We start from the raw sequence: 71680 nt of genomic DNA on the forward strand, positions 1-71680 counted from the left end.
TTAGAACAATGCTTACTTCAGACGTGCCATATGAACCCAACCACCCACTGACGCGTCTGTATAACACTAAGCCGGCTAAAATGCTAGCTGTGGACCTTCTACCTTTTTCTTTTGTAGAAGCGGTAGGTTTTCTTGAATTAGTGGCAACGCTCTGCCCTAAATGGAAGGTTCCGAGCCGGTTCTATTTTGCCAGAGTTGCGGTTCCAGCACTACATGAAGATGTGCTGCAGGCGATTGGGGCAGCTTTGCAGAAGAGTGCTGTTCACACAATACATCTGACAACAGACATGTGGACCAGTGGCCCAGGCGATGATTACATGTGCATCACTGCACACTGGGTCTCTTTTTCAGGTGTTATAGCAAAGCTAAACGCAGGTGTTGACCCGGACCAAGTTTTCAAAGCTGCTCGGAAACATGCAACACTAGCTATGTTTGGCTTGGAGAAAAGTCACACAGCAGAAAACCTTTTGGAAGAGTTTGACAAAAAGGTCTTGACAATGCTATCCCCCCTAAAACGCAAGATTGGTTATGTTTCCACGGATAATGGCGCCAATGTAGTTAAGGCCATGTTGAAGGGTGACCATGTTAGAGTGCCGTGTTTGGCGCACTGTATCAACCTGGTAGTTCAAAAATTCTTGAGTGATAAAGAGAGTCCAGCGTTCGAGGTAATGGCCACCTGCCGCAAAATGTGCAACCATTTCAGCCATTCTTTTAAGGCCCGGAAGCATCTGCGGAGACTGCTACTTGAACGTGGAATGCCAGTGAAAGCACTCATCCAGGAGGTGGCAACACATTGGAACTCAACCTTCTACATGCTTGAGCGTCTGTATGAGCAGTATACGGTACTCGATCACTATTTCTTGACAGAGGCTACATCTCAGAAGGAGGACCTGCGGATGAGTAAGGCGCAATGGGCCATAGTTAAAAGCCTGACAGACATGCTTCGTCCTTTTGAGTTCTTCACGCGTGCAGTCAGCCAGGAGGACTGTAATTTGGGAAAAGCTATCCCATTGTTGTGCATACTGGAGCACCAACTGATGGCGGTTTCTTCTGAGTTTCAAAAAGATGAAAAAAAAAACCCATTTCATTTTGTCTGAGAAATTATTACATCGCCTACGTGGTGATGAACGTCTTAAAAACATCAACTCAGATCAGCATTACATTTGTGCTACTATTCTGGATCCACGCTACAAAAAGGCGCTGGCAGACAACGCATTCTTTCCTTTCGCTGATGCAGATGTTCAAAAGTACAAACATTGGTTAGCCTGGTCAGCCAAGAGGTTTGAAAAAGAACGGCAGGTTATTGAAGGAGAAGCCAGTACATCAGCATCAGCATCAGCAGGCCATCCGCAGTCACAAGAATCCACTTCTGCACCTGTGGCTGGGGCACAAGTGACCTCTCAGCCGTTAAAGACACCGGCAACTGGATCATCTGCACCACACACAATGACAACACTAACAGTGGCTGGGGAGGAGGATTGGCTAAGTTTGATGGGGTATGGTTCTCGAAAAAATGTCACAGCCAGCACAGCAAAAAGTAAGCAAAGTGGAGGAACAGTTGATGACCTTGAGTCGATGGTGCAGGACTATCTGAATGACTCAACAGTGGTCTTTCTTAATGAGGAGCCATTGCAGTATTGGCATGGCAAAAAACAATTGTGGCCACAGCTCTACAACCTGGCTATAAACTATTTGTCTTGCCCACTCGCAAGTGTGTCTTCTGAACGTGTTTTCAGTGCTGCTGGTGGCATTGTAACTCCCAAACGGAGCCGCCTCTCGCCCAAAAATGTGGAGCGGCTGACAATGATCAAGATGAATCAGCACCTCATACCACCAGATTACAAAGTACGAGAAAGCACGCCGCATGAAGACGAGGAGGACAGCAACGTAGATGAGGGGATTTTTTCTCTGTTCGGTGCCACTGACCTCATCCAGCCTGAATTCGCAGAGTATGATGACGAAATCTTGTTCTTATTCCCTGACACCGAGCCCTGAAAATGAGACAATCAATCAAGAACTTTCTTTTTCGTCCTTATTCACTTTTATTCCTGTGTGCTTTGTGTCTCTCTTTCTTTGTTTTGCACAGTTAATTTAATTCAAACTTTAATCACCTAATCCCAAAAACAAGACCATCATCAGAACTGTCTTCACTTGTTTGCTTATTGATTTGAAGGTGCCGCAGTCTACATTCCTCAGGTCCACAAGTTCTGAAGAACATGCTCCTCTATCCTCCTCCTCCAGACTGCGATTTCCCTCCAAGCAGAGTGCTGGATTACGCACAATGAAGAAAGACTCAGCACTTGTGGGGGTGTTGTACTTCTTTGCGGGTGAGTTGACGGTTTTGGGCCCATTGCTGTGAAGCTCTAATAATGGACAAAAGTGTTTTGGACCAAATATGAGGTGGAAATTTCTTGCCGTTTTTGCTGACTTGCTTGCCTTTGAGGTGCTCTTTGGCGGGGTTCCGGGGGTTTGTGTGTAATTTTTGGTGTCTGTCGAAGCACTGCTGCGACAGTCTAATCTTGATTGCATTTGCTTTTCAGGAAATCCGTGGTGGAAAACAGGAGTTATGATGATTGATGATGATGACGACCTAGCTGCACAGCGCCGCGTTTGGACCGAAGGCCGAGAGACATTGTAAGTATGAGATTTAGCTTTTCCGCTGTTTGGGGGTGTTGTGTCGGGTGTTTTTTTGCGGGTGGGTTGGCGGGTCTTGCCTGGGGCATTCCTGGGAAGGTCTAATACCGGATACAAGTGTTTTGGACAAAATCCATAAGGAACAGCCTTTTTTTGCCATTTCTTCAGACATCTTGCTCAATGTAGCGTTTTGGGGGGCTTCCTGCTGTTCGTGGGTGGGTTGCGGCCGGGGTCTCTGTCGAAGCACTGCTGCGACAGTCTAATCTTGATTGCATTTGCTTTTCAGGAAATCCGAGGTGGAAAACAGGAGTTATGATGATTGATGATGACCTAGCTGCACAGCGCGTTACTTTGGACCGAAGGCCGAGAGATATTGTAAGTATGAGATTTAGCTTTTTCGCTGTTTGGGGGTGTTGTCGCGTGTTTTTTTGCGGGTGGGTTGGCGGGTCTTGGCTGGGGCATTCCTGGGAAGGTCTAATGCCGGATAGAAGTGTTTTGGACAAAATCCTTAAGGAAAAGCCTTTTTTTTGTCATTTCTTCAGACATCTTGCTCAATGTAGCGTTTTGGGGGGCTTCCTGCTGTTCGTGGGTGGGTTGCGGCCGGGGTCTCTGTCGAAGCACTGCTGCGACAGTCTAATCTTGATTGCATTTGCTTTTCAGGAAATCCGTGGTGGAAAACAGGAGTTATGATGATTGATGATGACCTAGCTGCACAGCGCGTTACTTTGGACCGAAGGCCGAGAGATATTGTAAGTATGAGATTTAGCTTTTTCGCTGTTTGGGGGTGTTGTCGCGTGTTTTTTTGCGGGTGGGTTGGCGGGTCTTGGCTGGGGCATTCCTGGGAAGGTCTAATGCCGGATAGAAGTGTTTTGGACAAAATCCTTAAGGAAAAGCATTTTTTTTGCCATTTCTTCAGACATCTTGCTCAATGTAGCGTTTTGGGGGGCTTCCTGCTGTTCGTGGGTGGGTTGCGGCCGGGGTCTCTGTCGAAGCACTGCTGCGACAGTCTAATCTTGATTGCATTTGCTTTTCAGGAAATCCGTGGTGGAAAACAGGAGTTATGATGATTGATGATGATGACGACCTAGCTGCACAGCGCCGCGTTTGGACCGAAGGCCGAGAGACATTGTAAGTATGAGATTTAGCTTTTTCGCTGTTTGGTGGTGTTGTGTCGGGTGTTTTTTTGCGGGTGGGTTGGCGGGTCTTGCCTGGGGCATTCCTGGGAAGGTCTAATACCGGCTAGAAGTTTGTTGGACAAAATCCATAAGGAAACACCAGTTTTGGCACTTTTTGTAAGTTAGGGTTCGTTAGGGTTAGCCCTAGCAGCAGGATTGCATGTGTTTAGGGGGGTTCTATTGCAACGCGGTTCTGTTGTTGTAGAGCACTGTTGGAGCGATGCTGGCTATGGATACTTTTGCTTGCAGGCAAGTGGTTTGAATACAATCCACGGTCTGTATTTGGGTCTACTGTTACTTTCAAAGTACGTTTTGTAACCATTTTTCTGCTAGGCATCGTTTTTGGAGATATGATTGGGTTCTTCTACATTTTTGCGACTGGCTTTAGTAAGGGTCTTGGTGGGAGCATTGCTGGGAAGGTCAAATTTTGTTCTAAAACACAGTAGTACACCCACCTTGAGGGGAAAGATCCGCTATAATATTTTGGCCATACTTATTGATCCTTAAAAAGGTGACTCAGACAGAGCACGCAATTTCAAAAATATTGTACTGTCTATTAGGGAAATCAAAGTGTCACTTTTTGAACCACACAGCGTACATACCTTTTATTTATTTATCAGTGGTATTGTAATAGCACTTCCTGTTTTCCGTTCAATAATTACAGGCCGGGTTTCAGTCAACATCCGCCAGGCAGGCAGTGGACAGGGTGTCTCTTCTGTCAGTGGTCACCACCACATTGATGGACGAAGCGTCAGCTGGAATGGAGGAGTGCCGCCAATAAGAGGAATTGTTTGCTGCATGCAACTTACTTACCAATTTCAACAGGACAACTCCAACAACATACGCAATACAGATACAGTATCCATTGTTGTCTTTTATTCTATGAGTGTGACTGCATGTGCTTACCTTTAGTTTGTAACCAAAGATTGTCTGTAAACTCTGTATCTTCAATTATTGTTTGTCCATGCTCTGCTTTTTTTTTCTTCTCTCAACAAAACCTACCCAAAAAGAAACCCCCATTCCCATCCATTTTACAAACCCTAACCCTCTTCCCCCGGGCTGTGTTGTTTTGCTTGATGTCTGACTAAAATGACATCAATAATTCCACACACTTGCTGGGGAGGATAAGGTGATAGCAGCAACAGGCTGGTGAAGGAATACGAGGATATCTTCTAGACTTACTCAGCTTCAGTACTATATCTTCTAGTAGTAGTAGCCAATGTCAAATAAATTCAACGCAAGTACTAGTTATACTTGCAATACTTTACCATTTGTTAGGCTACATTATGGCACTGTTCTAGTGTACTGTCACCTGCTATTTTCTCGATCGTACCGTAACCGTTGTAATGCTACAGTAAGGAGTACAAACAAGGTTTCGTTTTCTTTTTTTCCATAGGCATGCAACTGCCACTGTGTCACACCACTAGTACCACCGCAATGAGGAAATGTCACCCGCCCAGGAATGACAACGTTAATCCCCATTTCACCTGGAGCCAGCCCTGGGCCTAGCCCTAATTTCTAACACAAATTACAGGTAAGATAAGCGTTTGGTGGGAGGTAGTATAATGGAGTATTATTTCGGAGTAGACAAGAGATTGACGGTTGTACTACTAAAGTCCTACGACTGTTCAGGAAAACAAAGTTACTGTTACACCCCCGCCCCCCACCCACCAGACTGAAAAGCAGTAAAAAACAGGTATGGTCAGATAAAGTTGAAAAATATATTTATTTATCCCTAACAAAATAATCTCCCTCACCCACCCTAACCCCAACGATTGTCTCTGAAACGTCCCAAAACGATCCCAACTCCCAAATCCCACCCCCCAAAAGTCTATAAAAAAAGGGCAAGGGACACTCCACTACTGGAGGGTGCTGGTGCTGGTGCATGATGCGGCATGGGCATCATACTCCTTGCGGAGGGTGGCAAGCTCGGAGCGGAGGCCCTTAACCAAGGTCTTATACCTCAGGACCTCCTGCTCCAGGTTGGACATGCGGACTCGTAGGCGGCGTTGGCGTTCCTTGCAGCTCCTGTGGGGGGCAGCTGGTATTTCGGTTGCTTGGCGGTGGCGGTCGGCTTTCTTAGCCCGGCTCGGTCCCGCTGGCTTAGTCACGGAGGAGGATGCAGTGGTCACAGTCGAAGATGTTGCCCCGCTCGACTGCGTGTCCTCCTCCTCCTCCAGGGCCACCAGCCGCCGATACTCGGCGACTGTGGCCTCCAGCCTCCGTTGCCGGGCCAATCTAGCCTGCTCCCTCCTTGTTGTTGATTTGGAAGGAGCAACTATATGAAGAAAGAAAGACATAGTCTGTAACCAATGCTCCTTATTAATAACACAAAGTGATTGAGCCGAAAGTTGGGTCACAGAGTACAAGTAGCAAATTGAAAGCACAGTACATAACTATTGAGGACAGTATCTATGTAACCTCCCACTTCTGCATCCTTGCTCTAACAGTAGTGGTAGTTTAATGAACTAATTCTACGACCACTATGGACTTCCATTACAGTCGACTATGACAGTACACCAGTCTTATTCTTCTTCTTCTCTCTTGTTTAGGGAAATGGGTACGTTATCTTATGCAAGCCGGCAGAATGACATGGACACAGCACAGTGAAGTTGCACCCGAGAAAAAAAGTTGCACACCATGATGATGGAGACAGACTTGCGTTACTGTACCGGTCCAGTACATGCAGGTGGTGAAGCTATTACTTTTCTATTACGGGTGGCACTGAGAATACTCTGTTACAAGGGCTACTGCTTAATTAATTTACCTTTCACCCTACAGTGCAAATGAGTACTAGAAAAGGAAACTGAAGAAGCTAACTAATTTGATTATCTATCACTTCACATGGGACGTATTTAATGACAGATGAGATGACTTTAGGTGCTTTGCTTAATATTGAGTGAACAGTGATACACCCACACATGAATGACGTACTACAAGTAAACTAAAGTTATTAAGAGAGGTACGGAGTGTCCACCGTAATAACCAGATATATGCTGTGAATGCAAACGCAATACAAAGTACTGCTACTATTCATGGTAGTATTGGACACATTTACAATTTCTTTTCCTTGCCTTCCCTGCACTGGGACGGACGTGCGGGTGCGGTGGTACATGCTCTTCAAGGTAACACTTACTTCACCTGGCGACCATCTACTCTCTCTAGATACACATGTGCTATGTAAGAGTCAGAGAATACCATGCTCCAGGCATCCATTCAGTCAAAGTATACGCACACATACAGTTTCTGTTTCACCCACCCAGGCTGCTGTCCTTCCACCCATCCTTGCTTCATCATTGACCCAGCCATGCACCATACCATATTCTTTCCTTCCCAGCCACCTCTGGGTCCAAGCAAACACATATCGTTCTTCTTTGCCAGCCATCATACAAGTTCGCGTCCCACTTACTTACACCCTTCTTTCGCTTTTCGTTCATCCCATCCATCACGTTCGTCTAAGAACTTATTGGGATTCTTCTCACCAAAAACTTCACAGCTAAGTCGAAGTACATTTCGAGGAGGCTACTACCTGGTTGATTTGTAATTGTAATACACCCGTGCAGAAAGCACACTATGCAGTCTTCAATCTCAATAAGTAAGGAATATATAGCTTACCTGTTTCCACCACCACCGTTTGATCCCCCACAGGAACGGCCACCAGCTCTTCTAACGCCGCCTCCTCCCCAGAGGCCTCCGAGTCCAAGTCCAACACAGCCACCTCCGCGCTGGCCCCGTCACCAGATGTTACACCTACAAAGTACATTTAAGAATGTTAGAATACACCACTCACTACTATATAATATTTGGTCTAGGAGAAATGTTAAAAAAACAGAATACAATGTAATAATTTGTGACTGTCTACTCCATAGTAAAAATGTCCCATTTTCCAGGGAAGGCTGTTGTCTTGCTGCACTTTTATGCACAACTGATGAATGCTTGCTTTTGATTTTTAACACGCACCACTTTTTCTCCTAACAGACAGAAGCTTGACTCCTGAGTCCTAAGAACACGACCAGGATCAAGTTCAAACTAGGTGAGAGTTCGGCTCGACCACAAGAAATGTGTCCAATTAATCGTCAGCACTAACCACTTTTCCGTTTACAGTTAAATAGCTTTATGACAAAGTAGATTTTAATAAATGTGTTTACTTTTAATAAAGCTTTTACACTTAAATAGACTCTGTGGTTTTTGTTCCTCTAGACTAGAGTGGATGAGCTAAAGGTTTTGGAATTTTTGCAAGCATGAGTGCCTCTGACACTTCTTGACTGTGCTGTGACTCCGTACTACTCTCTTGTCCTGCGTACGATAATCTAGAGATCATTGGGGATCTATAATCGGTGACTTCGGGAGCTGAATGACTCTGCCACACTATCTAGTCAGTAAGGAGACAGTGCATAGAGGTATTGCTCAATATAATGGGAGTCCAATGGAATTGCCAAATGTCCAATCTTAGTTAGCTACACAGACAGACTAATAAGAATAGTCTAGTAATACCACAGGGAGTCATATTCGAGGCAGGATAAGAATTTATATCCAGTCTACAAGAAGATCAAAGACGATTTAGAAAAAATCGAATGAGGAACGCTAGGAAAAAATAGGTACTGTTTATTAAAATGTAAACTTACTGGGGCCAGCAAAGGAGCCCTCGCCTGCCCGATCCTGGCCTGCATCCTCAGCACCCTCCTCCTGTGTCCTCTTGCCCTTGGGGGGAGCTGATGTACAACATGAAAGAAAGAAAAACCAGAAAACATGGATGAGATTTTTCAACCAAATCAAACATTTCAAAAGAACAATAACAACATATTTTGGAAAAATAGCAAATAGATAGACAACTATTCCACGGGATCTATCTCATGTGGTATACTACGTTATTCGTATTGCCTGATTTGCGGAACGTTGACTTAGAAAGTTCCTATGTAACTCAATAAACAGACTACTAAAGAGGTTTGCCTAGGCCTGGCACTGCAGGCAGCAGTGCGCAACACGTGACAGACAAAGTCCATCCTGCTTGCAGATCAGTGAATACTCAAACTATCAATCCACCCGCCACCACCGCCACTATTTCTTCTGATAGCCATGTGACTGTCTAAAGGAAGGACTGGACTTCAGTCTGTTGGGGCTGATTTATAAGTCCCTTGCGGAAGTTGCGGCTGATTTTCCTCCATTGTTGCGTGCCTTTTCTGACGCAGCGGCAGAACAAAAGACTCGCCATGGTGTTGGTGCGGCGTATATATTAAAAAAAAAACACATATGGGCATATGGGCGATGCATCACGTTGTAAAGCCCTGCGCCATCAGGGGGCGTTCCGGCGCAAGGGAGGGCGTACCTGCGCAGGAACGAATCCTAAAAGTGGCTGAGGGAAATCTACAAGATGTCAATCAGTCATTTTTAGGACAATGATGCATGACTCAAACCCTGCGCGCTTGAAGCCGACGTACGGCTTGATGCAGCATTGGGGAGATAGGGTACCCCAGAGCATTGCTGGAGCTGCGCCATCGTTGGCACGCAACTCCAGCAATGCGCTGCCTTTACGGCACAGATGCGTAAGGCTTCTGTGACGTTTTGGGCCAATGGGTGGTGGTGGCATGGCACACAATTACTGCCGCATCCCTGCTACTTTGCAGGGATGCGCCGGTAATTGAAAATATGACCCTTACTGTCTAGCATTACGCAGTTCTTTTCTTTACAGTACACTCATACATAATTTCTCAGGCCAATGAAATGCTTCTGAACACAACATACAAAACAAAGAAGCATAGTAGCAAGCAAGGCTACTGAGAAGGAGAGCAGTGCACCTGAAAATGAAATGCATAGAAGATTTTGAAATATAATTTACCTCAATGTAATCGGCAGCATTATTGCTCTTGGTAAAGAACAAAGATTTGCAAATAACAGAGCAGGATAAAACAGAGTAGTAAATGTACTACTACTACTACTCACCAAGCCCGGGGACCTCTACGCCGAGCGCGTCCAGCAAGTCCCGCTCCCGGTCCATGACATCGGTCCAGCGGTGGGTGGCCTGGTTATATGTGCGCCCGACCCCAGAGATCTTGTACATGGCCCGGCACACCTTCTCCCACCGCTGGCGGCGCTCCCGGATGCCATAGCCAGTCGCGATCTTGCCGCCTCCCAGGATCGTCTTGGGGAGGCGGCGCTGGACGTGGAAGATCAGTGCCGCCACTTCCTCCGCGCTGAAGATCTCCCTCGGGACCACTTGCTCCCCCCTTAAACGCCCGCACGGGAGCCGGGCACGGGGTGCGGGACCCTTCCCCTTCTCAGGGTGCTTCCCGGCTCCCTTTACCATGGTCTGGGCAGAAATAAACTTAAATGATAAAGAAGAAATAGAATAGTGAAGAAGAAAAGAAAAGAGTTTAAAAAAGTAGTTTAAAAGTAAATAAAAGCTGCAGAAAACACAAAAATATAGAGCTAGAAAAATAGAGGGTTAGATAATAAGTAAAATTAGATCAAAAAAACTTCAAACAAGCAAAGGATGGCAGAGATTGAGAGAGGATACAGAAAGCATGCCCAGAACCATAGCAATGAATGAGAAACAAGATGGCCGCGCCCGTTCACGACCGCGTGGGTAAGTTCGCGCGAGATTTTCCTTGCGAGTACGCGCGAAATTGTACTAGCGAGCAGCACACTTTGCGAGATTACACATAGCGGGCGGAAACGGAATTACGTCACGCCAACAAGATGGCCGCGCCCGTGTACGACCGATAGGGTAACTTGGCAAACGAATAGCTAGAAGCGCCTCGCGAACACGCGCAAGATCACGCGAACATACACGTCGCAACAAAAACAATTTTGTATTCGCACGTATTCGCGGCTTCCGAAATCGATCTCGCACGGATTCGCGCCCCAAATAACGCGCGAAATTGCAAAAAAAACGATTTTAGCTAAAATGAAAGCAGTGCAAAAGTTCAAACTTAACATTAGTAACATTCAAGGTAGTGCTTCCTGATGGGCCCCTCCAGAGTTTGCAACAATTCTATGACCCTGCTATGACCCAAACAGCAGGCTCATAGAATAGCACCATAAAGGTCCTGTAAAAAAAAAATTTCACTGCAACAAAAAGCAAATTACAGATAAGGAAGGAAGCAGGTGCCAGCCAGACTGGAACTTTCAAAATTACTGACACATTAATGAAACACAAATTAATTGATGGCAGTTGAAGAAGGGCAGGTGTGCTTGCTTTTTTCAACCACCATAATCTACAGTGATAAATAAACCTAATAGGTGCCAGTGAGGATGTACTAGAGGGTGGCATGGGTGTCCCAGAGGGTGGCAGTGGTGAAACAGAGGGTGCTGTGAACCTGTGATGATAAACCAGATGTAGAAACAACATAGTCGCGGCCGTTGCAAGCCGAAAAGTAAGTTCGCAATTGCGAACTTGTCCCAAAATCGGCGCGAACACGCGCCAACACAAAAAACGGAAAAATCCGCAAATCCGCTAGAGTTCGCGGATCTTCGCGGATTGCGAATCCGTAAATCCGCAATTTCGCGTACGCGAGATCCGCTAGATCCGCCCATGCTTAATGAAAATACCCCGAGCGAAGAGATATTCGCATATGTAAATTGGAACGTGACCGGATATGAAGCCACTCTTAGTGAGGCACAGCAAACTAAAGGATCATCCCCGATCTGGATTGTACCCCATCACGGTCACCTATGTCTGCAAGGTACTAGCAAGAATCCCAGAGCTCAGCTAGGGAAGAACATCTGTACAGAAACGTATGTTTTCGGGTCTCAGACTTCCCCTGCATTTCTAGCAGCTAAGGGTACTTATTTCATCTGCCACGATAGAGCCTATACATGGTTGCCCCCTGACTTTTCGGGCTCATGTTTTGTTTCGTTCCTGTTACCTCCCACCTACACAGCAGCGGCAGATTACCACAGGACAAGGGTAGTTAGAGGTGTCTTGACTAAAGAAGACACTACAGGTCAAGAATTTGGGGACTTTGCAAAGGGTTTTCTGTCGTTCTGGGGATCTATGGCTAACAGCAGGAACATAAGGCAATTGACAAGGGTAGTTGAGTCCACCGTGATTGAAACGGCTGGTGCCCTTAGTAACCTGACTGCTGAGCTCCAGTCGGATCGTCTTATGACCCTTCAAAACAGGGTCGCCTTAGATGTCATCCTTGCAGACCGAGGTGGAGGATGCAGATTGATCCAATCGAGCTGTTGCATTTTCATCCCAGATAACGCTCCGACAGTGTATCAGGCCATCTCCAAACTACATAAGATTTCCGAATCTATTCATGTGGATAAAGGAGATTGGTCGTTAATGGGCTGGTTCTGGAAACTGATATCCGCCTGGGGATGGAAAATTCTGATGGTCATTGGGATGGTCTTAGCCATTCTTTTCCTGTTCTGTCTGTGCGTACAGTGTGCTCCTGCAATATGTGGCCTTTGTGTTACATCATGTGTAAGGAAGCCTGTATCAAGAGATGAACTAAGTACTAGGATGATGTTACAGCAGCATCTCAATGACTTTAGGAATACGGATCTGGACTCAGATTAACATGAGGATAGATTAGTTGCCTATGTAAGGGCAAGAGGAGGGATTGTAGTACTGAGAATTCTGGCCTCGTGTAATACGTCTGCACTCGAGAATAAAACTTCGTCGTAAATTGACGAAGTTAGTATCAAAAGACCGAGAATGACGAGTACATCATGCACAGGTATTTTCATCATATTCGAGTGACGATTTCACCTCGAAAATCATCACTCTCGTTCAGAACCCTCGGCTTCCATTTTATGTCTGGCAGCCATTTTGTAAGTTGCCATAGGCTTATAATCCAGCTGAATTCGACCCCAGAAGGACACGTACACCTTGATCGACTTTTCCATGACCTATGCCAGTTGAAACCATTGCCCCAGGCCGGACCTGTTAGGTCAGTTCCTCTCCAGTGGCCGAGCAAGATAGCATCAGGGCTCAACCGGCCATAAAACCTCCTCATTGCGCACACACCTGCCGTATCTTGCTCACATCTGTCTTTACTCTTTTTGCTTCACTTGCTTTATGATGGGGAGGTGCCCGTTTTTATTGGGGGTCCACCGATATCTGATGAAGGGTCGGGCCTCACCGAGTGATTTGTTATGGGCCGGACGAAGTGAAATATGGACATGTCATCATGACTCTGCTTTTTCCTTTGTACATAAGTCATGTCAATGATCTACCGTAAAATCAAGAATGTTTGCCTGAAGCCTAAAATTCTGTATAAGAAGAGAAGCCTGATTTTGTAAATTGCGACAGTCTCCTGAGAACATACTCCCTGTGTGTTGTACTTCTAGGACGCTTGTTACCTTGGTTGCAACCAATAAAATTGATCCTTGACTTCACCTAGAAGACTCTGAGTTTCTGTGGTCTGAATCAGGAAAAGGACTCGAGGTCTTCGGGTGTGTTTCCCCTGACACCGCTGGGTTACCGGTTAAGTACCAGTTCTGAAAAACCCAGTACCTCTACAGGGCAGCCTTTGGATTAAGGAGTGTTAATGGGGGGAGAGTTTCTGGTGTGTAAACGGCGTGGTCCTGCCATGAGCCTGCACTTCCATCAATACTGCCAGAAATGCCTTTTTGCACCGCTTTTTCGAGGAGGTCGGTGAAGCAACACAATGCTGTGACAGCCATGAAATGGTGCGGCTTGGATCCGTGCAGCCTTTGGATTAAGGACTGTTAACGGAACCGTGTATGGCTACTACTCTGATGGATTTTACCTTTTATAGCTGTATTGGACATTGTATATGATTGCCCACTCGGGCTGTGTTAGGCTGTTTAGTGAACTACAGGTCCCATCACGCATCTGCATATCCACGAGGGAGCCAAGGTGCAAGTACTACTATTGTAAAATTAAGATTGAGAACTGCCAACAGTGTATGAATGCCGTCACCTATGATCAAGGTCTGATGAGACCGAAACGTGTCAGGAATGGTGCAGCTTTAAGATTTATATAAAAGGAAGTGAAGCCATAACGTGTGTGCAGCTTTCTCTCACCTTGGGGGGAGAGTTTCTGTGTGACTTGGAAGCTGATTATTTCTCAATAAAGCCCTTGTTTGCGATTACCTTACAGGCCTCACATTATCCTCCGCGCTAGAAGAGATGGGAGCCTGGGGTGTCTGGTCATGGAAGGTCATTTACATACAAAGGGGGGTGACAGCCTGTTCACAACGCGCAGCACAACTTGTTTATGTAAAGTGTTTAAACACAGAACAGGGATAAAGTCTTGTGTCTCTTTTTTTCAGTTTCTATAATATATCCTTCACCTCGCTCTCTTCTTCTGTTTCTCTAATTTCAATTCATCGTAAATTACTCAAATTCACTATTGCTTTATCAGCACGGCACAAGTCGGAGGGTAGCCACAGTTTGAAGGGGTCCCCCCACTATTATCTAGAAACGGGACTCAGTTCCACCTAGATCCTTAGTCTGCGACTGGTAAATGTTACTTTGTGCCCCAGCACTGCAGACACAGGCCTCTGAGTGTTTGTTTGTGTGAGAGGCGCAAGAGAGGAACAGAGAACGTGACAAAATTAGCCCTTCTATTTTATTTTTATTTTTATTTATTTAAGCTTGTATCGCGCACAGCTACCCACAATGGGTTTCCCGGCGCCAGTGATAGACTGTAGAAGAAGGAGGAAGTATCACCTTGGCTTAAGGCCACAGCCGACTATTGGTCACGCTTAATAAAAAGCAAAGTCTTTAGAGCCTTACGAAAGCGGAGTAGGTTGGTCTCTGATTTTAATGCCAAAGGGAGGGAGTTCCAATATTTGGGACCCAGAGTGGAATTGCTTAATACATTTTAAATGTGAAACACTTTGGGGCTTAGGGGCTGGATAAAGGATAATGTCAGGAAACAAAGGCAAATTAAAAGCACATTTTATTTATTCGCTGAAAACTGTTTAAAAATGTAATTTCCAAGTTCCACATATCTGTTTAAAAATATTTACACTTTCAGTCAATTCCGAGTTTAGTTACAAACTGATAGTGGGAAAAAAAATGCTGTATAAAAACTGAAACCAAAAACTTATTTGTACGTTATTTTATGTTTCTTGTTTTTTAAACATGCCGTCAACCTTTCACGTGAAAATTATTATGAGGGCCTGACATCACTACATGTGGCGTCATTGTGATTTGCATATGATAATGGGCTCCATCACTATTTTCCTTACTTGTGTCCTGTTTATTGGCATGACATGGGTCTATAGGTATTAAAAATAAACATATAAATTATCTGCACTGGGCCACCATACCCATTCCAAGGCTTTGCTGCCGGAGCATGGTTAAGGGGATCCGACTATTAACTCCACCTACACCTACTTGGAAGTTGTAGCCTCCGACGTTGATATATTTTCAAGAGTGAAAAGTGACGGTGTCCATTTTGCAGAGCTGCAGCTTTCCGAGCTCAAGCCTCCCACATTAACAATTTCAGGGGCTCCACAAATGCCAGACCACAGGAGCAGTTTCATACAGGGAAACAGTAAATACAGTCAAACAATAAAATATAAGTATAATGCTGTACTGTAGTGCAGAAATCTCTCCGACTCCCAGGCATTACTTTTGCTTACAGACAGAGCCAGGCTTCCTTGGCTGGTAACATAACACACGTATAGTGCTAATATGTCTTTACCCTCAGATTAAATCTAGGGGGACCCAGATATATTATTTAAAGAAAAAGAAACAACCATGTTCATGGAAAGGGTCCAAAGTCTCAGGCAGCACGGATGCAGCAATGGACATCTGGATTTCGCTGGCACTTTTGTAAAAATCGCGGCATTTTTACAAAAGTGCCGATTTCGCGGGCACTTTTGTAAAAATCGCAACATTTTTACAAAAGTGCCAGTTTTGCTGCAAAACTGGAAATCCTGGAGGGTCTGTCTAGAAGGGTGGAATGCTACCCCCGCCACCAGAACTGGTAGTATTCCAAAGTGTTTGACACCTTACACAACATGTTTCGATAAAGCCAATCCAAAGTTAGCATTTAACCGCGAGGATTATAAGGCACTGAAGAGTACATGGTATGGCTATATCATAGAACAGCTATATGGAGATGCTTCCGAAAGCTGCAGAGTGGCTCAGCTCATGCAAGGGCACCCTCTCACATAAAAGTGGGGGTGACCATAGGAAGCAGACCCTACTCTCCTACACTGAAGTCGTGAAAACTACTGTCACATTCACAACAATGATAGTGTTTTTCCCCCATGTGTGTTCGCTGATGACTTTGTAGGCTTGATAATTGACTAAAGCACTTTGTACATTCACTGCACTTGAATGGTTTTTCTCCCGTGTGTGTTCGCTGATGACTTTGAAGGTATGATAAATGCCTAAAGCACTTTGCACATTCACAGCACTTGAATGGTTTTTCTCCTGTGTGTTCGCTGATGATGCCTTAATGCTGAAGAGTCGCGAAAACTACTGTCACATTCACTACAATGATAGGGTTTTTCCCCCGTGTGTGTTCGCTGATGTCTTTGAAGGTGTGATAATCGACTAAAGCTCTTCACGCATTCACTGCATTTAAATGGCTTTTCCCCTGTGTGTGTTCGCTGATGTCTTCGAAGGTTTGATATCTCACTAAAGCACTTTGCACATTCAGTGCAGTTGAATGGCTTTTCCCCCGTGTGTGTTTGATTATGTCTTTGAAGGCTTGATAAGAGACTAAAGCACTTTGCACATTCACTGCACTTGAATGGTTTTTCCCCCGTGTGTGTTCGCTGATGACTTTGAAGGTATGATAAATGCCTAAAGCACTTTGCACATTCACAGCACTTGAATGGCTTTTCTCCTGTGTGTGTTCGCTGATGTCTTTGAAGGTTTGATAACTCACTAAAGCACTTTGCACATTCACTGCACTTGAATGGTTTTTCCCCCGTGTGTGTTCGCTGATGACTTTGAAGGTGTGATAACTGACTAAAGCCCTTTGCACATTCACAGCACTTTAATGGTTTTTCTCCTGTGTGTGTTCGCTGATGATACCTTAATGCTGAAGAGTCACGAAAACTACTGTCACATTCACTACAATGATAGGGTTTTTTCCCTGTGTGTGTTCGCTGATGACTTTGTAGCTTTGATAAACGACTAAAGGTCTTCCCACGTTGATTGCACTTGAATGGTTTTTCTCCTGTTTGAGTCCGGTGATGATACCTTAATGATGAAGAGTCACGAAAACTACTGTCACATTCACTACAATGATAGGGTTTTTCCCCCGTGTGTGTTCGCTGATGACTTTGTAGGTATGATAATTGACTAAAGCTCTTCACACATTCACTGCATTTAAATGGCTTTTCCCCTGTGTGTGTTCGCTGATGTCTTCGAAGGCTTGATAACTCACTAAAGCACTTTGCACATTCAGTGCACTTGAACGGCTTTTCCGCTGTGTGTGTTCGCTGATGTCTTCGAAGGCTTGATAACTCACTAAAGCACTTTGCACATTCACTGCACTTGAATGGTTTTTCCCCTGTGTGTGTTCGCTGATGTCTTTGAAGGTTTGGTAAGAGACTAAAGCACTTTGCACATTCAGTGCACTTGAATGGTTTTTCCCCTGTGTGTGTTCGGTTATGTCTCTGAAGGAGTGATAACTGACTAAAGCACTTTGCACATTCAGTGCACTTGAATGGTTTTTCCCCTGTGTGTGTTCGCTGATGTCTTTGTAGTTCTGTTAACCTACTAAAGCTCTTGACACATTCACTGCATTCAAATGGTTTTTCTCCTGTGTGAGTTTGCTGATGACGCCTTAATGCTGAAAAGTTACGAAAACGACTGTCACATTCACTACAATGATAGGGTTTTTCCCCTGTGTGTGTTCGCCGATGACTTTGTAGGTATGATAATCGACTAAAGCTCTTCCCACATTCACTGCACTTGAATGTTTTTTCTCCTGTGTACGTGTGCTGATGAAGCTTGAGATGTGATGTCAAACTAAAGCTCTCGCTGCATGTGTATGATTCTTCTTTCTTGGTTAGTGTCTCTGAGTCGGGTATATATTTGTCTACATCCCATGACTGCATTTCCTGATGGGACAACATGGTTGATAAAGCACTTGTGTTTTTCTCACACACTTTATATGTGTGCAGTATTTTGCATGTTTGCTCTGTTTTAAAAATAAAATTCAATAGCCACCAAATATTTGCCACACTCCTAATACGTAGAAAGCGTCTTTGTAGGCGATTGTACCTTTAGATTGGATAATGGCTATGTACACTTGCGGGTAAAAATGTATCTTCCTTTTGGCCGCTGCAAATTAGGACATTCTGTTGTATTGTAGATATAAGAACTCCTCTTTCCTTTACCCGTCAGTTGTCTGGCTCCGCTCTGTTGTGCTCTTCTCTGGTTACTGTGGTTTGGCCACAAAGAGTTTACAATTCCCCTAGAGCACGGAATGATTGCTTGTCATCATTTTATAAAACAAAGCACTGTGGTAATCACATCATACCGCCCCATGATCAAAGCTGGTGTTGGACACTTGTTTATACAGGAGGCAGTTTGTTGTAGTTGTTGCCTTAATTTTCCTAAGGTCATTTCTTCATCTTGTGGCGTGGAGGTGCACAGCTCAGACTCTTACAATCACTGAACCGCCCTTGATGCTTTATCCGGGATCTGTCAGTTTATGTGCAGGTTCCTCTGTCGCAGACTGCGCTGATGACTTCCTGAATACCGTAGCTCATTATTTCTGCTATGATTGAAGATTTACAGCATTCGCTTCATTATTGATGGTCATTTCATACATTCAAGGCTTGTTTTCTGTTGGATGTAAAGATATTTAAAATTACTAAATTGAAACATAATTGAATGAGAATTCACAATGTTTAACTGGTTGTAAAAGACATTTCGGGAGAGATTTACCAAATCTGTACGCAATGCAGCGCAGCCCCCCCTCCCGCGCGAGGCTGCGATGCGTTGCGTGACAGGGAGGGAGCAGCAGAGCACCATATTTTCAAAGATATGGCTCTCACCTTCCCTTTCCCTTGCGCCGGCACTGATTACAGCGGCACTGCATCAAACACACACGGAGTCCAGCATCGGTTTTGTACAGGAAAGACACACTTCCTATACAAAATGCTATGCCTAAACATGAGGAAAATCTTTCCAAATTTCTATGTGTGTTGCACAGTGCAGCAAGCATGCAAAGTCAGAAAAGGAAGGAGAAATTAAAGCATTTCTCCTTCCTTGCGCCTAGTTTAAAAGGGTGTTTTTTTCACGCTAACCCTATCTACTGCATTTGGTAAATTGGGTTTAGCGTGAGAAATCATGGGTGGTTGCACGGGAACGCCCATGCACCCCCCTTGGCAGGCCACTATGGTGCAAAGCAATGCAAAGCAGTGCTATGCGATGCTTCACACTACTTTTACGTTATTTGCTGGAAAGAAAATTAGGAAAAAAAGATGTTGCACTGTTTTGTGCCACTTTAGTGGCGCAAAATCTTAGTAAATCTCCCCCTTCTTTACAGCCTTTGAAACTTTACAAGGAATATTTCATCATACACAGATATTTAACTAAAAGTTCTGTTGATCAGATGACATCTTATTAATGTCTGAAAAGGAGGTGATTTAACAGTGTTAGCAGAGTAACTTAGCAAAGTATGGGCGCTCTTGGAGCACCCAAGTGCTTGAGGTTTTGCTTAAGATAGACTCATATGTGTTTAACGCTGACCTACCAATTTGTGAAATAGTGCCCTTCGGGAATCACTAAGTAAATTTATGCCTCTCTCCCCATTTTTGTCCAAGATCAAGAGTATTTACAACCATCCTAAAGTTGTAAATAAAACTGTGCTTTTAAAAATGGGCCCAGACTGTGGTGATGCGTCCTTAACTAAAGATTCATTCCTGCGGCTCCTGGAGTGTTGTTGATGCGTTGCCAGGAGTGTTCCTGACAGTTACGTTCCTGGTGCAGTTGGATGAGTGGTGAACTAATCTTACCCTAAGCCTACCGATGACTTGAGAGTTTGATTTCCACATGTACATTGCCTCTGCGGGTACACAGCACCCACTCTCATGGACTATTCACCAGAATGTAACGTGGCCAAATAATAACCTTTGGAAAACGTAGTTCTGCATTCATCAGACTTAAACTGTTTAGTACTAGGTAAATCCTACACTTTCTGTGCCTCTGTCCACTTATCTGACAATGTATGTACCTCGAAGGAGGCTGGATGGAAGAAATAAACATGAAAGGCACGTTCCCAGCACAAACCACCAGCATGGATTTCATATCAGCATCTCTAAAGGCAAACACTGTTGAAGCAAAGGGAGGGGGAGAGCCCGTATAACCCTCTAGGGCAGTGGTGCCCAAACTGTGCGCCGCGGCAACCCGGTGCACCGTAATGAGGTGCCAGGGGCGCCGCGCACACTCCAGGGTGACCAACCGTCCGTAAATTTCACGCACCGTCCGTAAGCCTTTTGTCTGTAATTTTGGCCATCACAGGGAGCAGCGCTGCTCCCCTCTGAGAGGCCTCACCCCCGCTGATGGAGTCGCCTCGCACTCATCCTAGAGCACAAGAGCAGCCCCACCCGCCCATTATCATTCTGTGTGGGGCTGATTGCCACACACAGAATGACAATGGGGCAGTCTGGGGTTTTAAAGCACGTGGCGGCCTCCTCCTGCCTCAGTGTACAGAAGGGCATTCTGTTAGATGAAAGGTAAAACTCCCATGCTGCAATGATAGAAAAATGTTTATTTAAAGAAGCCTGTAAAACAAGTTAAAAAGAACGGGTTATCGTTCTTTTTCTGTCTCGTCATTTTAGAACCGAAGTATTTTCAATATTATATTCAACAAAGCCATGGTCGCTGCTCTTTTATTTTAAGGAACTAGCAACCATTGACAAAGCCATTAGTCCTGGCTTGTTGTTGGTGTAATGATACTTGCTGTATTATATATCTGGATGCAATGACAGAAAAAACATAATACCTGTCAGGCGCAACACTATGCTAAGAGCAGATTTTTAGCCTAGGTGTTTTAAACTACGCTCTTAATTACATCCAACACCCCCTTTGAAGAGACCCCCCCAGTTTTTTGACACCACTTAAAGCCCTGGAAACAACACCATGTCACAGTCACCTCACGTCCTGGCACTGTATATCATGTGTGACTCATGACTTCTACGTTTTCAGTCTGCCTATGTGCAGGGGCATAGTGAACTCTCCACCCCTCACCCCTTGCTGTAGTTCGTTCTTGATAGGCCTCTTCTGCCTGCAACTCTGCAGACAAAGGCTCAGCTCTTAATGTGGAAAGGTGGGTGAGTAAATAAGTGAAGGAATGTCTGAATAACTGGATGGATTATTGAAAGGATGAATGAAGGGGGAATGGATAGATAATGAAAGAAAGGATGGATGGATGAGTGAATGAGTGGAAGTATGGATGAGAGAAAAGGTAAATAGATGGGTGAAAAGGTTGGATGAACTGTGACTATGACATTGGTCTATCAAAACATTTGAATTCTGCGCTTGTTCTTCTCGTTAGGTCTTGATCCTGGAAGATATAGGCCGATGGGTTTCGGGCTTGGGCTTTATGCACGTGTAGAAGCCATTTTCTTTTAATTATACCAAATGCTTGAAGATTCAGGCCCTGTTAAGTTGACATAGCATCGCCGCACAAGATGTTTGGTTCTCCTCCATTAAGCTTCAGTAGAACTGCTTTTGTAACACAAGGCTTGCTCAGGAAAGCTACCGGAACAAAGGAACAGGCAAGCTTCGGCAGAAGTATTTCAGCATATCATGATTAGAAACATTTCTGGTACGTGCTAATGATAAGCAAATTGTTTCATGACAGAGTACCCAGTCTGATATCTTACATTAGAGTGGAAAGTTCCAGAAGCTGCCCACTTCAGACAAGTGGTCAGTAACAGTATATATTGGACCATAAATGGTAAAGTGCAGCCTAGGCCTTTGCTAATTGGTCAAATAGCCCATGCTTAATGTGTGCTACGTATGTTATGATGCTGCATCCTCTTATGGTTTGGGCATATAAAAGCTGTCAGAAACCTCACATCTTTGGACACTCAGTGGCTCTGCTGTCTGTATCCGTGCTGCACATATATTGCATTGTTTGTTGGTCTCCAATAAATTCTGCTATCTTTTGTGCTGACAGAGAACTGCATCTGTGGTATTATTTCTCATTCTTTATTTCAGTTCCAACACACGCTTCAGGACTTCGCGGAACGAATGTCACCCAAACATCGCACCTTGTTGAGGAGGCCATTGGGGTGAGAGTTGGCCGCGTAAAATGGAGCGCCATGATAAAAGTACTGTCCGAAGAAGCACTGGGGTTACCAGCTTCTCAAAAGGGCATGCCCTCTGTTTCGATAGCTGTCCAGAGGGCCAAAGACCTGGGTGGGGCCATCAATGTAAGCAATGTCCCGGAGCCGCCATGGCTAATTTGTAACTCCTGGATCAGTTTGCTTGTGTGGTGGTGGCAAAGATTCACAAACTGGCATGTGGACACTCACTACGGGATCCTTGCTGCCTGGCAGCACCTGTCACCCAACGAGCAGGACTTGTATAGCTGAGATGTGTGCGCCTCCAGGCTGTTCCAGTTGTGCTGGCATCACCGACCTGCACTAGATGATTGCGCCCCCACTGCCTGTGCATTTATAGCCGTGACCCCTGAACTCGCCACCACGCTGCCTGTGCATTTACACCAATGACCCCTGGACTCGCCCCCACCCTGCCTGTGCATTTACACCCATGACCCCTGGACTCGACCCCACCCGGCCTGTGGATTTACACCTGTGACCCCTGGACTCACCCCCACTGCCCACGCTGCCTGTGCATTTACACCCATGACCCCCGGACTTGCCCCCGTTGCCTGTGCATTTACACATGTGACCCCTGGACTCGCCCCCACTGCCCACTCTGCCTGTGGATTTACACCGTGACCCCTGGACTCGCCCCCGTGTTCATTTTGCCTAAAACTCTACTGTGTGATAAAGAACTTGCTGACTGAAAACCACGGTGTGGTGTCCATTCATAAGTGTGGTGTGAGCTCAGTGTGTACGATCTTAGACACGGCGAGGACCTCACGTTAGGACTCGGCAGTATTTCTGGGAGAGGTGGGTCACGGGGTGGCAGGGAGAGTATATCCTGGCCCTCTGGGATCGCCCCTTCTAACAATGGGTAAACAGGAAACACGCCAACCAAAACTAAGCTTTGACTCCGCAGGAAAAAGAGGCCCGAAACCGGTGACGGGCACCGACGGCCCAAGCAGAGTGGAAGTGGAGGGGGAGAGACCAGTGACACCTGACATGGATATACAGCAGATATTATTGGAAATGAGTCAGGGGTTCGCCAGTCGTAAATCAAGTAGACCGAATGTCTTCCAGAATGGACGGCATTGCCCACAAACTCGACCTTTTACACCCATGACCCCTGGACTCGCCCCCACGCTGCCTGTGCATTTACACCTGTGACACCTGGACTCGCCCCCACTGCCCACGCTGCCTGTGCATTTACATCCGTGACCCCTGGACTCGCCCCCACGCTGCCTGTGCATTTACACCTGTGACCCCTGGACTCGCCCCCACTGCCCACGCTGCTTGTGCATTTACACCTGTGACCCCTGGACTCGCCCCCCGCTGCCTGTGCATTTACACCCGTGACCCCTGGACACGCCCCCGCTGCCTGTGTATTTACACCCGTGATCCCTGGACACGCCCCCACGCTGCCTGTGCATTTACACCTGTGAACCCTGGACTCGCCCCCACTGCCCACGCTGCCTGTGCATTTACACCTGTGACCCCTGTACTCGCCCCCACGCTGCCTGTGCATTTACACCTGTGACCCCTGGACTCGCCCCCACTGCCCACGCTGCCTGTGCATTTACACCTGTGACCCCTGGACTCGCCCCCCGCTGCCTGTGCATTTACACCCGTGACCCCTGGACTCGCCCCCACGCTGCCTGTGCATTTACACCCATGACCCCTGGACTCGCCCCCACGCTGCCTGTGCATTTACACCAGTGACCCCCGGACTCGCCCCCACGCTGCCTGTGCATTTACACCAGTGACCCCCGGACTCGCCCCCACGCTGCCTGTGCATTTACACCCGTGACCCCTGGACTCACCCCACGCTGCCGGTGCATTTACATCTGTGACCCCTGGACACGCCCCCGCTGCCTGTGCATTTACACCTGTGACCCCTGAACTCGCCCCCACGCTGCCTGTGCATTTACACCCGTGACCCCTGGACTCGCCCTCGCTGCCTGTGCATTTACATCTGTGACCCCTGGACTCGCCCCCACGCTGCCTGTGCATTTACACCTGTGACCCCTGGACTCGCCCCCCCACTGCCTGTGCATTTACACCGTGACCCCTGGACTCACCCCCTCTGTCTGTGCATTTACACCTGTGACCCCTGGACTCACCCCCACTGCCTGTGCATTTACACCCGTGATCCCTGAACTCGCCCCCACGCTGCCTGTGCATTTACACCCATGGTCAATAGTTAACCTGAATGTCAACAAGCCAACGCTAAGAGCCATCGCTCAGTAGAGGGGCAGGCACAAGCCCCGTCAGAGGCAGCAGCAGAGTCCAGGAAGATTGACTGCTCAGAGCCTGATGCACCTCACCAGTGAAAGGGATGTTTTGAAGCAATAAATGTAAACTAGCCTTGGGGTGGGGGGTCACATTACATCAGTACAGCAAGGCGCCGAGTCTGGATACATTCTTTTAGATAAGCATTTGCAATGCAATAGGTCTCACATTTACGCAAGTTTGAGCTATGACATTGCAAAAATCAATGCCTTTTATTTTAGTTTTTCGTTTCCAAACATAAATAAAAGGGTCATTTACAATGCCAATAGCTTAAACTTGTGTAACTGCGAGACCTATTGCATTGTAAATGCTTGTTTTTTTTTGTCCGCGGAACCTGATAACGCATCGGTCAGGTTGGCTTAGACTACATAAAACGTTTTGCAATTTCAGTGATTCTTTGCAGTTACACAACTTTTGTTAAGTTGGTGGAGGTCTCTAGTTCAAAGGTCAGCAATTCTGCTAAATAAATGTAAGAAAACAGTCTAATACTTTTTTGCTAAAATATTTCAGACTAAGGATGTGAGAAGCTAGCTCAACATGCTCTCACGACGTATTGTTAACATAATGCATATGATAAAGCTGTTTTCAGCCATGGACAAATAATATAAAATCAGTGTCTAATAAAATTAGGGAATTAGTGAAATAAGCCCCCTTTCCCTGTTCAAATGTTGATTCAATGAACACGAATTACAATGCAAACACTGCTAGCACGTAGCAATAAACACGCTGGTAATACTATTAGACTTCAGCAGTAAACAATGATAATACTGGTTTCACTTAGCGGCAACTAATGACTGTGACACTGCAAATACCTCCGGAAGTGAGTAGTAAACAGCAAGCTAACAAGTCCACCAATGAAATGAACAAAAATTACAATACAACAACTGCTAGCACCTAACAATAAACACACAGCTAATACTAGTATAGCCTTCAGCAGTAAACCATGATAATACTGGCTTCACTGAGCAGAAAATAAATACTGTGACACTGCAAATACCGCCGGAAGTGAGTAGTAAATAACCTGCTAACACGGCAACCAATGAACACTAACTATAGTGCAAATAACGCTAGTACTCAGCAATAAACACGCTGAATAATACTGTTTGCCCCGAGTAGTAAATACTACTAATACTGCTAGCTCTGAACAGTAAACACACTACTATTACAGCCCACCCTAAGGAGTAAAAACAATGCTAATACTTCTAGCCCTGAGCAGTAAGTACACTGTTAACAATGTGAGCAAAGTGCAGAGGCCTGCTAATAATGTAAAGCGCCGAGAAGTAAGCACACTATTAATACTTCTAGCTTCAAGCAGTAAATACACTGCCAATACAGGAGGAAAACAGACTCCTAACACGGTCAGCGCCAACAGGCAAGCATAAATCTTTACTGCTAAGTTGGCCAAGAACAGAGGGTCCTCGCTATGATTATGAATCCAACCGGGGGAGGGGGCTGGCTGTTATTTTGGAAGAGGATAGCTGCCCCATCTTTAAAAACGAGGCGCTGTTAGGACTGGACATCCGAGCCGAGCGCTGCGGTTGTCTGAGGCCGTTCTGCAGTTAGACGTGTGTCCATCGCACATCGACTGCAGGTTCAGTCTACGGACACGGGTTTGATCAGATATGGCCCCCGTGCAGACTGTGCCTTGCCTGTGTTGTCCCTGTGTCAGAATCTAGACTCGTATTAGTCTCGTGCGGAAGCATCGCTGGCACCTGGCAGTGTGCCAGCCTGCGGAGTGCATCTCCCGGCCTGTGGGAGGTGATTTGTACATCTCTGGCGGATAGTGACTGAGGTCAGTCATCCCGCGAGGACAGGGTGGCTCTCCCTGCATCCATCACGCTGGGCTCATCAGGTGAACGCTGCTGTCAGATGCTCTTAGCTGTGCCGAGGCTGCAGAACGGGCTCTTTAAATGCGGTGCTCTGCACGGGGACTGAAAAAACCCGTAGTAACACGAGGCCGTCCTTCATGTGCCGAGCTTCCATTTTCATAGGTTGTATCCCTGCATGTGATATACAACGCCCAGGGTTAAACAGGGCCTGTGGTCGTTTGGAAAACTAACATTGCTTCAATATTGATATGGAAATGTCTTTGTGTGTTGTTATAAAATTGTATTCTCTGTATTGGATCCACGATCAAGGCCTTCGTTGTCAGATTTAGAGCACACACACAGGGCCAGTGCTGTAGCATTTGTCTCGCTGCCTATTCTGAGCCGCTGCTTTGAGACGGCTGTATCATATTGCACGTACCAGGCATGGATGCACAAATCGACGTCATGGCAGCCTTCCGCTTAGGAGACGCAGGATGGCATTTGGACCATAAACGCTTAACATCCTGTGGGACGCGGCCGCTAAAGTTAAAGCATGCCGTGTTTGAAAGTGAAAGCGGCAAGAAACCCATTAAAGAAAAGTTAATGCTGTCTTTAAAAGTGAAAGCGGCAAGAAACCCATTAAAGAAAAGAGGGCTTACGAACTAAAACAAGCTGTCGCCATCACGCTTTCACATTAATGACAAGTGATTGCAGCTCAGTGCCTGCCTGTTTATCAGGCCGCGCGCTGGTATGCAGACTCCCCCTGCATTCCAGAGAGGCGCGCGACGCGATCCGGTCTGCATTGGCATGCTGTGGAGAGAAGAACTGGCCGCGCGCACAACGTTATCCTATGGGGAAACGCTGCGCGCGGCCAGGTCTTGTCTCCCTTCGTCGGTCTCAGACTGCTGAGACGACGACTATAGTTCTCGCTTGCGAGAACGCGCTTTCAGCGCGTTCGTCGTAGGCGAGACCTAAAAAAGGGCTGGCGTGTGTGAAATAGAATACCACAAGAAATGCGTCAGAAAAGGAAATACACTCTTAAGACTTGCGGCCACATGCATCAATCTTCCCGTTTGCGAATTCTTAATTGCGAAAATTAAGGAATCGCTATTAACAATTCGCAAATGGCTATGCATTAAGAAATCGCAATTTTTTTTGCGATTTCTTCATTTTCCTTAATTGCGATTCACAATTTGCAAACCGCAATTAAGGACTCCCTTTTCATTGATTCCTATGGGCCTAGAGGCCCATAGGAATGAATGTGAAGGCATTCTCAGTTTGCGATTCGCAATTAAGGAATCGCAAAATGAGAATGCAATTTCAAGGGTGCAGGGGGGTCCAAAGGACCCCCCCCTGCACCCCTAAAATGTACCTTTAAGTAATTTTTACACACACACATGCCCCAAGGACATGTGTGTGGTGTGTGTAAAATGAAACTTTCAAAAATGCACTTTTGTGCATTTTTGAAGGTTTTCGCAAATTAGCATGAAGTTTAACTTCATGTTAATTTACCACTTCCTATTTGCGATTTTTTAACTTTAAAAAAAATCATGCATTGCATTTAAGAAATCGCAAAATTGCGATATCTTAAATGCAATCGCAATTTAAGAAATCGAAAATAAATAGCGATTTCTTAAATTGCGAAAAAAGCAAAAAAGGCTAGTGCATCCCAAATCAATTAATTGCATTCGCAAACGGACGAATTTTGCGATTCGCACCATTGGCGAATACAATTCAGTTTGATGCATGTGGGCATTGGAGTTTGAAATGCATGCTGTTCGCTGCGCATGATTGGATGGCACTCACACGCCCACCAAAAACTGCAGGGCGTAGACAGACATGAATCTTAACACTGGCCCCACTAACTAAAAAATATTATTCAGCAATTCAGTGATCATGTACCAATATATTCTGGCCGGCGCTGATAGAACTAGTTTTCTTGCCAGTTTAGATGAGATACACATCCCCCTTGGCCTGGCCATGCAGCCGATAGTTCACGAGCTGTGACAGTAGAAGTTTCACATTCACCTATTTGACGCCGGCAGCGTGACGACAAAAGTTTGTGGCCATCTCAGGTGAATTCTCGGCACTCGGAAAATAAATAATTTGAAAGGCTCCACTGTCGATTTTAAGGAGTCGGCTATATAGCGCTTTTGTGTTTACGTTCAAGCTGCATTAAACAGTCCGTTTTGAAGCCCTCATAACTGCAGGTAGCCCAAGAACACACACAAGACACAACTTCGCTGATTTTCTGATTAAGTAAAGAAATGAACAGCAAACGCAGAAAGCAAAATGCATTTGGGAAGCCTGGATGTCCGGAAATAGCCACGGTTTTGAAAAAACGAGAGCTTACTGACAAAATGGTTAAAGCAGGAGTTGGGGGAGGGGCGAAGAGGGAGTGGGGTTAAGTCATTTAAGAAAATAGGGGCATATTTATAATAACTGGCGCATCCCGGCATATCAGCAGGGATGCACCGCTTATACAACCCCCTTTTGTACCGCATTTACAATGCGGTGCACCATGGTGCAAAAACGACACAGATGCGTGATGCATCTGTGCCGTAAAAGTGACGCATTGCTGGAGTTGCGTCGCAAGCGTGACGCAGCTCCGGCAATGCTCTGGGGGGGTCCTATCTTCACAATGCTGCGTCAATCCTTACGCCTGCTTCAAACAGGCGCAGGGTTTTGACGCAGCATGGGCCTAAAAGTGACTCAGCCACTTTTAGGAGGCGTTCCTGCGCCGGAACACCCCCCTGCGCAGGTACGCCTACATGTGGCGCAGGGCATTACAACGTGACGCATCTCCCAGATGCGTCACGTTGTAAGTACCCCTGCACCATGGAGCAGGATTTGCGCCGCCGCTGCGTCACTAAAGTGATGCAATGCCAGCGTAAAAGTGGCGCAAGGGCCTTGTAAATCTGCCCCATAGTGCTCACAGACTGTAGATAAAACATACCGAGTAACAACACACGTAAGAGGGCAAGTCCTCATAGGAGATTACAAAAAGAGAAAAGGCGGTACCAAGGAGGGACTACTAAGACTGTGCACATATCAAAAGCAACCGTTTAGAAAGGACAGTCACAGGAGCCAATTGAAAAGATGGGCAGAAAATGGGCGGAGCTACAAGTCCATACTCGAATACAGCATGCCTCGAAGTGACAGCGCAAGCGCTGCCTAGGCAAGACCTAACAAGTACAAAGCCAGAGACGAGAGATGAGCTGGTGAACGAACAACAGAGAGGATAAATGAAGTGTCTGCTTCTCCCAGTCCTTCGCATGAACCCAGCAAGGCCTCACATGAACACGGGGCCCTCCGGCCCTGAAACGTGTCGCAGAATGAAGACACCTGGAGACACTCACAGGAAAGGAAGGAGGTTTTGGTGGGATCTTGAGATGGGTGAGGGGTTGTACAGTGATCCTGTGATGGCTGATAGTTTGTACAGGGAGGTGGTCATGACAGGGATTCTGTAGTGGCCCCAGATTTACAAAGGAGGTATTAATGGACCGTGGGTTCATATCACGTTGGGCGTTAAACTGGAAGTCACTGACAGCGTGAAGGTTACACACGGAGCCAATGTTGGACAGGAGGCTGTTGAAGAAAAAGGGGGTTGAGAGCTCAGTGAAGGGAGAGAAGTTAGATAAGGATGGCAAAGAGCAGAGGTGAGAGTTCAACTGACTGAAGGAGAAATGACAGGGTCGGAAGTAGCTAGATATGTTTCAGTGGTTAACCATGGAGCAAGAGAGGGGTGTCGGATACAGTTGGAGGTGATGAGTATGTGAAGCAGGCAGGGGCTGGTTGTGGTGCCTTTGTGGTTTCTGACGCCAGGACTGGTGGGTACAGGAAAGGACTCCATATAAAGGCCCTCTTGTTGTTCTCAGTGTGTCTATTGCTGACTCCTCCTGACGGTAGTTGCTTTTCACAGTTCTCTCTGCTGGTTTCAGGTGCTTTGCACGCACTCTGCATCCATCAGAACAAAGCCTTCAGGGCTGTCTGCCCGGGGGCTGAAGCCAGAGACGAGAGATGAGCTGGTGAACTAACAACAGAGAGTAAAGGACTCACTATGAACCCCCTCATGTTATTCTCTGGCTACTATCCTTCTCAGTGTGTATTCACAGCATTGCTATGCTGACTCTTCCTGACGGTAGTTGCTTTTCACAGGTCTCTCTGCCTGGTTTCAGGTGCTTTGCACGCACTCTGCATCCATCAGAATAAAGCCTTCAGCGCTGTCTGCCCGGGGGCTGAAGCCAGAGATGAGCTGGTGAACTAACAACAGAGAGTAAAGGACTCACTATGAACGCCCTTATGTTATTCTCTGGCTACTATCCTTCTCAGTGTGTATTCACAGCATTGCTATGCTGACTCTTCCTGACGGTAGTTGCTTTTCACAGGTCTCTCTGCTGGTTTCAGGTGCTTTGCACGCACTCTGCATCCATCAGAATAAAGCCTTCAGTGCTGTCTGACCGGGGGCTGAAGCCAGAGACGAGAGATGAGCTGGTGAACTAACAACAGAGAGTAAAGGACTCACTATGAACGCCCTCATGTTATTCTCTGGCTACTATCCTTCTCAGTGTGTATTCACAGCATTGCTATGCTGACTCTTCCTGACGGTAGTTGCTTTTCACAGGTCTCTCTGCTGGTTTCAGGTGCTTCCATCAGAATAAAGGCTTCAGCGCTGTCTGCCCGGGGGCTGAAGCCAGCGCTCAGGGGTCTGTTAATGTCCATGATTCCAAGGTGCAGCCTATTAAAGGCCCTGGGAAGAGAAACAAATAACAGCCAAAGGACAGACTCAGACACAGGGAGGGTTTGCAGCTTGAAAGCCAAACGCATATCGAAGTGTTCCTGATGCGAGGAAACGCCCAGTGTCCACTCCAAGCCGAGGGAGGGGGGGGGTCACCATTGGACCCCTCACAGCTCTGGCAGCTCTCCAAGGCGGCCTTTCTTTGCCCCACAGTGACACTCAGGCTGGGCTTTGACTCGTCTCCACTTGGGGTGTTTTGAAGGGGTTCTTTCCAGGTGTTACCACACACAGCGCCTCTCGCCTTCTTGGATGAGCAGCGCTGAACCTCGAACCGCCGCCATTTTAACTAGACTCTTTGCTATCTGAGCCAATGCTCCATTTTGTTGAGACTGTTAATTATTTGTCAGCACGATTGGCTCTTAAAGTGCCCCCGCCGAGCGCTCTGGAAAAGAACTGGATATTTATTCAGGGGGGGCTCTGATGAGGCTGTCAGTCCTGCTCGCCTCTTTGTTTGGGCTTTGCAACAGACAGACAGACGGACGCTGTGTCTCGCTCCCTTCCTTCCTGTCAGCGAGGCCGCCCGAGGCAGCTTCAACCTCCCCCGACCCCTCCTCACCTCAGACCCCTGCTCTTCCTGCACGCACTGACGTCACTTCCGGCGCGCAGACTCTGACGCCGCGCCCTTTCCCCCCCTTACGGGGATCCTTGAGGCTCGTAGCGACGTGACTTCCGGCGCCACCGGATGTGCGTGAGGCTCGCGTCAGTCCACCCGCCGTGAGGTGAGGCGGCCGCGTGACAGGAAAGAGAACAAAGAGGAAAACAAACAACGAAGAGAAGAAAACAATGAAGTGATCCAAGAAGAGACTTGAAAGTTCAATTTATGATTTATCCACGCCAGGACCCACGACCAGCGCTTCCTTGGCCACCATGGCCACAACAGAAACGGCAATCTTTGCCTTTAATGAATTGAATTCTCTGCAAGCAAGCAGGATGCGACGCATGGTGTGCTTATAATGATCAGCTCAGTGAAACAGACCCTTAATTAAAGAGGAATGTATCACGCCACATGAGCTCTCAATCAATCAATCAATCAATCAATCCAACACATTTATAGAGCTCGCTACTTACCCGCTAGGGTCTCGAGGCGCTGGGAGAGAGGGGAGTCGCTACTGCTCGAAGAGCCAGGTCTTGAGTTGCTTCCTGAAGGAGAGATGGTCCTGGGTCAGCCGTAGGTGGGTGGGGAGAGAGTTCCACGTCTTGGCCGCCAGGTAGGTGAAGGATCTTCCTCCGGTGGTGGCTCTGCGAATCCGTGGGATGGTGGCGAGGGCGAGGCTGGCGGATCGGAGCTGGCGGGTGGATGTGTAGAACGTGAGGCGGTTGTTGAGGTATTTGCGGCCCATGTCGTGGAGAGCCTTGTGTGCGTGGACGAGGACCCTGAACGTGATCCTCTTGCTGACGGGGAGCCAGTGCAGGTCTCTCAGGTGGGCAGAGATGTGGCTGTGACGGGGGATGGTAGAACCGCTGGCCGTTACACTAATGTGCTGGGACAGGGGTGTCCAGTGCATGTCTAAAAGGGCCGGCTCCAAGCCACGGTTCTAGACTATGCACAGAACGTAGAACCGCTGGCTGTTACACTAATGTGCTGGGACAGGGGTGTCCAGTGCATGTCTAAGAGGGCCGGCTCCAAGCCACGGTTTCAGGCTATCCACAGAACGTAGAACCGCTGGCCGTTACACTAATGTGCTGGGACAGGGGTGTCCAGTGCATGTCTAAGAGGGCCGGCTCCAGGCAACGGTTCCAGGCTATGCACAGAAGGTAGAACCGCTGGCCGTTACACTAATTTGCTGGGAGAGGGGTGTCCAGTGCATGTCTAAGAGGGCCGTCTCCAAGCCACGGTTCCAGGCTATGCACAGAAGGTAGAACCGCTGGCCGTTACACTAATGTGCTGGGACAGGGGTGTCCAGTGCATGTCTAAGAGGGCCGGCTCGAAGCCACGGTGCCAGGCTATGCACAGAAGGTAGAACCGCTGGCCGTTACACTAATGTGCTGGGAGAGGGGTGTCCAGTGCATGTCTAAGAGGGCCGGCTCCAGGCAACGGTTCCAGGCTATGCACAGAAGGTAGAACCGCTGGCCGTTACACTAATGTGCTGGGACAGGGGTGTCCAGTGCATGTCTAAGAGGGCCGGCTCCAAGCCACGGTTCCAGGCTATGCACAGAAGGTAGAACCGCTGGCCGTTACACTAATGTGCTGGGACAGGGGTGTCCAGTGCATGTCTAAGAGGGCCGGCTCCAAGCCACAGTTCCAGGCTATGCACAGAAGGTAGAACCGCTGGCCGTTACACTAATGTGCTGGGACAGGGGTGTCCAGTGCATGTCTAAGAGGCCCGGCTCCAGGGTACGGTTCCAGGCTATCCACAGACGGTAGAACCGCTGGCTGTTACACTAATGTGCTGGGACAGGGGTGTCCAGTGCATGTCTAAGAGGGCCGACTCCAAGCCACAGTTCTAGGCTATCCGCAGAAGGTAGAACCGCTGGCCGTTACACCAATGTGCTAGGATAGGGGTGTCCAGTGCATGTCTAAGAGGGCCGGCTCCAAGCCACAGTTCCAGGCCATCCGCAGAAGGTAGAACCGCTGGCCGTTACACTAATGTGCTAGGATAGGGGTGTCCAGTGCATGTCTAAGAGGCCCGGCTCCAGGGTACGGTTCCAGGCTATCCACAGACGGTAGAATAGCTGGCTGTTACACTAATGTCCTGGGACAAGGGGTGTCCAGTGCATGTCTAAGAGGGCCGACTCCAGACAACGGTTCCAGGCTATGCACAGATGGTAGAACCGCTGGCCGTTACACTAATGTGCTGGGACAGGGGTGTCCAGTGCATGTCTAAGAGGGCCGGCTCCAGGCAACGGTTCCAGGCTATGCACAGAAGGTAGAACCGCTGGCCGTTACACTAATGTGCTGGGACAGGGGTGTCCAGTGCATGTCTGAGAGGGCCGGCCCAGGCCACGGTTCCAGGCTATGCACAGAAGTTGGAACCGCTGGCCGTTACACTAATGTCCTTTGACAGGGGTGTCCAGTGCATGTCTAAGAGGGCCGGCTCGAACCCACGGTGCCAGGCTATGCACAGAAGATAGAACCGCTGGCCGTTACACTAATGTGCTGGGAGAGGGGTGTCCAGTGCATGTCTAAGAGGGCCGGCTCCAGGCAACGGTTCCAGGCTATGCACAGAAGGTAGAACCGCTGGCCGTTACACTAATGTGCTGGGAGAGGGGTGTCCAGTGCATGTCTAAGAGGGCCGGGTCCAGGCCACAGTTCCAGGCTATGCACAGAAGGTAGAACCGCTGGCCGTTACACTAATGTGCTAGGACAGGGTTGTCCAGTGCATGTCTAATAGGGCCGGCTCCAGGCCACCGTTCCAGGCTATGCACAGAAGATAGAACCGCTGGCCGTTACGCTAATGTGCTGGGACAGGGGTGTCCAGTGCATGTCTAAGAATCCCGGTTCCAGGGTACGTTTCCAGGCTATCCACAGACGGTAGAACCGCTGGCTGTTACACTAATGTGCTGGGACAGGGGTGTCCATTGCATGTCTATGAGGGCCGACTCCAAGCCACAGTTCTAGGCTATCCGCAGAAGGTAGAACCGCTTGCCGTTACACTAATGTGCTAGGATAGGGGTGTCCAGTGCATGTCTAAGAGGGCCGTCTCCAAGCCACGGTTCCAGGCTATGTACAGTAGGTAGAACTGCTGGCCGTTACACTAATGTGCTGGGACAGGGGTGTCCAGTGCATGTCTAAGAGGGCCGGCTCCAGGCAACGGTTCCAGGCTATGCACAGAAGGTAGAACCGCTGGCCGTTACACTAATGTGCTGGGACAGGGGTGTCCAGTGCATGTCTAAGAGGGCCGGCTCCAGGCAACGGTTCCAGGCTATGCACAGAAGGTAGAACCGCTGGCCGTTACACTAATGTGCTGGGACAGGGGTGTCCAGTGCATGTCTAAGAGGGCCGGCTCCAAGCCACAGTTCCAGGCTATGCACGGAAGGTAGAACCGCTGGCCGTTACACTAATGTGCTGGGATAGGGGTGTCCAGTGCATGTCTAAGAGGCCCGGCTCCAGGGTACGGTTCCAGGCTATCCACAGACGGTAGAACCGCTGGCTGTTACACTAATGTGCTGGGACAGGGGTGTCCAGTGCATGTCTAAGAGGGCCGACTCCAAGCCACAGTTCTAGGCTATCCGCAGAAGGTAGAACCGCTGGCCGTTACACTAATGTGCTAGGATAGGGGTGTCCAGTGCATGTCTAAGAGGGCCGGCTCCAAGCCACGGTTCCAGGCTATGCACAGAAGGTAGAACCGCTGGCCGTTACACTAATGTGCTGGTACAGTGGTGTCCAGTACATGTCTAAGAGGGCCGGCTCCAAGCCACAGTTCCAGGCTATGCACAGAAGGTAGAACCGCTGGCCGTTACACTAATGTGCTGGGATAGGGGTGTCCAGTGCATGTCTAAGAGGCCCGGCTCCAGGATACGGTTCCAGGCTATCCACAGACGGTAGAACCGCTGGCTGTTACACTAATGTGCTGGGACAGGGGTGTCCAGTGCATGTCTAAGAGGGACGACTCCAAGCCACAGTTCTAGGCTATCCGCAGAAGGTAGAACCGCTGGCCGTTACACTAATGTGCTAGGATAGGGGTGTCCAGTGCATGTCTAAGAGGGCCGGCTCCAAGCCACAGTTCCAGGCTATCCACAGAAGGTAGAACCGCTGGCCGTTACACTAATGTGCTAGGATAGGGGTGTCCAGTGCATGTCTGAGAGGCCCGGCTCCTGACAACGGTTCCAGGCTATGCACAGAAGATAGAACCGCTGGCCGTTACACTAATGTGCTGGGACAGGGGTGTCCAGCGCATGTCTAAGAGGGTCGTCTCCAAGCCACGGTTTCAGGCTATGCAAATGAAGGTAGAACTGCTGGCCGTTACACTAATGTTCTAGGACAGGGGTGTCCAATGCATGTCTAAGAGGGCCGGCTCCAAGCCACGGTTCTAGGCTATGCACAGAAGGTAGAACCGCTGGCCGTTACACTAATGTGCTGGGACAGGGGTGTCCAGTGCATGTCTAAGAGGGCCGGCTCCAAGCCACGGTTCCAGGCTATGCACAGAAGGTAGAACCGCTGGCCGTTACACTAATGTGCTGGGACAGGGGTGTCCAGTGCATGTCTAAGACGGCCGGCTCCAAGCCACGGTTCTAGGCTATGCACAGAAGGTAGAACCGCTGGCCGTTACACTAATGTGCTGGGACAGGGGTGTCCAGTGCATGTCTAAGAGGGCCGGCTCCAAGCCACGGTTCCAGGCTATGCACAGAAGGTAGAACCGCTGGCCGTTACACTAATGTGCTAGGACAGGGGTGTCCAGTGCATGTCTAAGAGGGCCCACGGTTCCAGGCTATCCACAGAAGGTAGAACCCCTGGCCGTTAGATTAATGTGCTGGGACAGGGGTGTCCAGTGTATGTCTAAGAGGGCCGGCTCCAGGCCACGGTTCCAGGCTATGCACAGAAGGTAGAACCGCTGGCCGTTACGCTAATGTGCTGGGACAGGGGTGTCCAGTGCATGTCTAAGAGGGCCGGCTCCAAGCCACAGTTCCAGGCTATCCGCAGAAGGTAGAACCGCTGGCCGTTACACTAATGTGCTAGGATAGGGGTGTCCAGTGCATCTCTAAGAGGCCCGGCTCCAGGGTACGGTTCCAGGCTATCCACAGACGGTAGAACAGCTGGCTGTTACACTAATGTGCTGGGACAAGGGGTGTCCAGTGCATGTCTAAGAGGGCCGACTCCAGGCAACGGTTCAGGCTATGCACAGAAGGTAGAACCGCTGGCCGTTACACTAATGTGCTGGGACAGGGGTGTCCAGTGCATGTCTAAGAGGGCCAGCTCCAAGCCACGGTTCCAGGCTTTGCACAGAAGGTAGAAACGCTGGCCGTTACACTAATGTGCTTTGACAGGGGTGTCCAGTGCATATCTAAGAGGGCTGGCTCCAGGCCACGGTTCCAGGCTATCCACAGAAGGTAGAACCGCTGGCCGTTACACTAATGTGCTGGGACAGGGGTGTCCAGTGCATGTCTAGGAGGGCCGGCTCCAGGCAACGGTTCCAGGCTATGCACAGAAGGTAGAACCGCAGGCCGTTACACTAATGTGCTGGGAGAGGGGTGTCCAGTGCATGTCTAAGAGGGCCGGGTCCAGGCCACAGTTCCAGGCTATGCACAGAAGGTAGAACCACTGGCCGTTACACTAATGTGCTAGAACAGGGTTGTCCAGTGCATGTCTAAGAGAGCCGGCTCCAGGCCACGGTTCCAGGCTATGCACAGAAGGTTGAACCGCTGGCCATTACGCTAATGTGCTGGGACAGGGGTGTCCAGTGCATGTCTAAGAGGGCCTGGTCCAAGCCATGGTTCCAGGCTATGCACAGAAGGTAGATCCGCTGGCCGTTACACTAATGTGCTGGGACAGGGGTGTCCAGTGCATGTCTAAGAGGGCCGGCTCCAGGCCACGGTTCTAGGCTATGCACAGAAGGTAGAACCGCTGGCCGTTACACTAATGTGCTGGGAGAGGGGTGTCCAGTGCATGTCTAAAAGGGCCGTCTCCAAGCCACGGTTCCAGGCTATGCCCAGGAGGTAGAACCGCTGGCCGTTACACTAATGTGTTGGGACAGGGGTGTCCAGTGCATGTCTAAGAGGGCCGGCTCCAGGCAACGGTTCCAGGCTATGCACAGAAGGTAGAACCGCTGGCCGTTACACTAATGTGCTGGGACAGGGGTGTCCAGTGCATGTCTAAGAGGCCCGGCTCCAGGATACGGTTCCAGGCTATCCACAGACGGTAGAACCGCTGGCTGTTACACTAATGTGCTGGGACAGGGGTGTCCAGTGCATGTCTAAGAGGGACGACTCCAAGCCACAGTTCTAGGCTATCCGCAGAAGGTAGAACCGCTGGCCGTTACACTAATGTGCTAGGATAGGGGTGTCCAGTGCATGTCTAAGAGGGCCGGCTCCAAGCCACAGTTCCAGGCTATCCGCAGAAGGTAGAACCGCTGGCCGTTACACTAATGTGCTAGGATAGGGGTGTCCAGTGCATGTCTAAGAGGCCCGGCTCCAGGGTACGGTTCCAGGCTATCCACAGACGGTAGAATAGCTGGCCGTTACACTAATGTGCTGGGACAGGGGTGTCCAGTACATGTCTAAGAGGGCCGTCTCCTGACAACGGTTCCAGGCTATGCACAGAAGATAGAACCGCTGGCCGTTACACTAATGTGCTGGGACAGGGGTGTCCAGCGCATGTCTAAGAGGGTCGTCTCCAAGCCACGGTTCCAGGCTATGCAAATGAAGGTAGAACTGCTGGCCGTTACACTAATGTTCTAGGACAGGGGTGTCCAATGCATGTCTAAGAGGGCCGGCTCCAAGCCACGGTTCTAGGCTATGCACAGAAGGTAGAACCGCTGGCCGTTACACTAATGTGCTGGGACAGGGGTGTCCTGTGCATGTCTAAGAGGGCCGGCTCCAAGCCACGGTTCCAGGCTATGCACAGAAGGTAGAACCGCTGGCCGTTACACTAATGTGCTGGGACAGGGGTGTCCAGTGCATGTCTAAGACGGCCGGCTCCAAGCCACGGTTCTAGGCTATGCACAGAAGGTAGAACCGCTGCCTGTTACACTAATGTGCTAGGACAGGGGTGTCCAGTGCATGTCTAAGAGGGCCCACGGTTCCAGGCTATCCACAGAAGGTAGAACCCCTGGCCGTTAGATTAATGTGCTGGGACAGGGGTGTCCAGTGTATGTCTAAGAGGGCCGGCTCCAAGACACGGTTCCAGGCTACGCACAGAAGGTAGAACCGCTGGCCGTTACACTAATGTGCTAGGATAGGGGTGTCCAGTGCATGTCTAAGAGGCCCGGCTCCAGGGTACGGTTCCAGGCTATCCACAGACGGTAGAACAGCTGGCTGTTACACTAATGTGCTGGGACAAGGGGTGTCCAGTGCATGTCTAAGAGGGCCGACTCCAGGCAACGGTTCAGGCTATGCACAGAAGGTAGAACTGCTGGCTGTTACACTAATGTGCTGGGACAGGGGTGTCCAGTGCATGTCTAAGAGGGCCGGCTCCAAGACACAGTTCCAGGCTACGCACAGAAGGTAGAACCGCTGGCCGTTACACTAATGTGCTGGGACAGGGGTGCCAGTGCATGTCTAAGAGGGCCGGCTCCAGGCCACGGTTCCAGGCTATGCACAGAAGGTAGAACCGCTGGCCGTTACGCTAATGTGCTGGGACAGGGGTGTCCAGTGCATGTCTAAGAGGGCCGGCTCCAAGCCACAGTTCCAGGCTATCCGCAGAAGGTAGAACCGCTGGCCGTTACACTAATGTGCTAGGATAGGGGTGTCCAGTGCATGTCTAAGAGGCCCGGCTCCAGGGTACGGTTCCAGGCTATCCACAGACGGTAGAACAGCTGGCTGTTACACTAATGTGCTGGGACAAGGGGTGTCCAGTGCATGTCTAAGAGGGCCGACTCCAGGCAACGGTTCAGGCTATGCACAGAAGGTAGAACCGCTGGCCGTTACACTAATGTGCTGGGACAGGGGTGTCCAGTGCATGTCTAAGAGGGCCGGCTCCAGGCCACGGTTCCAGGCTATGCACAGAAGGTAGAACCGCTGGCCGTTACACTAATGTGCTGGGACAGGGGTGTCCAGTGCATGTCTGAGAGGGCCAGCTCCAAGCCACGGTTCCAGGCTTTGCACAGAAGGTAGAAACGCTGGCCATTACACTAATGTGCTTTGACAGGGGTGTCCAGTGCATGTCTAAGAGGGCTGGCTCCAGGCCACGGTTCCAGGCTATCCACAGAAGGTAGAACCGCTGGCCGTTACGCTAATGTGCTGGGACAGGGGTGTCCAGTGCATGTCTAAGAGGGCCTGGTCCAAGACATGGTTCCAGGCTATGCACAGACGGTATATCCGCTGGCCGTTACACTAATGTGCTGGGACAGGGGTGTCCAGTGCATGTCTAAGAGGGCCGGCTCCAGGCCACTGTTCTAGGCTATGTACAGAAGGTAGAACCGCTGGCCGTTACACTAATGTGCTGGGAGAGGGGTGTCCAGTGCATGTCTAAAAGGGCCGTCTCCAAGCCACGGTTCCAGGCTATGCCCAGGAGGTAGAACCGCTGGCCGTTACACTAATGTGTTGGGACAGGGGTGTCCAGTGAATGTCTAAGAGGGCCGGCTCCAGGCAACGGTTCCAGGCTATGCACAGAAGGTAGAACCGCTGGCCGTTACACTAATGTGCTGGGACAGGGGTGTCCAGTGCATGTCTAAGAGGGCCGGCTCCAAGCCACGGTTCCAGGCTACGCACAGAAGGTAGAACCGCTGGCCGTTACACTAATGTGCTAGGATAGGGGTGTCCAGTGCATGTCTAAGAGGCCCGGCTCCAGGGTACGGTTCCAGGCTATCCACAGACGGTAGAACAGCTGGCTGTTACACTAATGTGCTGGGACAAGGGGTGTCCAGTGCATGTCTAAGAGGGCCGACTCCAGGCAACGGTTCAGGCTATGCACAGAAGGTAGAACTGCTGGCTGTTACACTAATGTGCTGGGACAGGGGTGTCCAGTGCATGTCTAAGAGGGCCGGCTCCAAGACACAGTTCCAGGCTACGCACAGAAGGTAGAACCGCTGGCCGTTACACTAATGTGCTGGGACAGGGGTGCCAGTGCATGTCTAAGAGGGCCGGCTCCAGGCCACGGTTCCAGGCTATGCACAGAAGGTAGAACCGCTGGCCGTTACGCTAATGTGCTGGGACAGGGGTGTCCAGTGCATGTCTAAGAGGGCCGGCTCCAAGCCACAGTTCCAGGCTATCCGCAGAAGGTAGAACCGCTGGCCGTTACACTAATGTGCTAGGATAGGGGTGTCCAGTGCATGTCTAAGAGGCCCGGCTCCAGGGTACGGTTCCAGGCTATCCACAGACGGTAGAACAGCTGGCTGTTACACTAATGTGCTGGGACAAGGGGTGTCCAGTGCATGTCTAAGAGGGCCGACTCCAGGCAACGGTTCAGGCTATGCACAGAAGGTAGAACCGCTGGCCGTTACACTAATGTGCTGGGACAGGGGTGTCCAGTGCATGTCTAAGAGGGCCGGCTCCAGGCCACGGTTCCAGGCTATGCACAGAAGGTAGAACCGCTGGCCGTTACACTAATGTGCTGGGACAGGGGTGTCCAGTGCATGTCTGAGAGGGCCAGCTCCAAGCCACGGTTCCAGGCTTTGCACAGAAGGTAGAAACGCTGGCCATTACACTAATGTGCTTTGACAGGTGTGTCCAGTGCATGTCTAAGAGGGCTGGCTCCAGGCCACGGTTCCAGGCTATCCACAGAAGGTAGAACCGCTGGCCGTTACACTAATGTGCTGGGACAGGGGTGTCCAGTGCATGTCTAAGAGGGACGACTCCAAGCCACAGTTCTAGGCTATCCGCAGAAGGTAGAACCGCTGGCCGTTACACTAATGTGCTAGGATAGGGGTGTCCAGTGCATGTCTAAGAGGGCCGGCTCCAAGCCACAGTTCCAGGCTATCCGCAGAAGGTAGAACCGCTGGCCGTTACACTAATGTGCTAGGATAGGGGTGTCCAGTGCATGTCTAAGAGGCCCGGCTCCAGGGTACGGTTCCAGGCTATCCACAGACGGTAGAATAGCTGGCCGTTACACTAATGTGCTGGGACAGGGGTGTCCAGTACATGTCTAAGAGGGCCGTCTCCTGACAACGGTTCCAGGCTATGCACAGAAGATAGAACCGCTGGCCGTTACACTAATGTGCTGGGACAGGGGTGTCCAGCGCATGTCTAAGAGGGTCGTCTCCAAGCCACGGTTCCAGGCTATGCAAATGAAGGTAGAACTGCTGGCCGTTACACTAATGTTCTAGGACAGGGGTGTCCAATGCATGTCTAAGAGGGCCGGCTCCAAGCCACGGTTCTAGGCTATGCACAGAAGGTAGAACCGCTGGCCGTTACACTAATGTGCTGGGACAGGGGTGTCCTGTGCATGTCTAAGAGGGCCGGCTCCAAGCCACGGTTCCAGGCTATGCACAGAAGGTAGAACCGCTGGCCGTTACACTAATGTGCTGGGACAGGGGTGTCCAGTGCATGTCTAAGACGGCCGGCTCCAAGCCACGGTTCTAGGCTATGCACAGAAGGTAGAACCGCTGCCTGTTACACTAATGTGCTAGGACAGGGGTGTCCAGTGCATGTCTAAGAGGGCCCACGGTTCCAGGCTATCCACAGAAGGTAGAACCCCTGGCCGTTAGATTAATGTGCTGGGACAGGGGTGTCCAGTGTATGTCTAAGAGGGCCGGCTCCAAGACACGGTTCCAGGCTACGCACAGAAGGTAGAACCGCTGGCCGTTACACTAATGTGCTAGGATAGGGGTGTCCAGTGCATGTCTAAGAGGCCCGGCTCCAGGGTACGGTTCCAGGCTATCCACAGACGGTAGAACAGCTGGCTGTTACACTAATGTGCTGGGACAAGGGGTGTCCAGTGCATGTCTAAGAGGGCCGACTCCAGGCAACGGTTCAGGCTATGCACAGAAGGTAGAACTGCTGGCTGTTACACTAATGTGCTGGGACAGGGGTGTCCAGTGCATGTCTAAGAGGGCCGGCTCCAAGACACAGTTCCAGGCTACGCACAGAAGGTAGAACCGCTGGCCGTTACACTAATGTGCTGGGACAGGGGTGCCAGTGCATGTCTAAGAGGGCCGGCTCCAGGCCACGGTTCCAGGCTATGCACAGAAGGTAGAACCGCCTGCCGTTACGCTAATGTGCTGGGACAGGGGTGTCCAGTGCATGTCTAAGAGGGCCGGCTCCAAGCCACAGTTCCAGGCTATCCGCAGAAGGTAGAACCGCTGGCCGTTACACTAATGTGCTAGGATAGGGGTGTCCAGTGCATGTCTAAGAGGCCCGGCTCCAGGGTACGGTTCCAGGCTATCCACAGACGGTAGAACAGCTGGCTGTTACACTAATGTGCTGGGACAAGGGGTGTCCAGTGCATGTCTAAGAGGGCCGACTCCAGGCAACGGTTCAGGCTATGCACAGAAGGTAGAACCGCTGGCCGTTACACTAATGTGCTGGGACAGGGGTGTCCAGTGCATGTCTAAGAGGGCCGGCTCCAGGCCACGGTTCCAGGCTATGCACAGAAGGTAGAACCGCTGGCCGTTACACTAATGTGCTGGGACAGGGGTGTCCAGTGCATGTCTGAGAGGGCCAGCTCCAAGCCACGGTTCCAGGCTTTGCACAGAAGGTAGAAACGCTGGCCATTACACTAATGTGCTTTGACAGGGGTGTCCAGTGCATGTCTAAGAGGGCTGGCTCCAGGCCACGGTTCCAGGCTATCCACAGAAGGTAGAACCGCTGGCCGTTACGCTAATGTGCTGGGACAGGGGTGTCCAGTGCATGTCTAAGAGGGCCTGGTCCAAGACATGGTTCCAGGCTATGCACAGACGGTATATCCGCTGGCCGTTACACTAATGTGCTGGGACAGGGGTGTCCAGTGCATGTCTAAGAGGACCGACTCCAGGCCACGGTTCTAGGCTATGTACAGAAGGTAGAACCGCTGGCCGTTACACTAATGTGCTGGGAGAGGGGTGTCCAGTGCATGTCTAAAAGGGCCGTCTCCAAGCCACGGTTCCAGGCTATGCCCAGGAGGTAGAACCGCTGGCCGTTACACTAATGTGTTGGGACAGGGGTGTCCAGTGAATGTCTAAGAGGGCCGGCTCCAGGCAACGGTTCCAGGCTATGCACAGAAGGTAGAACCGCTGGCCGTTACACTAATGTGCTGGGACAGGGGTGTCCAGTGCATGTCTAAGAGGGCCGGCTCCAAGCCACGGTTCCAGGCTACGCACAGAAGGTAGAACCGCTGGCCGTTACACTAATGTGCTAGGATAGGGGTGTCCAGTGCATGTCTAAGAGGCCCGGCTCCAGGGTACGGTTCCAGGCTATCCACAGACGGTAGAACAGCTGGCTGTTACACTAATGTGCTGGGACAAGGGGTGTCCAGTGCATGTCTAAGAGGGCCGACTCCAGGCAACGGTTCAGGCTATGCACAGAAGGTAGAACTGCTGGCTGTTACACTAATGTGCTGCGACAGGGGTGTCCAGTGCATGTCTAAGAGGGCCGGCTCCAAGACACAGTTCCAGGCTACGCACAGAAGGTAGAACCGCTGGCCGTTACACTAATGTGCTGGGACAGGGGTGCCAGTGCATGTCTAAGAGGGCCGGCTCCAGGCCACGGTTCCAGGCTATGCACAGAAGGTAGAACCGCTGGCCGTTACGCTAATGTGCTGGGACAGGGGTGTCCAGTGCATGTCTAAGAGGGCCGGCTCCAAGCCACAGTTCCAGGCTATCCGCAGAAGGTAGAACCGCTGGCCGTTACACTAATGTGCTAGGATAGGGGTGTCCAGTGCATGTCTAAGAGGCCCGGCTCCAGGGTACGGTTCCAGGTTATCCACAGACGGTAGAACAGCTGGCTGTTACACTAATGTGCTGGGACAAGGGGTGTCCAGTGCATGTCTAAGAGGGCCGACTCCAGGCAACGGTTCAGGCTATGCACAGAAGGTAGAACCGCTGGCCGTTACACTAATGTGCTGGGACAGGGGTGTCCAGTGCATGTCTAAGAGGGCCGGCTCCAGGCCACGGTTCCAGGCTATGCACAGAAGGTAGAACCGCTGGCCGTTACACTAATGTGCTGGGACAGGGGTGTCCAGTGCATGTCTGAGAGGGCCAGCTCCAAGCCACGGTTCCAGGCTTTGCACAGAAGGTAGAAACGCTGGCCATTACACTAATGTGCTTTGACAGGTGTGTCCAGTGCATGTCTAAGAGGGCTGGCTCCAGGCCACGGTTCCAGGCTATCCACAGAAGGTAGAACCGCTGGCCGTTACGCTAATGTGCTGGGACAGGGGTGTCCAGTGCATGTCTAAGAGGGCCTGGTCCAAGACATGGTTCCAGGCTATGCACAGACGGTATATCCGCTGGCCGTTACACTAATGTGCTGGGACAGGGGTGTCCAGTGCATGTCTAAGAGGGCCGGCTCCAGGCCACGGTTCTAGGCTATGTACAGAAGGTAGAACCGCTGGCCGTTACACTAATGTGCTGGGAGAGGGGTGTCCAGTGCATGTCTAAAAGGGCCGTCTCCAAGCCACGGTTCCAGGCTATGCCCAGGAGGTAGAACCGCTGGCCGTTACACTAATGTGTTGGGACAGGGGTGTCCAGTGAATGTCTAAGAGGGCCGGCTCCAGGCAACGGTTCCAGGCTATGCACAGAAGGTAGAACCGCTGGCCGTTACACTAATGTGCTGGGACAGGGGTGTCCAGTGCATGTCTAAGAGGGCCGGCTCCAAGCCACGGTTCCAGGCTATGCACAGAAGGTAGAACCGCTGGCCGTTACACTAATGTGCTGGTACAGGGGTGTCCAGTACATGTCTAAGAGGGCCGGCTCAAAGCCACAGTTCCAGGCTATGCACAGAAGGTAGAACCGCTGGCCGTTACACTAATGTGCTGGGATAGGGGTGTCCAGTGCATGTCTAAGAGGCCCGGCTCCAGGGTACGGTTCCAGGCTATCCACAGACGGTAGAACCGCTGGCTGTTACACTAATGTGCTGGGACAGGGGTGTCCAGTGCATGTCTAAGAAGGCCGACTCCAAGCCACAGTTCTAGGCTATCCGCAGAAGGTAGAACCGCTGGCCGTTACACTAATGTGCTAGGATAGGGGTGTCCAGTGCATGTCTAAGAGGGCCGGCTCCAAGCCACGGTTCCAGGCTATGCACAGAAGGTAGAACCGCTGGCCGTTACACTAATGTGCTGGTACAGGGGTGTCCAGTACATGTCTAAGAGGGCCGGCTCCAAGCCACAGTTCCAGGCTATGCACAGAAGGTAGAACCGCTGGCCATTACACTAATGTGCTGGGATAGGGGTGTCCAGTGCATGTCTAAGAGGCCCGGCTCCAGGGTACGGTTCCAGGCTATCCACAGACGGTAGAACCGCTGGCTGTTACACTAATGTGCTGGGACAGGGGTGTCCAGTGCATGTCTAAGAGGGACGATTCCAAGCCACAGTTCTAGGCTATCCGCAGAAGGTAGAACCGCTGGCCGTTACACTAATGTGCTAGGATAGGGGTGTCCAGTGCATGTCTAATAGGGCCCGCTCCAAGCCACAGTTCCAGGCTATCCGCAGAAGGTAGAACCGCTGGCCGTTACACTAATGTGCTGGGATAGGGGTGTCCAGTGCATGTCTAAGAGGCCCGGCTCCAGGGTACGGTTCCAGGCTATCCACAGACGGTAGAACCGCTGGCTGTTACACTAATGTGCTGGGACAGGGGTGTCCAGTGCATGTCTAAGAGGGACGACTCCAAGCCACAGTTCTAGGCTATCCGCAGAAGGTAGAACCGCTGGCCGTTACACTAATGTGCTAAGATAGGGGTGTCCAGTGCATGTCTAAGAGGGCCCGCTCCAAGCCACAGTTCCAGGCTATCCGCAGAAAGTAGAACCGCTGGCCGTTACACTAATGTGCTAGGATAGGGGTGTCCAGTGAATGTCTAAGAGGGCCGTCTCCTGACAACGGTTCCAGGCTATGCACAGAAGATAGAACCGCTGGCCGTTACACTAATGTGCTGGGACAGGGGTGTCCAGCGCATGTCTAAGAGGGTCGTCTCCAAGCCACGGTTCCAGGCTATGCAAATGAAGGTAGAACTGCTGGCCGTTACACTAATGTTCTAGGACAGGGGTGTCCAGTGCATGTCTAAGAGGGCCGGCTCCAAGCCACGGTTCTAGGCTATGCACAAAAGGTAGATCCGCTGGCCGTTACACTAATGTGCTGGGACAGGGGTGTCCAGTGCATGTCTAAGAGGGCCGACTCCAAGCCACGGTTCCAGGCTATGCACAGAAGGTAGAACCGCTGGCCGTTACACTAATGTGCTGGGACAGGGGTGTCCAGTGCATGTCTAAGACGGCCGGCTCCCAGCCACGGTTCTAGGCTATGCACAGAAGGTAGAACCGCTGCCTGTTACACTAATGTGCTAGGACAGGGGTGTCCAGTGCATGTCTAAGAGGGCCCACGGTTCCAGGCTATCCACAGAAGGTAGAACCCCTGGCCGTTACATTAATGTGCTGGGACAGGGGTGTCCAGTGTATGTCTAAGAGGGCCGGCTCCAAGACACGGTTCCAGGCTACGCACAGAAGGTAGAACCGCTGGCCGTTACACTAATGTGCTGGGACAGGGGTGCCAGTGCATGTCTAAGAGGGCCGGCTCCAGGCCACGGTTCCAGGCTATGCACAGAAGGTAGAACCGCTGGCCGTTACAGTAATGTGCTGGGATAGGGGTGTCCAGTGCATGTCTAAGAGGGCCGGCTCCAGGCCACGGTTCCAGGCTATGCACAGAAGGTAGAACCGCTGGCCGTTACACTAATGTGCTAGGACAGGGGTGTCCAGTGCATGTCTAAGAGGGCTGGCACCAAGCCACGGTTCCAGGCTATGCACAGTAGGTAGAACCGCTGGCCGTTACACTAATGTGCTGGGACAGGGGTGTCCAGTGCATATCTAAGAGGGCCGTCTCCATGCCATGGTTCCAGGCTATGCACAGAAGGTAGAACCGCTGGCCGTTACACTAATGTGCGGGGACAGGGGTGTCCAGTGCATGTCTAAGGGGGCCGGCTCCAAGCCACGGTTCCAGGCTCTCCACAGAAGGGAGAACCGCTGGCCGTTACACTAATGTGCTGGGACAGGGGAGTCCAGTGCATGTCTAAGAGGGCCGGCTCCAAGACACGGTTCCAGGCTTTGCACAGAAGGATGAACCTCTGGTCGTTACATTAATGTGCTAGGACAGGGGTGTCCAGTGCATGTCTAAGAGGGCCGGCTCCAGGCCACGATTCCAGGCTATGCACAGAAGGTAGAACCGCTGGCCGTTACACTAATGTGCTGGGACAGGGGTGTCCAGTACATGTCTAAGAGGGCCGGCTCCAAGCCACAGTTCCAGGCTATGCACAGAAGGTAGAACCGCTGGCCATTACACTAATGTGCTGGGATAGGGGTGTCCAGTGCATGTCTAAGAGGCCCGGCTCCAGGGTACGGTTCCAGGCTATCCACAGACGGTAGAACCGCTGGCTGTTACACTAATGTGCTGGGACAGGGGTGTCCAGTGCATGTCTAAGAGGGACGACTCCAAGCCACAGTTCTAGGCTATCCGCAGAAGGTAGAACCGCTGGCCGTTACACTAATGTGCTAGGATAGGGGTGTCCAGTGCATGTCTAATAGGGCCCGCTCCAAGCCACAGTTCCAGGCTATCCGCAGAAGGTAGAACCGCTGGCCGTTACACTAATGTGCTGGGATAGGGGTGTCCAGTGCATGTCTAAGAGGCCCGGCTCCAGGGTACGGTTCCAGGCTATCCACAGACGGTAGAACCGCTGGCTGTTACACTAATGTGCTGGGACAGGGGTGTCCAGTGCATGTCTAAGAGGGACGACTCCAAGCCACAGTTCTAGGCTATCCGCAGAAGGTAGAACCGCTGGCCGTTACACTAATGTGCTAAGATAGGGGTGTCCAGTGCATGTCTAAGAGGGCCCGCTCCAAGCCACAGTTCCAGGCTATCCGCAGAAAGTAGAACCGCTGGCCGTTACACTAATGTGCTAGGATAGAGGTGTCCAGTGCATGTCTAAGAGGGCCGTCTCCTGACAACGGTTCCAGGCTATGCACAGAAGATAGAACCGCTGGCCGTTACACTAATGTGCTGGGACAGGGGTGTCCAGCGCATGTCTAAGAGGGTCGTCTCCAAGCCACGGTTCCAGGCTATGCAAATGAAGGTAGAACTGCTGGCCGTTACACTAATGTTCTAGGACAGGGGTGTCCAGTGCATGTCTAAGAGGGCCGGCTCCAAGCCACGGTTCTAGGCTATGCACAGAAGGTAGAACCGCTGGCCGTTACACTAATGTGCTGGGACAGGAGTGTCCAGTGCATGTCTAAGAGGGCCGACTCCCAGCCACGGTTCTAGGCTATGCACAGAAGGTAGAACCGCTGCCTGTTACACTAATGTGCTAGGACAGGGGTGTCCAGTGCATGTCTAAGAGGGCCCACGGTTCCAGGCTATCCACAGAAGGTAGAACCCCTGGCCGTTACATTAATGTGCTGGGACAGGGGTGTCCAGTGTATGTCTAAGAGGGCCGGCTCCAAGACACGGTTCCAGGCTACGCACAGAAGGTAGAACCGCTGGCCGTTACACTAATGTGCTGGGACAGGGGTGCCAGTGCATGTCTAAGAGGGCCGGCTCCAGGCCACGGTTCCAGGCTATGCACAGAAGGTAGAACCGCTGGGCGTTACAGTAATGTGCTGGGATAGGGGTGTCCAGTGCATGTCTAAGAGGGCCGGATCCAGGCCACGGTTCCAGGCTATGCACAGAAGGTAGAACCGCTGGCCGTTACACTAATGTGCTAGGACAGGGGTGTCCAGTGCATGTCTAAGAGGGCCGGCACCAAGCCACGGTTCCAGGCTATGCACAGTAGGTAGAACCGCTGGCCGTTACACTAATGTCCTGGGACAGGGGTGTCCAGTGCATATCTAAGAGGGCCGTCTCCATGCCACGGTTCCAGGCTATGCACAGAAGGTAGAACCGCTGGCCGTTACACTAATGTGCGGGGACAGGGGTGTCCAGTGCATGTCTAAGGGGGCCGGCTCCAAGCCACGGTTCCAGGCTCTCCACAGAAGGGAGAACCGCTGGCCGTTACACTAATGTGCTGGGACAGGGGAGTCCAGTGCATGTCTAAGAGGGCCGGCTCCAAGACACGGTTCAAGGCTTTGCACAGAAGGATGAACCTCTGGCCGTTACATTAATGTGCTAGGACAGGGGTGTCCAGTGCATGTCTAAGAGGGCCGGCTCCAGGCCACGATTCCAGGCTATGCACAGAAGGTAGAACCGCTGGCCGTTACACTAATGTGCTGGGACAGGGGTGTCCAGTGCATGTCTAAGAGGGCCGGCTCCAAGACACGGTTCCAGGCTATGCACAGAAGGATGAACCGCTGGCCGTTACACTAATGTGCTAGGACAGGGGTGTCCAGTGCATGTCTAAGAGGGCCGGCTCCAGGTCACTGTTCCAGGCTATGCACAGAAGGTAGAACCGCTGGCCGTTACACTAATGTGCTGGGACAGGGGTGTCCAGTGCATGTCTAAGAGGGCCGGCACCAAGCCACGGTTCCAGGCTATGCACAGAAGGTAGAACCGCTGGCCGTTACACTAATGTGCTGGGACAGGGGTGTCCAGTGCATATCTAAGAGGGCCGTCTCCAAGCCACGGTTCCAGGCTATGCACAGAAGGTAGAACCGCTGGCCGTTACACTAATGTGCTAGGACAGGGGTGTCCAGTGCATGTCTAAGGGGGCCGGCTCCAAGCCACGGTTCCAGGCTCTCCACAGAAGGGAGAACCGCTGGCCGTTACACTTATGTGCTGGGACAGGGGAGTCCAGTGCATGTCTAAGAGGGCCGGCTCCAAGACACGGTTCCAGGCTTTGCACAGAAGGATGAACCGCTGGCCGTTACATTAATGTGCTAGGACAGGGGTGTCCAGTGCATGTCTAAGAGGGCCGGCTCCAGGCCACGGTTCCAGGCTATGCACAGAAGGTAGAACCGCTGGCCGTTACACTAATGTGCTGGGACAGGGGTGACCAGTGCATGTCTAAGAAGGCCGGTTACAAGACACTGTTCCAGGCTATGCACAGAAGGATGAACCGCTGGCCGTTACACTAATGTGCTAGGACAGGGGTGTCCAGTGCATGTCTAAGAGGGCCGGCTCCAGGTCACGGTTCCAGGCTATGCACAGAAGGTAGAACCGCTGGCCGTTACACTAATGTGCTGGGACAGGGGTGTCCAGTGCATGTCTAAGAGGGCCGGCTCCAAGCCACGGTTCCAGGCTATGCACAGAAGGTAGAACCGCTGGCCGTTACACTAATGTGCTAGGACAGGGGTGTCCAGTGTATGTCTAAGAGGTCCGGCTCCAGGCAACGGTTCCATGCTATGCACAGAAGGTAGAACCGCTGGCCGTTACACTAATGTGCTAGGACAGGGGTGTCCAGTGCATGTCTAAGAGGGCCGTCTCCAAGCCACGGTTCCAGGCTATGCACAGTAGGTAGAACCGCTGGCCGTTACACTAATGTGCTGGGACAGGGGTGTCCAGTGCATGTCTGAGAGGGCCGTCTCCAAGCCACGGTTCCAGGCTATGCACAGAAGGCAGAACCGCTGGCCGTTACACTAATGTGCTGGGACAGGGGTGTCCAGTGCATGTCTAAGAGGGCCAGCTCCAAGCCACGGTTCCAGGCTATGCACAGAAGGATGAACCGTTGGCCGTTACACTAATGTGCTTTGACAGGGGTGTCCAGTGCATGTCTAAGAGGGCCGGCTCCAGGCCACAGTTCCAGGCTATGCACAGAAGGTAGAACCGCTGGCCGTTACACTAATGTGCTGGGACAGGGGTGTCCAGTGCATGTCTAAGAGGGCCGGCTCCAAGCCACGGTTCCAGGCTATGCACAGAAGGTTGAACCGTTGGCCGTTACACTAATGTGCTGGGACAGGGGTGTCCAGTGCATGCCTAAGAGGGCCGGCTCCAAGCAACGGTTCCAGGCTATGCACAGAAGATAGAACCGCTGGCCGTTACACTAATGTGCTAGGACAGGGGTGTCCAGTGCATGTCTAAGAGGGCCGGCTCCAAGCCACGGTTCCAGGCTATGCACAGAAGGTAGAACCGCTGGCCGTTACACTAATGTGCTAGGATAGGGGTGTCCAGTGCATGTCTAAGAGGGCCGGCTCCAAGCCACAGTTCCAGGCTATCCGCAGAAGGTAAAACCGCTGGCCGTTACACTAATGTGCTAGGATAGGGGTGTCCAGTGCATGTCTAAGAGGCCCGGCTCCAGGGTACGGTTCCAGGCTATCCACAGACGGTAGAACAGCTGGCTGTTACACTAATGTGCTGGGACAAGGGGTGTCCAGTGCATGTCTAAGAGGGCCGACTCCAGGCAACGGTTCCAGGCTATGCACAGAAGGTAGAACCGCTGGCCATTACACTAATGTGCTGGGACAGGGGTGTCCAGTGCATGTCTAAGAGGGCCAGCTCCAGGCAACGGTTCCAGGCTATGCACAGAAGGTAGAACCGCTGGCCGTTACACTAATGTGCTGGGACAGGGGTGTCCAGTGCATCTCTGAAAGGGCCGGCCCAGGCCACGGTTCCAGGCTATGCACAGAAGTTGGAACCGCTGGCCGTTACACTAATGTGCTGGGACAGGGGTGTCCAGTGCATGTCTAAGAGGACCAGCTCCAAGCCACGGTTCCAGGCTTTGCACAGAAGGTAGAAACCCTGGCCGTTACACTAATGTGCTGGGAGAGGGGTGTCCAGTGCATGTCTAAGAGGGCCGGGTCCAGGCCACAGTTCCAGGCTATGCACAGAAGGTAGAACCGCTGGCCGTTACACTAATGTGCTAGAACAGGGTTGTCCAGTGCATGTCTAAGAGGGCCGGCTCCAGGCCACGGTTCCAGGCTATGCACAGAAGGTAGAACCACTGGCCGTTACGCTAATGTGCTGGGACAGGGGTGTCCAGTGCATGTCTAAGAGGGCCTGGTCCAAGCCATGGTTCCAGGCTATGCACAGAAGGTAGATCCGCTGGCCGTTACACTAATGTGCTGGGACAGGGGTGTCCAGTGCATGTCTAAGAGGGCCGGCTCCAGGCCACGGTTCTAGGCTCTGCACAGAAGGTAGAACCGCTGGCCGTTACACTAATGTGCTGGGAGAGGGGTGTCCAGTGCATGTCTAAAAGGGCCGTCTCCAAGCCACGGTTCCAGGCTATGCCCAGGAGGTAGAACCGCTGGCCGTTACACTAATGTGTTGGGACAGGGGTGTCCAGTGCATGTCTAAGAGGGCCGGCTTCAGGCAACGGTTCCAGGCTATGCACAGAAGGTAGAACCGCTGGCCGTTACACTAATGTGCTGGGACAGGGGTGTCCAGTGCATGTCTAAGAGAGCCGGCTCCAAGCCACGGTTCCAGGCTATGCACAGAAGGCAGAACCGCTGGCCGTTACACTAATGTGCTGGTACAGGGGTGTCCAGTACATGTCTAAGAGGGCCGGCTCCAAGCCACAGTTCCAGGCTATGCACAGAAGGTAGAACCGCTGGCCGTTACACTAATGTGCTGGGATAGGGGTGTCCAGTGCATGTCTAAGAGGCCCGGATCCAGGGTACGGTTCCAGGCTATCCACAGACGGTAGAACCGCTGGCTGTTACACTAATGTGCTGGGACAGGGGTGTCCAGTGCATGTCTAAGAGGGCCGACTCCAAGCCACAGTTCTGGGCTATCCGCAGAAGGTGGAACCGCTGGCCGTTACACTAATGTGCTAGGATAGGGGTGTCCAGTGCATGTCTAAGAGGGCCGGCTCCAAGCCACGGTTCCAGGCTATGCACAGAAGGTAGAACCGCTGGCCGTTACACTAATGTGCTGGGACAGGGGTGTCCAGTGCATGTCTGAGAGGGCCGTCTCCAAGCCACGGTTCCAGGCTATGCACAGAAGGCAGAACCGCTGGCCGTTACACTAATGTGCTGGGACAGGGGTGTCCAGTGCATGTCTAAGAGGGCCAGCTCCAAGCCACGGTTCCAGGCTATGCACAGAAGGATGAACCGTTGGCCGTTACACTAATGTGCTGTGACAGGGGTGTCCAGTGCATGTCTAAGAGGGCCGGCTCCAGGCCACAGTTCCAGGCTATGCACAGAAGGTAGAACCGCTGGCCGTTACACTAATGTGCTGGGACAGGGGTGTCCAGTGCATGTCTAAGAGGGCTGGCTCCAAGCCACGGTTCCAGGCTATGCAAAGAAGGTTGAACCGTTGGCCGTTACACTAATGTGCTGGGACAGGGGAGTCCAGTGCATGTCTAAGAGGCCCGGCTCCAGGGTACGGTTCCAGGCTATCCACAGACGGTAGAACCGCTGGCTGTTACACTAATGTGCTGGGACAGGGGTGTCCAGTGCATGTCTAAGAGGGACGACTCCAAGCCACAGTTCTAGGCTATCCGCAGAACGTAGAACCGCTGGCCGTTACACTAATGTGCTAAGATAGGGGTGTCCAGTGCATGTCTAAGAGGGCCCGCTCCAAGCCACAGTTCCAGGCTATCCGCAGAAGGTAGAACCGCTGGCCGTTACACTAATGTGCTAGGATAGGGGTGTCCAGTGCATGTCTAAGAGGGCCGTCTCCTGACAACGGTTCCAGGCTATGCACAGAAGATAGAACCACTGGCCGTTACACTAATGTGCTGGGACAGGATGTCCAGCGCATGTCTAAGAGGGTCGTCTCCAAGCCACGGTTCCAGGCTATGCAAATGAAGGTAGAACTGCTGGCCGTTACACTAATGTTCTAGGACAGGGGTGTCCAGTGCATGTCTAAGAGGGCCGGCTCCAAGCCACGGTTCTAGGCTATGCACAGAAGGTAGAACCGCTGGCCGTTACACTAATGTGCTGGGACAGGGGTGTCCAGTGCATGTCTAAGAGGGCCGGCTCCAAGCCACGGTTCCAGGCTATGCACAGAAGGTAGAACCGCTGGCCGTTACACTAATGTGCTGGGACAGGGGTGTCCAGTGCATGTCTAAGACGGCCGGCTCCCAGCCACGGTTCTAGGCTATGCACAGAAGGTAGAACCGCTGCCTGTTACACTAATGTGCTAGGACAGGGGTGTCCAGTGCATGTCTAAGAGGGCCCACGGTTCCAGGCTATCCACAGAAGGTAGAACCCCTGGCCGTTACATTAATGTGCTGGGACAGGGGTGTCCAGTGTATGTCTAAGAGGGCCGGCTCCAAGACACGGTTCCAGGCTACGCACAGAAGGTAGAACCGCTGGCCGTTACACTAATGTGCTGGGACAGGGGTGCCAGTGCATGTCTAAGAGGGCCGGCTCCAGGCCACGGTTCCAGGCTATGCACAGAAGGTAGAACCGCTGGCCGTTACAGTAATGTGCTGGGATAGGGGTGTCCAGTGCATGTCTAAGAGGGCCGGCTCCAGGCCACGGTTCCAGGCTATGCACAGAAGGTAGAACCTCTGGCCGTTACACTAATGTGCTAGGACAGGGGTGTCCAGTGCATGTCTAAGAGGGCCGGCACCAAGCCACGGTTCCAGGCTATGCACAGTAGGTAGAACCGCTGGCCGTTACACTAATGTGCTGGGACAGGGGTGTCCAGTGCATATCTAAGAGGGCCGTCTCCAAGCCACGGTTCCAGGCTATGCACAGAAGGTAGAACCGCTGGCCGTTAAACTAATGTGCGGGGACAGGGGTGTCCAGTGCATGTCTAAGGGGGCCAGCTCCAAGCCACGGTTCCAGGCTCTCCACAGAAGGGAGAACCGCTGGCCGTTACACTAATGTGCTGGGACAGGGGTGTCCAGTGCATGTCTAAGAGGGCCGGCTCCAAGACACGGTTCCAGGCTATGCACAGAAGGATGAACCGCTGGCCGTTACACTAATGTGCTAGGACAGGGGTGTCCAGTGCATGTCTAAGAGGGCCGGCTCCAGGTCACGGTTCCAGGCTATGCACAGAAGGTAGAACCGCTGGCCGTTACACTAATGTGCTGGGACAGGGGTGTCCAGTGCATGTCTAAGAGGGCCGGCTCCAAGCCACGGTTCCAGGCTATGCACAGAAGGTAGAACCGCTGGCCGTTACACTAATGTGCTAGGACAGGGGTGTCCAGTGTATGTCTAAGAGGGCCGGCTCCAGGCAACGGTTCCATGCTATGCACAGAAGGTAGAACCGCTGGCCGTTACACTAATGTGCTAGGACAGGGGTGTCCAGTGCATGTCTAAGAGGGCCGTCTCCAAGCCAAGGTTCCAGGCTATGCACAGTAGGTAGAACCGCTGGCCGTTACACTAATGTGCTGGGACAGGGGTGTCCAGTGCATGTCTGAGAGGGCCGTCTCCAAGCCACGGTTCCAGGCTATGCACAGAAGGCAGAACCGCTGGCCGTTACACTAATGTGCTGGGACAGGGGTGTCCAGTGCATGTCTAAGAGGGCCAGCTCCAAGCCACGGTTCCAGGCTATGCACAGAAGGATGAACCGTTGGCCGTTACACTAATGTGCTGTGACAGGGGTTTCCAGTGCATGTCTAAGAGGGCCGGCTCCAGGCCACAGTTCCAGGCTATGCACAGAAGGTAGAACCGCTGGCCGTTACACTAATGTGCTGGGACAGGGGTGTCCAGTGCATGTCTAAGAGGGCCGGCTCCAAGCCACGGTTCCAGGCTATGCACAGAAGGTTGAACCGTTGGCCGTTACACTAATGTGCTGGGACAGGGGTGTCCAGTGCATGCCTAAGAGGGCCGGCTCCAAGCAACGGTTCCAGGCTATGCACAGAAGGTAGAACCGCTGGCCGTTACACTAATGTGCTATGACAGGGGTGTCCAGTGCATGTCTAAGAGGGCCGGCTCCAAGCCACGGTTCCAGGCTATGCACAGAAGGTAGAACCGCTGGCCGTTACACTAATGTGCTAGGATAGGGGTGTCCAGTGCATGTCTAAGAGGGCCGGCTCCAAGCCACAGTTCCAGGCTATCCGCTGAAGGTAAAACCGCTGGCCGTTACACTAATGTGCTAGGATAGGGGTGTCCAGTGCATGTCTAAGAGGCCCGGCTCCAGGGTACGGTTCCAGGCTATCCACAGACGGTAGAACAGCTGGCTGTTACACTAATGTGCTGGGACAGGGGTGTCCAGTGCATGTCTAAGAGGGCCAGCTCCAGGCAACGGTTCCAGGCTATGCACAGAAGGTAGAACCGCTGGCCGTTACACTAATGTGCTGGGACAGGGGTGTCCAGTGCATGTCTGAGAGGGCCGGCCCAGGCCACGGTTCCAGGCTATGCACAGAAGGTAGAACCGCTGGCCGTTACGCTAATGTGCTGGGACAGGGGTGTCCAGTGCATGTCTAAGAGGGCCTGGTCCAAGCCATGGTTCCAGGCTATGCACAGAAGGTAGATCCGCTGGCCGTTACACTAATGTGCTGGGACAGGGGTGTCCAGTGCATGTCTAAGAGGGCCGGCTCCAGGCCACGGTTCCAGGCTATGCACAGAAGGTAGAACCGCTGGCCGTTACGCTAATGTGCTGGGACAGGGGTGTCCAGTGCATGTCTAAGAGGGCCTGGTCCAAGCCATGGTTCCAGGCTATGCACAGAAGGTAGATCCGCTGGCCGTTACACTAATGTGCTGGGACAGGGGTGTCCAGTGCATGTCTAAGAGGGCCGGCTCCAGGCCACGGTTCTAGGCTCTGCACAGAAGGTAGAACCGCTGGCCGTTACACTAATGTGCTGGGAGAGGGGTGTCCAGTGCATGTCTAAAAGGGCCGTCTCCAAGCCACGGTTCCAGGCTATGCACAGAAGGTAGAACCGCTGGCCGTTACACTAATGTGCTGGGACAGGGGTGTCCAGTGCATGTCTAAGAGGGCCGGCTCCAAGCCACGGTTCCAGGCTATGCACAGAAGGCAGAACCGCTGGCCGTTACACTAATGTGCTGGGATAGGGGTGTCCAGTGCATGTCTAAGAGGCCCGGATCCAGGGTACGGTTCCAGGCTATCCACAGACGGTAGAACCGCTGGCTGTTACACTAATGTGCTGGGACAGGGGTGTCCAGTGCATGTCTAAGAGGGCCGACTCCAAGCCACAGTTCTGGGCTATCCGTAGAAGGTGGAACCGCTGGCCGTTACACTAATGTGCTAGGATAGGGGTGTCCAGTGCATGTCTAAGAGGGCCGGCTCCAAGCCACGGTTCCAGGCTATGCACAGAAGGTAGAACCGCTGGCCGTTACACTAATGTGCTGGTACAGGGGTGTCCAGTACATGTCTAAGAGGGCCGGCTCCAAGCCACAGTTCCAGGCTATGCACAGAAAGTAGAACCGCTGGCCGTTACACTAATGTGCTGGGATAGGGGTGTCCAGTGCATGTCTAAGAGGCCCGGCTCCAGGGTACGGTTCCAGGCTATCCACAGACGGTACAACCGCTGGCTGTTACACTAATGTGCTGGGACAGGGGTGTCCAGTGCATGTCTAAGAGGGACGACTCCAAGCCACAGTTCTAGGCTATCCGCAGAAGGTAGAACCGCTGGCCGTTACACTAATGTGCTAGGATAGGGGTGTCCAGTGCATGTCTAAGAGTGCCGGCTCCAAGCCACAGTTCCAGGCTATCCGCAGAAGGTAGAACCGCTGGCCGTTACACTAATGTGCTAGGATAGGGGTGTCCAGTGCATGTCTAAGAGGCCCGGCTCCAGGGTACGGTTCCAGGCTATCCACAGACGGTAGAATAGCTGGCCGTTACACTAATGTGCTGGGACAGGGGTGTCCAGTACATATCTAAGAGGGCCGTCTCCTGACAACGGTTCCAGGCTATGCACAGAAGATAGAACCGCTGGCCGTTACACTAATGTGCTGAGACAGGGGTGTCCAGAGCATGTCTAAGAGGGTCCTCTCCAAGCCACGGTTCCAGGCTATGCAAATGAAGGTAGAACTGCTGGCCGTTACACTAATGTTCTAGGACAGGGGTGTCCAGTGCATGTCTAAGAGGGCCGGCTCCAAGCCACGGTTCTAGGCTATGCACAGAAGGTAGAACCGCTGGCCGTTACACTAATGTGCTGGGACAGGGGTGTCCAGTGCATGTCTAAGAGGGCCGGCTCCAAGCCACGGTTCCAGGCTATGCACAGAAGGTAGAACCGCTGGCCGTTACACTAATGTGCTGGGACAGGGGTGTCCAGTGCATGTCTAAGACGGCCGGCTCCAAGCCACGGTTCTAGGCTATGCACAGAAGGTAGCACCGCTGCCTGTTACACTAATGTGCTAGGACAGGGGTGTCCAGTGCATGTCTAAGAGGGCCCACGGTTCCAGGCTATCCACAGACGGTAGAACCCCTGGCCGTTACATTAATGTGCTGGGACAGGGGTGTCCAGTGTATGTCTAAGAGGGCCGGCTCCAAGACACGGTTCCAGGCTACGCACAGAAGGTAGAACCGCTGGCCGTTACACTAATGTGCTGGGACAGGGGTGCCAGTGCATGTCTAAGAGGGCCGGCTCCAGGCCACGGTTCCGGGCTATGCACAGAAGGTAGAACCGCTGTCCGTTACAGTAATGTGCTGGGATAGGGGTGTCCAGTGCATGTCTAAGAGGGTGGCTCCAGGTCACGGTTCCAGGCTATGCACAGAAGGTAGAACCGCTGGCCGTTACACTAATGTGCTAGGACAGGGGTGTCCAGTGCATGTCTAAGAGGGCCGGCACCAAGCCACGGTTCCAGGCTATGCACAGTAGGTAGAACCGCTGGCCGTTACACTAATGTGCTGGGACAGGGGTGTCCAGTGCATATCTAAGAGGGCCGTCTCCAAGCCACGGTTCCAGGCTATGCACAGAAGGTAGAACCGCTGGCCGTTACACTAATGTGTGGGGACAGGGGTGTCCAGTGCATGTCTAAGGGGGCCGGCTCCAAGCCACAGGTCCAGGCTCTCCACAGAAGGGAGAACCGCTGGCCGTTACACTAATGTGTTGGGACAGGGGAGTCCAGTGCATGTCTAAGAGGGCCGGCTCCAAGACACGGTTCCAGGCTATGCACAGAAGGATGAACCGCTGGCCGTTACATTAATGTGCTAGGACAGGGGTGTCCAGTGCATGTCTAAGAGGGCCGGCTCCAGGCCACGGTTCCAGGCTATGCACAGAAGGTAGAACCGCTGGCCGTTACACTAATATGCTGGGACAGGGGTGTCCAGTGCATGTCTAAGAGGGCCGGCTCCAAGACACGGTTCCAGGCTATGCACAGAAGGTAGAACCGCTGGCCGTTACACTAATGTGCTAGGACAGGGGTGTCCAGTGTATGTCTAAGAGGGCCGGCTCCAGGCAACGGTTCCATGCTATGCACAGAAGGTAGAACCGCTGGCCGTTACACTAATGTGCTAGGACAGGGGTGTCCAGTGCATGTCTAAGAGGGCCGTCTCCAAGCCAAGGTTCCAGGCTATGCACAGTAGGTAGAACCGCTGGCCGTTACACTAATGTGCTGGGACAGGGGTGTCCAGTGCATGTCTGAGAGGGCCGTCTCCAAGCCACGGTTCCAGGCTATGCACAGAAGGCAGAACCGCTGGCCGTTACACTAATGTGCTGGGACAGGGGTGTCCAGTGCATGTCTAAGAGGGCCAGCTCCAAGCCACGGTTCCAGGCTATGCACAGAAGGATGAACCGTTGGCCGTTACACTAATGTGCTGTGACAGGGGTTTCCAGTGCATGTCTAAGAGGGCCGGCTCCAGGCCACAGTTCCAGGCTATGCACAGAAGGTAGAACTGCTGGCCGTTACACTAATGTGCTGGGACAGGGGTGTCCAGTGCATGTCTAAGAGGGCCGGCTCCAAGCCACGGTTCCAGGCTATGCACAGAAGGTTGAACCGTTGGCCGTTACACTAATGTGCTGGGACAGGGGTGTCCAGTGCATGCCTAAGAGGGCCGGCTCCAAGCAACGGTTCCAGGCTATGCACAGAAGGTAGAACCGCTGGCCGTTACACTAATGTGCTAGGACAGGGGTGTCCAGTGCATGTCTAAGAGGGCCGGCTCCAAGCCACGGTTCCAGGCTATGCACAGAAGGTAGAACCGCTGGCCGTTACACTAATGTGCTAGGATAGGGGTGTCCAGTGCATGTCTAAGAGGGCCGGCTCCAAGCCACAGTTCCAGGCTATCCGCTGAAGGTAAAACCGCTGGCCGTTACACTAATGTGCTAGGATAGGGGTGTCCAGTGCATGTCTAAGAGGCCCGGCTCCAGGGTACGGTTCCAGGCTATCCACAGACGGTAGAACAGCTGGCTGTTACACTAATGTGCTGGGACAAGGGGTGTCCAGTGCATGTCTAAGAGGGCCGACTCCAGGCAACGGTTCCAGGCTATGCACAGAAGGTAGAACCGCTGGCCGTTACACTAATGTGCTGGGACAGGGGTGTCCAGTGCATGTCTAAGAGGGCCAGCTCCAGGCAACGGTTCCAGGCTATGCACAGAAGGTAGAACCGCTGGCCGTTACACTAATGTGCTGGGACAGGGGTGTCCAGTGCATGTCTGAGAGGGCCGGCCCAGGCCACGGTTCCAGGCTATGCACAGAAGTTGGAACCGCTGGCCGTTACACTAATGTGCTGGGACAGGGGTGTCCAGTGCATGTCTAAGAGGGCCAGCTCCCAGCCACGGTTCCAGGCTTTGCACAGAAGGTAGAAACGCTGGCCGTTACACTAATGTGCTGGGAGAGGGGTGTCCAGTGCATGTCTAAGAGGGCCGGGTCCAGGCCACAGTTCCAGGCTATGCACAGAAGGTAGAACCGCTGGCGTTACACTAATGTGCTAGAACAGGGTTGTCCAGTGCATGTCTAAGAGGGCCGGCCCCAGGCCACGGTTCCAGGCTATGCACAGAAGGTAGAACCGCTGGCCATTACGCTAATGTGCTGGGACAGGGGTGTCCAGTGCATGTCTAAGAGGGCCTGGTCCAAGCCATGGTTCCAGGCTATGCACAGAAGGTAGATCCGCTGGCCGTTACACTAATGTGCTGGGACAGGGGTGTCCAGTGCATGTCTAAGAGGGCCGGCTCCAGACCACGGTTCTAGGCTCTGCACAGAAGGTAGAACCGCTGGCCGTTACACTAATGTGCTGGGAGAGGAGTGTCCAGTGCATGTCTAAAAGGGCCGTCTCCAAGCCACGGTTCCAGGCTATGCCCAGGAGGTAGAACCGCTGGCCGTTACACTAATGTGTTGGGACAGGGGTGTCCAGTGCATGTCTAAGAGGGCCGGCTTCAGGCAACGGTTCCAGGCTATGCACAGAAGGTAGAACCGCTGGCCGTTACACTAATGTGCTGGGACAGGGGTGTCCAGTGCATGTCTAAGAGGGCCGGCTCCAAGCCACGGTTCCAGGCTATGCACAGAAGGCAGAACCGCTGGCCGTTACACTAATGTGCTGGTACAGGGGTGTCCAGTACATGTCTAAGAGGGCCGGCTCCAAGCCACAGTTCCAGGCTATGCACAGAAGGTAGAACCGCTGGCCGTTACACTAATGTGCTGGGATAGGGGTGTCCAGTGCATGTCTAAGAGGCCCGGATCCAGGGTACGGTTCCAGGCTATCCACAGACGGTAGAACCGCTGGCTGTTACACTAATGTGCTGGGACAGGGGTGTCCAGTGCATGTCTAAGAGGGCCGACTCCAAGCCACAGTTCTGGGCTATCCGCAGAAGGTGGAACCGCTGGCCGTTACACTAATGTGCTAGGATAGGGGTGTCCAGTGCATGTCTAAGAGGGCCGGCTCCAAGCCACGGTTCCAGGCTATGCAAATGAAGGTAGAACCGCTGGCCGTTACACTAATGTGCTGGGACAGGGGTGTCCAGTGCATGTCTAAGACGGCCGGCTCCAAGCCACGGTTCTAGGCTATGCACAGAAGGTAGCACCGCTGCCTGTTACACTAATGTGCTAGGACAGGGGTGTCCAGTGCATGTCTAAGAGGGCCCACGGTTCCAGGCTATCCACAGACGGTAGAACCCCTGGCCGTTACATTAATGTGCTGGGACAGGGGTGTCCAGTGTATGTCTAAGAGGGCCGGCTCCAAGACACGGTTCCAGGCTACGCACAGAAGGTAGAACCGCTGGCCGTTACACTAATGTGCTGGGACAGGGGTGCCAGTGCATGTCTAAGAGGGCCGGCTCCAGGCCACGGTTCTAGGCTCTGCACAGAAGGTAGAACCGCTGGCCGTTACACTAATGTGCTGGGAGAGGAGTGTCCAGTGCATGTCTAAAAGGGCCGTCTCCAAGCCACGGTTCCAGGCTATGCCCAGGAGGTAGAACCGCTGGCCGTTACACTAATGTGTTGGGACAGGGGTGTCCAGTGCATGTCTAAGAGGGCCGGCTTCAGGCAACGGTTCCAGGCTATGCACAGAAGGTAGAACCGCTGGCCGTTACACTAATGTGCTGGGACAGGGGTGTCCAGTGCATGTCTAAGAGGGCCGGCTCCAAGCCACGGTTCCAGGCTATGCACAGAAGGCAGAACCGCTGGCCGTTACACTAATGTGCTGGTACAGGGGTGTCCAGTACATGTCTAAGAGGGCCGGCTCCAAGCCACAGTTCCAGGCTATGCACAGAAGGTAGAACCGCTGGCCGTTACACTAATGTGCTGGGATAGGGGTGTCCAGTGCATGTCTAAGAGGCCCGGATCCAGGGTACGGTTCCAGGCTATCCACAGACGGTAGAACCGCTGGCTGTTACACTAATGTGCTGGGACAGGGGTGTCCAGTGCATGTCTAAGAGGGCCGACTCCAAGCCACAGTTCTGGGCTATCCGCAGAAGGTGGAACCGCTGGCCGTTACACTAATGTGCTAGGATAGGGGTGTCCAGTGCATGTCTAAGAGGGCCGGCTCCAAGCCACGGTTCCAGGCTATGCACAGAAGGTAGAACCGCTGGCCGTTACACTAATGTGCTGGTACAGGGGTGTCCAGTACATGTCTAAGAGGGCCGGCTCCAAGCCACAGTTCCAGGCTATGCACAGAAGGTAGAACCGCTGGCCGTTACACTAATGTGCTGGGATAGGGGTGTCCAGTGCATGTCTAAGAGGCCCGGCTCCAGGGTACGGTTCCAGGCTATCCACAGACGGTACAACCGCTGGCTGTTACACTAATGTGCTGGGACAGGGGTGTCCAGTGCATGTCTAAGAGGGACGACTCCAAGCCACAGTTCTAGGCTATCCGCAGAAGGTAGAACCGCTGGCCGTTACACTAATGTGCTAGGATAGGGGTGTCCAGTGCATGTCTAAGAGTGCCGGCTCCAAGCCACAGTTCCAGGCTATCCGCAGAAGGTAGAACCGCTGGCCGTTACACTAATGTGCTAGGATAGGGGTGTCCAGTGCATGTCTAAGAGGCCCGGCTCCAGGGTACGGTTCCAGGCTATCCACAGACGGTAGAATAGCTGGCCGTTACACTAATGTGCTGGGACAGGGGTGTCCAGTACATGTCTAAGAGGGCCGTCTCCTGACAACGGTTCCAGGCTATGCACAGAAGATAGAACCGCTGGCCGTTACACTAATGTGCTGAGACAGGGGTGTCCAGCGCATGTCTAAGAGGGTCCTCTCCAAGCCACGGTTCCAGGCTATGCAAATGAAGGTAGAACCGCTGGCCGTTACACTAATGTGCTGGGACAGGGGTGTCCAGTGCATGTCTAAGACGGCCGGCTCCAAGCCACGGTTCTAGGCTATGCACAGAAGGTAGCACCGCTGCCTGTTACACTAATGTGCTAGGACAGGGGTGTCCAGTGCATGTCTAAGAGGGCCCACGGTTCCAGGCTATCCACAGACGGTAGAACCCCTGGCCGTTACATTAATGTGCTGGGACAGGGGTGTCCAGTGTATGTCTAAGAGGGCCGGCTCCAAGACACGGTTCCAGGCTACGCACAGAAGGTAGAACCGCTGGCCGTTACACTAATGTGCTGGGACAGGGGTGCCAGTGCATGTCTAAGAGGGCCGGCTCCAGGCCACGGTTCCAGGCTATGCACAGAAGGTAGAACCGCTGTCCGTTACAGTAATGTGCTGGGATAGGGGTGTCCAGTGCATGTCTAAGAGGGCGGCTCCAGGTCACGGTTCCAGGCTATGCACAGAAGGTAGAACCGCTGGCCGTTACACTAATGTGCTAGGACAGGGGTGTCCAGTGCATGTCTAAGAGGGCCGGCACCAAGCCACGGTTCCAGGCTATGCACAGTAGGTAGAACCGCTGGCCGTTACACTAATGTGCTGGGACAGGGGTGTCCAGTGCATATCTAAGAGGGCCGTCTCCAAGCCACGGTTCCAGGCTATGCACAGAAGGTAGAACCGCTGGCCATTACACTAATGTGTGGGGACAGGGGTGTCCAGTGCATGTCTAAGGGGGCCGGCTCCAAGCCACGGTTCCAGGCTCTCCACAGAAGGGAGAACCGCTGGCCGTTACACTAATGTGTTGGGACAGGGGAGTCCAGTGCATGTCTAAGAGGGCCGGCTCCAAGACACGGTTCCAGGCTATGCACAGAAGGATGAACCGCTGGCCGTTACATTAATGTGCTAGGACAGGGGTGTCCAGTGCATCTCTAAGAGGGCCGGCTCCAGGCCACGGTTCCAGGCTATGCACAGAAGGTAGAACCGCTGGCCGTTACACTAATGTGCTGGGACAGGGGTGTCCAGTGCATGTCTAAGAGGGCCGGCTCCAAGACACGGTTCCAGGCTATGCACAGAAGGATGAACCGCTGGCCGTTACACTAATGTGCTAGGACAGGGGTGTCCAGTGCATGTCTAAGAGGGCCGGCTCCAGGTCACGGTTCCAGGCTATGCACAGAAGGTAGAACCGCTGGCCGTTACACTAATGTGCTGGGACAGGGGTGTCCAGTGCATGTCTAAGAGGGCCGGCTCCAAGCCACGGTTCCAGGCTATGCACAGAAGGTAGAACCGCTGGCCGTTACACTAATGTGCTAGGACAGGGGTGTCCAGTGTATGTCTAAGAGGGCCGGCTCCAGGCAACGGTTCCATGCTATGCACAGAAGGTAGAACCGCTGGCCGTTACACTAATGTGCTAGGACAGGGGTGTCCAGTGCATGTCTAAGAGGGCCCTCTCCAAGCCACGGTTCCAGGCTATGCACAGTAGGTAGAACCGCTGGCCGTTACACTAATGTGCTGGGACAGGGATGTCCAGTGCATGTCTAAGAGGGCCGACTCCAAGCCACAGTTTCAGGCTATGCACAGAAGGTAGAACCGCTGGCCGTTACACTAATGTGCTAGAACAGGGTTGTCCAGTGCATGTCTAAGAGGGCCGGCTCCAGGCCACGGTTCCAGGCTATGCACAGAAGGTAGAACCGCTGGCCGTTACGCTAATGTGCTGGGACAGGGGTGTCCAGTGCATGTCTAAGAGGGCCTGGTCCAAGCCATGGTTCCAGGCTATGCATAGAAGGTAGATCCGCTGGCCGTTACACTAATGTGCTGGGACAGGGGTGTCCAGTGCATGTCTAAGAGGGCCGGCTCCAGGCCACGGTTCTAGGCTCTGCACAGAAGGTAGAACCGCTGGCCGTTACACTAATGTGCTGGGAGAGGGGTGTCCAGTGCATGTCTAAAAGGGCCGTCTCCAAGCCACGGTTCCAGGCTATGCCCAGGAGGTAGAACCGCTGGCCGTTACCCTAATGTGTTGGAACAGGGGTGTCCAGTGCATGTCTAAGAGGGCCGGCTTCAGGCAACGGTTCCAGGCTATGCACAGAAGGTAGAACCGCTGGCCGTTACACTAATGTGCTGGGACAGGGGTGTCCAGTGCATGTCTAAGAGGGCCGGCTCCAAACCACGGTTCCAGGCTATGCACAGAAGGCAGAACCGCTGGCCGTTACACTAATGTGCTGGTACAGGGGTGTCCAAGACATGTCTAGGAGGGCCGGCACCAAGCCACAGTTCCAGGCTATGCACAGAAGGTAGAACCGCTGGCCGTTACACTAATGTGCTGGGATAGGGGTGTCCAGTGCATGTCTAAGAGGCCCGGATCCAGGGTACGGTTCCAGGCTATCCACAGACGGTAGAACCGCTGGCTGTTACACTAATATGCTGGGACAGTGGTGTCCAGTGCATGTCTAAGAGGGCCGACTCCAAGCCACATTTCTGGGCTATCCGCAGAAGGTGGAACCGCTGGCCGTTACACTAATGTGCTAGGATAGGGGTGTCCAGTGCATGTCTAAGAGGGCCGGCTCCAATCCACGGTTCCAGGCTATGCACAGAAGGTAGAACCGCTGGCCGTTACACTAATGTGCTGGTACAGGGGTGTCCAGTACATGTCTAAGAGGGCCGGCTCCAAGCCACAGTTCCAGGCTATGCACAGAAGGTAGAACCGCTGGCCGTTACACTAATGTGCTGGGATAGGGGTGTCCAGTGCATGTCTAAGAGGCCCGGCTCCAGGGTACGGTTCCAGGCTATCCACAGACGGTACAACCGCTGGCTGTTACACTAATGTGCTGGGACAGGGGTGTCCAGTGCATGTCTAAGAGGGACGACTCCAAGCCACAGTTCTAGGCTATCCGCAGAAGGTAGAACCGCTGGCCGTTACACTAATGTGCTAGGATAGGGGTGTCCAGTGCATGTCTAAGAGTGCCGGCTCCAAGCCACAGTTCCAGGCTATCCGCAGAAGGTAGAACCGCTGGCCGTTACACTAATGTGCTAGGATAGGGGTGTCCAGTGCATGTCTAAGAGGCCCGGCTCCAGGGTACGGTTCCAGGCTATCCACAGACGGTAGAATAGCTGGCCGTTACACTAATGTGCTGGGACAGGGGTGTCCAGTACATGTCTAAGAGGGCCGGCTCCAAGCCACAGTTCCAGGCTATGCACAGAAGGTAGAACCGCTGGCCGTTACACTAATGTGCTGGGATAGGGGTGTCCAGTGCATGTCTAAGAGGCCCGGCTCCAGGGTACGGTTCCAGGCTATCCACAGACGGTACAACCGCTGGCTGTTACACTAATGTGCTGGGACAGGGGTGTCCAGTGCATGTCTAAGAGGGCCGACTCCAAGCCACAGTTCTGGGCTATCCGCAGAAGGTGGAACCGCTGGCCGTTACACTAATGTGCTAGGATAGGGGTGTCCAGTGCATGTCTAAGAGGGCCGGCTCCAAGCCACGGTTCCAGGCTATGCACAGAAGGTAGAACCGCTGGCCGTTACACTAATGTGCTGGGACAGGGGTGTCCAGTGCATGTCTGAGAGGGCCGTCTCCAAGCCACGGTTCCAGGCTATGCACAGAAGGCAGAACCGCTGGCCGTTACACTAATGTGCTGGGACAGGGGTGTCCAGTGCATGTCTAAGAGGGCCAGCTCCAAGCCACGGTTCCAGGCTATGCACAGAAGGATGAACCGTTGGCCGTTACACTAATGTGCTGTGACAGGGGTGTCCAGTGCATGTCTAAGAGGGCCGGCTCCAGGCCACAGTTCCAGGCTATGCACAGAAGGTAGAACCGCTGGCCGTTACACTAATGTGCTGGGACAGGGGTGTCCAGTGCATGTCTAAGAGGGCTGGCTCCAAGCCACGGTTCCAGGCTATGCACAGAAGGTTGAACCGTTGGCCGTTACACTAATGTGCTGGGACAGGGGAGTCCAGTGCATGTCTAAGAGGCCCGGCTCCAGGGTACGGTTCCAGGCTATCCACAGACGGTAGAACCGCTGGCTGTTACACTAATGTGCTGGGACAGGGGTGTCCAGTGGATGTCTAAGAGGGACGACTCCAAGCCACAGTTCTAGGCTATCCGCAGAAGGTAGAACCGCTGGCCGTTACACTAATGTGCTAAGATAGGGGTGTCCAGTGCATGTCTAAGAGGGCTCGCTCCAAGCCACAGTTCCAGGCTATCCGCAGAAGGTAGAACCGCTGGCCGTTACACTAATGTGCTAGGATAGGGGTGTCCAGTGCATGTCTAAGAGGGCCGTCTCCTGACAACGGTTCCAGGCTATGCAAAGAAGATAGAACCGCTGGCCGTTACACTAATGTGCTGGGACAGGGGTGTCCAGCGCATGTCTAAGAGGGTCGTCTCCAAGCCACGGTTCCAGGCTATGCAAATGAAGGTAGAACTGCTGGCCGTTAGACTAATGTTCTAGGACAGGGGTGTCCAGTGCATGTCTAAGAGGGCCGGCTCCAAGCCACGGTTCTAGGCTATGCACAGAAGGTAGAACCGCTGGCCGTTACACTAATGTGCTGGGACAGGGGTGTCCAGTGCATGTCTAAGAGGGCCGGCTCCAAGCCACGGTTCCAGGCTATGCACAGAAGGTAGAACCGCTGGCCGTTACACTAATGTGCTGGGACAGGGGTGTCCAGTGCATGTCTAAGACGGCCGGCTCCCAGCCACGGTTCTAGGCTATGCACAGAAGGTAGAACCGCTGCCTGTTACACTAATGTGCTAGGACAGGGGTGTCCAGTGCATGTCTAAGAGGGCCCACGGTTCCAGGCTATCCACAGAAGGTAGAACCCCTGGCCGTTACATTAATGTGCTGGGACAGGGGTGTCCAGTGTATGTCTAAGAGGGCCGGCTCCAAGACACGGTTCCAGGCTACGCACAGAAGGTAGAACCGCTGGCCGTTACACTAATGTGCTGGGACAGGGGTGCCAGTGCATGTCTAAGAGGGCCGGCTCCAGGCCACGGTTCCAGGCTATGCACAGAAGGTAGAACCGCTGGCCGTTACAGTAATGTGCTGGGATAGGGGTGTCCAGTGCATGTCTAAGAGGGCCGGCTCCAGGCCACGGTTCCAGGCTATGCACAGAAGGTAGAACCGCTGGCCGTTACACTAATGTGCTAGGACAGGGGTGTCCAGTGCATGTCTAAGAGGGCCGGCACCAAGCCACGGTTCCAGGCTATGCACAGTAGGTAGAACCACTGGCCGTTACACTAATGTGCTGGGACAGGGGTGTCCAGTGCATATCTAAGAGGGCCGTCTCCAAGCCACGGTTCCAGGCTATGCACAGAAGGTAGAACCGCTGGCCGTTAAACTAATGTGCGGGGACAGGGGTGTCCAGTGCATGTCTAAGGGGGCCAGCTCCAAGCCACGGTTCCAGGCTCTCCACAGAAGGGAGAACCGCTGGCCGTTACACTAATGTGCTGGGACAGGGGAGTCCAGTGCATGTCTAAGAGGGCCGGCTCCAAGACACGGTTCCAGGCTGTGCACAGAAGGATGAACCGCTGGCCGTTACATTAATGTGCTAGGACAGGGGTGTCCAGTGCATGTCTAAGAGGGCCGGCTCCAGGCCACGGTTCCAGGCTATGCACAGAAGGTAGAACCGCTGGCCGTTACACTAATGTGCTGGGACAGGGGTGTCCAGTGCATGTCTAAGAGGGCCGGCTCCAAGACACGGTTCCAGGCTATGCACAGAAGGATGAACCGCTGGCCGTTACACTAATGTGCTAGGACAGGGGTGTCCAGTGCATGTCTAAGAGGGCCGGCTCCAGGTCACGGTTCCAGGCTATGCACAGAAGGTAGAACCGCTGGCCGTTACACTAATGTGCTGGGACAGGGGTGTCCAGTGCATGTCTAAGAGGGCCGGCTCCAAGCCACGGTTCCAGGCTATGCACAGAAGGTAGAACCGCTGGCCGTTACACTAATGTGCTAGGACAGGGGTGTCCAGTGTATGTCTAAGAGGGCCGGCTCCAGGCAACGGTTCCATGCTATGCACAGAAGGTAGAACCGCTGGCCGTTACACTAATGTGCTAGGACAGGGGTGTCCAGTGCATGTCTAAGAGGGCCGTCTCCAAGCCAAGGTTCCAGGCTATGCACAGTAGGTAGAACCGCTGGCCGTTACACTAATGTGCTGGGACAGGGGTGTCCAGCGCATGTCTGAGAGGGCCGTCTCCAAGCCACGGTTCCAGGCTATGCACAGAAGGCAGAACCGCTGGCTGTTACACTAATGTGCTGGGACAGGGGTGTCCAGTGCATGTCTAAGAGGGCCAGCTCCAAGCCACGGTTCCAGGCTATGCACAGAAGGATGAACCGTTGGCCGTTACACTAATGTGCTGTGACAGGGGTGTCCAGTGCATGTCTAAGAGGGCCGGCTCCAGGCCACAGTTCCAGGCTATGCACAGAAGGTAGAACCGCTGGCCGTTACACTAATGTGCTGGGACAGGGGTGTCCAGTGCATGTCTAAGAGGGCCGGCTCCAAGCCACGGTTCCAGGCTATGCACAGAAGGTTGAACCGTTGGCCATTACACTAATGTGCTGGGACAGGGGTGTCCAGTGCATGCCTAAGAGGGCCGGCTCCAAGCAACGGTTCCAGGCTATGCACAGAAGGTAGAACCGCTGGCCGTTACACTAATGTGCTAGGACAGGGGTGTCCAGTGCATGTCTAAGAGGGCCAGCTCCAAGCCACGGTTCCAGGCTATGCACAGAAGGTAGAACCGCTGGCCGTTACACTAATGTGCTAGGATAGGGGTGTCCAGTGCATGTCTAAGAGGGCCGGCTCCAAGCCACAGTTCCAGGCTATCCGCTGAAGGTAAAACCACTGGCCGTTACACTAATGTGCTAGGATAGGGGTGTCCAGTGCAAGTCTAAGAGGCCCGGCTCCAGGGTACGGTTCCAGGCTATCCACAGACGGTAGAACAGCTGGCTGTTACACTAATGTGCTGGGACAAGGGGTGTCCAGTGCATGTCTAAGAGGGCCGACTCCAGGCAACGGTTCCAGGCTATGCACAGAAGGTAGAACCGCTGGCCGTTACACTAATGTGCTGGGACAGGGGTGTCCAGTGCATGTCTAAGAGGGCCAGCTCCAGGCAACGGTTCCAGGCTATGCACAGAAGGTAGAACCGCTGGCCGTTACACTAATGTGCTGGGACAGGGGTGTCCAGTGCATGTCTAAGAGGGCCAGCTCCAAGCCACGGTTCCAGGCTTTGCACAGAAGGTAGAAACGCTGGCCGTTACACTAATGTGCTGGGAGAGGGGTGTCCAGTGCATGTCTAAGAGGGCCGGGTCCAGGCCACAGTTCCAGGCTATGCACAGAAGGTAGAACCGCTGGCCGTTACACTAATGTGCTAGAACAGGGTTGTCCAGTGCATGTCTAAGAGGGCCGGCTCCAGGCCACGGTTCCAGGCTATGCACAGAAGGTAGAACCGCTGGCCGTTACGCTAATGTGCTGGGACAGGGGTGTCCAGTGCATGTCTAAGAGGGCCTGGTCCAAGCCATGGTTCCAGGCTATGCACAGAAGGTAGATCCGCTGGCCGTTACACTAATGTGCTGGGACAGGGGTGTCCAGTGCTTGTCTAAGAGGGCCGACTCCAAGCCACAGTTCTGGGCTATCCACAGAAGGTGGAACCG

The 71680-nt window shown here is 52.2% G+C and overlaps 1 protein-coding gene across 1 annotated transcript; it reads right to left on the minus strand.

The window, feature by feature from the left end:
* Positions 1–14669: 14669 nt before the first annotated feature.
* Positions 14670–31545, minus strand: LOC144806293 (uncharacterized). The gene is made up of 2 exons (XM_078672689.1): positions 31491–31545; positions 14670–18545 (listed from the first exon to the last, which is right to left on the minus strand). The coding sequence occupies exon 2, from the start codon at positions 17828–17830 to the stop codon at positions 16148–16150; it is 1683 nt and encodes a 560-aa protein (XP_078528815.1). The 5' UTR covers positions 17831–18545; positions 31491–31545; the 3' UTR covers positions 14670–16147.
* Between the last annotated feature and the right edge of the window lie 40135 nt (positions 31546–71680).

Source organism: Lissotriton helveticus, chromosome 1_2 (genome assembly GCF_964261635.1).
Source record: "Lissotriton helveticus chromosome 1_2, aLisHel1.1, whole genome shotgun sequence".
In the NCBI taxonomy this organism is placed as follows: domain Eukaryota; kingdom Metazoa; phylum Chordata; class Amphibia; order Caudata; family Salamandridae; genus Lissotriton; species Lissotriton helveticus.

Excerpts from the sequence above, each read along its gene's own strand:
- LOC144806293 (XM_078672689.1), bottom strand. The coding sequence starts at position 17,830 with ATGTTGTCCCATCAGGAAATGCAGTCATGGGATGTAGACAAATATATA.